Consider the following 65,515-nt stretch of genomic DNA (forward strand, 5'->3'; position numbering starts at 1 on the left):
TGGCCAGGGTGGACACACAGTGCCCAGCATCCCACAGGGACACATCTTCCAGAAGGGTTTAAGTTCGTTGACTAGTAGTCTGACTGAGGCCCCAACAGGCCAGAGACATGCAGCCTCCCCAGCCCCACATCTGACCTGGTTCTCAAACTCAGAACTTCTTATGGGGAGGAAGTGGTCTGGCCCATGAATGTCCCTCAAAGGGAATGTTGCCACTTGTAGGGGGACCAGTGGCACCCTATGGGCCTGTGGGTGGGGTTTGGAACTCAGTGAGCCCAGGTGAACTGAGCAGAATAATAGGACAGCACCTATTGTTGCCCCAGTGAGTCTGAACCCCTTTGCTCCATCAGGTTCTAGCTTCACCTCACCACACTGCTGTTAGCCATTGGCTGGTCGCTGAGAAGAGAGAACAAATCCATCATTTACCAGGCCAAACACGCTGGTCAGGCCTTTGCCCTTGGGTCTCTAACCTGTGCAGCAGTTCTGCGAGACTATGCAAAGGGAGGAAACAAGCCTGCAGTAGGGACCTGCATTCATCTTTTCCACTGTGGGTTTCAAGCTCTTCCATTAGTAGAACGAGGTGACAAATACAGAGAGCGGGACATGGTATGGGTGACACACAGGAGATGAAGAAGTGGGACAGATGGCTCAGGGATGAGGGATAGACTAGATGGATGGAGGGGTGGAGGGAGGGATGGACAGAGGGAGGGATGGACGGAGGGATGGTTGGAGGGAGGGATGGACGGAGGGAGGGATGGATGGAGGGAGGGATGGATGGATTCATGGACACATGTGTGAGTGGGTGAGTAGATGGGTGGGTGGTGGATAGACATGAGAAACGGATGTGGGTGGATGAGCAATAGATGAACATGTGAGTAGTAGACTGATGGATGAATGGGTAGGAAGATAAATGGATTAGGAATTAATGGATGGATGAATTGGTGGATGTGTAGTTGATAGATGAGCAGTTGGATGAATGGCAGAAACACGGATGGATGGATGGATAGATGAATGTGTTGATGAGGGCATGTGTAAATGAGGGGGTGGGTGGATGAATGGATGGATGCATGAGTGGACAGGCAAGTGGGTAGGTGTGGGTATATCTGAATGACGGATTGGCAGGTGGATGGACAGGCAGATGGATAAATGAGTACACAAATGGATGTGTATATGAAGGAGTGGTGGATAAAGGAATGATGGGTAAATGGATGTACAGAGGGAATGTGTAAATGGTGAGTGGATGGATGGGTAGATAAATAGAAGAGTAGACAGCCAAATGAGTAAATGCATATATATATGAATGATGGATTGGTGGGTAGGTGGGCAGGCAGATGAGTGGATGAGTAGACAAGCAGATGTATATATAACTGATGGATGGGTGATGGAGGGGCCTCTACCTCAGCAGACTTGGAGTGAAATGACACTGGACACACATAGAAGGTATTGGACATGATCTCAGACTCCATTGGTCTCCCCAACAAGGAATGCGATGGGCCAAGCAAGGGACTAGTGAGAAAGTGAAACCTCTTGTCAACAGTGGCACCCCGAGTCTATAGTTCTCCAGCCACTGAGTACGCAGTGGGTGCACTCATGCAGAAGTGCTGGCCTTTGGGGCAGACACACTTCCTCCTTCCAAGAACAGACAATGACCTTCCCAGCAGTCTTTTCCAAGTGACTGAGACAGACACATCAGATACCTGTGAGATGCTAAAAAGAAGTGACTAGAGTAAGTCCTGTGGCTTTTCCTTGAAGTGTTACCATGGAGACAAGGGAGGCAGGAAGAGGATGCTGAGCTGGCACTCAGGAGGCAGAGGCAAGAAAACCTCTACAAGTTCAAGGCCAGCTTGGTCTACATAGTTGGACTCCAGGCCAGTCAGGGCTATGTAGTGAGGTTCTGTCCCAACCCTGCCCCTGCTCCCCCCAAAAAGAGAAAATACCTTCCTCAACAGAAGAGTTTGGGGGGGGGGAAGAGTTTTGGGGAATGCCATTTTAGCGTGACAATTTGGGGGCCCACTAGGTCCCTGAAGGTCCACAGATTCAGTGTGTCTATCTGGCAAGAAACACAGGTAAGAGGACTGATCCAGACAGCGTTTCTGGAAAGTTCCTGCTATCATCCATGAAGTAGCCCAGCTGTTAGCAGCTGTCAAGATGTCTCATGCCCTGGGGCCAGCAGCTGTCTCAATTCCTATACCCTGCTGAGTCTCCTCCCACTCGCACGCCCCCCCCCCCAACCCAGCACTGGCTTTGGTGTTTGGGAAACTGGATACTGGGGGTCCAGAGAAAGGGGTTCTACACCAGAATGTTAGGGTGGATAGGTGATTCTAGGCATTTCCCATAGCTCCACACACGACCATGGGCTAGACCCAGGTTGGGACTCCGGATAGAATTAGATCATGTGGTTCTGGAAGCACTGGCAGGGACAGACACTTGTAGTAGGGCTCAAGGGGTGAGTGAACAAACTGAGTCGTAACAATGGAGCCTCTACCTCAGCCGAATGCCCGCCATGCCCTTGCACATATCAAGGGACACAGAGTCCAGCACTTCAGGGTCGTTGTTGTCATCTTCTTCTTTTTTTTGTCTTTCAAGACAGGGTTTCCCTGTGTCACAGTCCTAGCTGTCCTGGAACTAGCTCTTGCAGACCAGGCTGGCCTCGAACTCACAGAGATCTACCTGCCTCTGCCTCCCAAGTGCTGGGATTAAAGGCGTGCGCCACCACCGCCTGGCCCAGAATATTTCTTTATAAACTGGCATCCAAGGCTCCATGGAAAGAGAAGACTATATGGTTGGAATGTTGCTCAGTGGGAGTCTGTGTGCTTAGCACATGCTGGGTCCCTCTCCAGTACCAAAATGAACCCTGGCTGGCACCAATCCCTTCTCTTCCGTATGCCTGGCTTAAGGTCACATAGCAGGTTTAGGGCTGAGTCCAGCCCAGAACTTTGCCTTTTATGAATCCCACAGTCCCTCCAGGGCCTCCTCCAGTTCCCCACACGTCACCCCTACAATGCAGGGGTTCCACATTCCCCTGGAGACTCCTGTTCAACAGAAATCAATCTCTCCACAGGAAGAGATCCAGGAGTCCAGGAGTCAGGTTGTGCTACGGAGCCAGGACCAACTCTCCCTCTCCCTGAAACACAGGATTGCTCCTGGAGCCAGGCCAAAATATGCACGCGGGTAAGAGTGTCTGGGCACATAAGGATGCCCGGTGGTGCCTAGCCTCCCTGAGTGAGAGGAACACGGAGCAAGCTGCTGGCGCATTCTGCCAACATAGAAAGGTTAATTGTCACACCAGATGCCAACAGACAGACTTCCGGAGGATTCGTTTGGTTTGGTTTCGTGGCTTTTTTTTTTTACAACTTTAAATATGGAATATAAATAAACTTTACATTTAAAAAATAAAAAGAAAGCCCCCAAAAATATAATCACCAACTTTACAAACTGAAGGAAGCGGACCTGGGAGGGGGAGGGAAAAGTGCAGGGGGAAGTTGGGGGGGGGAAGTGGGTGCGTCAACCCCAGTCCTCCTGAAGGCGCTATGGCTCTCCCTCTCTCTCCCGCTTCCAGTGTACCAGCTAGCTTCCTGGAAGAAGCCATCAGGTAAAACCACAAAAGATCTGAGGGGCAAAGTGCACGCAGGGAAGAGGGCAGGCAGCCAGGGCGGCCCCTCCCTTAGGGAGCTCCTAGCATCCCGCACCTGCCAGGAAGGGAACAGCTGAAGGAGGCAATGGGCAAAGACTGTGTTGCTCCCCCAGCACCTGAGGCTCATTCGGAGCTTCAGGCTGGGTCAGCGCGCACACAGCCAGTCTGCATAGGGCGTCAGTGTGAATTAAAACTCGGCCTCCTTTCCTCAGAGGCTTGACCTACATCTGCCAGAAGGTCATAATAGACAAATCGGCCATGTTTAGGGTGTGAACAGAATTCTCCACATGCAGTGCCCATGTGCAATACACATCCCACACAACCATACGTGGCTGTCTTGGCTGGAGAGGAATAAGACAGACAGGTCTCCTGCCCTAAGGGAAAATGGTAGGGTCGTTCAGAGCCTCAATCAGGACCCAAGCACCCCTGGTGGAGCCGACTGAAGGGTACATGAGGAAGAAGACACAGAGCGGAGGTAGAGAAATGAAACAAGAGATGCAAGGGAGGTGGAAAGAGGCAGGGGATGTGGCCCAGGTCACAAGCACACTGCATCTCCAATCCATCAGAGAAGGCATGTGGCCACCTGCCCAGAGGAGTTCATTATCTTTCTTGATTTCATATTTATAAAATAAAAAGCCACTATGGGCTGAGGGGACAGGGAGAGATGAGTGGCAGATCCGGGTGCTGAGAGGTTTCCTCTAGTCTGTGCTCCCTATGTGGTCCTGGCCACAGGACTACAAGGGACCCTAGCCTGCCTGAAAGTGCTCCCTGCTGGCTGGCCAGGGGTCCAGGAACCAGGCAGGACATGCAGAGGTTCTCAGACCAAATCCCAGGCTCCTGGGGCCAGTCCACAGTCCCCCGTGAGGCTCCCGCACACTTGTCCCACGTTCTTGGGGTCAAGGGAAGAAGCAGCATGGAATGGAGTCCTTTGTTTGCTTCTGGAGTCGCAGGACGAGCCGAAGGACTGTTGCTGGTGGAGGTGGCCGGGCACGCGGGATGAGGGAAGCACCATTGGCCGTCCGAATCAGGCATCGAGACAGACGGACGAGGGGAACAACATTATCACTCCAAGGACCCCATGGGGGCGATACAGCAAATACCATATTAAATAACCCTGCGGGTAGAACAGACAGACACAGGGTCAGAGATGGCTCAGGGGTTCCCTTGGTTCCTAGGACCCCATACCAAGAACAGGAACTGATGCTCCTACTTTCATGCTTCCAACAGACCCCAGGACTGGGATGGGGGAGTCATGGGAACTGGAGTGGAAGGACAGACATCCTCTTTGGGAGGCTGAGAGGCAGTTAGGCAGAATGACTGGGTTGAAGGGAGCAAATATCCCTGCTGGCCCTCACCCCAAATCTAAGCCACAGCTACGGAGTATCTGAGCCTTGGCTTTCTGGCCAGGTCCTCACCTGCCCACACGCTTGCCGATGCCCCTAAGCCCCGAGGGTCTCCTTCAGTGCCTCCTTGTCGTGTGTGTGCTTAAATTTTCGATGCTTCCCTTTGAGGGGTCGGCGGACTCGCACCGTCCGAACAGTCACCCGAGTTTGAGGCATCTTGGCTGCTCAGGAAGAAAAAGTGTTTGTCAGCATGGGATGGTCATGGGGTATTCTTCTTGTTGTGAGCCTTAGGGCTGGCTCAGGAAGAGGATGGGGAAGGTCAGGTCAGACTTTATGAGGTCAAAGCCAAGCCCCCCTGCTCACCAGCTGTGTCTTCTGGGGATGTGACTGAACCTTTCTATGACTCAGTTTCTCTGAGTGAGGCAAGAGGATGGCCACCTCATGGGAAAGGGAGGTGGACTACATGACAGTATGCTGGCCAAGCAGTGCCTGACCCAAGAGGTTAGGTTTCAATGTGGCCCCCAAGTCCTGTCACTGCCCAGAGATGGAGGGACATATTTTCCCACTTCCTGCAGGTGGCCTGGCCACGGGTCCCTCAAACCCAACAGGAGGTCCTGCTGGTACTGTGTACCCATCAGGCACCTGTCTTCAGAGGATGGGCACAGCCCACTTTTGTACTTTGGTCATCCTGTCTCATCGTATGAAAAATCTGGCTAGAGAGGTCGCTTGGGGACTGGTCCTCTTGCACCACAGGTGTGGCTGTTCCCTCCAGCCACAGCTAGACGACAGGAAGATCAAGCAAGCTACCCAAGGAGCCTAGCTCCTACTCAGCGCTGCGAGGCCGGGTTCCGCCACAGCACAGCATGAGTGGCAGCCCTTCCCCACTGGGAGCCTCTTGCTTCCCATCTCCCTGGCTAGCGTTCCTACTGAGACCTCTGCCACCAACCTCTGGTTCTTCTAGCCACAGGGTGAGGAGGAAGCCTCTGGGTTTCAAGCCAGAAAGAGACTTTCTTTGGAGCTGGGCCTGTCACTCAAATTCCTGGGCACTCTGAGAAGCAGAATGGAGGGCTGGGCCACAACTTAGAAGGCAGTCAGCCCTGGGCCTGACCTGGACTCTTCCAGGGACTATGTGCCATGGGGAAGGTCACTTAACCACTCTGTGCCCAAGTCTTTAAAGGACCCGTGACCTCCTAGGGCTGAGTAAGTGCATCGAAAGATGCCAGAACCCCAGCAACACCTGTTATGCACACCCGATTCCACTATAAGCTCCTTTATTTTCTTTTTTTAAAAAATATTTAGCCGGGCGGTGGTGGCGCACGCCTTTAATCCCAGCACTTGGGAGGCAGAGGCAGGCGGATCTCTGTGAGTTCGAGACCAAGCCTGGTCTACAGAGCTAGTTCCAGGACAGGCTCCAAAACCACAGAGAAACCCTGTCTCGAAAAAACCAAAAAAAAAAAATAAATAAAAAATAAAAAATATTTATTTATTTATTTATTATATATACAATATTCTGTCTGTGTGTATGTCTGCAGGCCAGAAGAGGGCACCAGACCTCATTGCAGATGGTTGTGAGCCACCATGTGGTTGCTGGGAATTGAACTCAGGACCTTTGGAAGAGCAGGTAGTGCTCTTAACCACTGAGCCCTCTCTCCAGCCCCAAGCTCCTTTATTTTCACAGTGGGTATTATTCGTCCTACAGTGTTGGGGAAACTGAGGCAGAGAGCTATGTTTGAAGCCCTGGGATCTAACTGTGCTTCACACTTTCAACACTTGCTTGAACTGACAGTTCCTGGGAGCCCTGGTCTAGTCTGACTCTCAACTACTCTTCCTTCTGGTCTCTGGCAAGCCACGCAGGAGGCCAGCTCTTCCTGGGAGTCACTGGAGAGTCCCTGGCCTCCGGCTAGTGAGACAGCTTTGCCAAGCTTTCCCTGCAGTGTAGAGATCTAGGGGAGCTCCGATTATCTGGAAGGATGACACCTAGGAGGTCAGGAATGAGCCCCCCAGAGAGCTTCTATCCCAAAGGCCAGGCCGTGCACAGGAGGCTCGGCTGGACCACGCCTGAGTCCATTCACGTAACTCACAAATGACAGATGTTTGAGCCTAGGAATTCCAAAGAGCCACTGTGCTGTACCAGAGATGAGGCTGGAGGAGTTCCTCAGTATTCTGAACATTCCAGCACTAACACTTAGGAATTCTTCTAGTGTACAGATGGTAAAGCAGGCAAGTAAAAGCTAAAGAGCTGCCGGGGCAGGGGAGAGCCACGAAGGGAATCTCAGGACACCAACGGCCTAGGATGAGCTGTGTGACCTGGAGCAAGGCCCCAGCATCTTTGGACCTCAGGTACCCCCACTACGAAAACAGGAGGAACCGCTGAGACATTTTCAACTCAGATCTGTCCGACACTTGTGGAAACAAAGACATGAACCCATCTGATGGATGCTTGGCCACCAGACTCAGCTGTCTACCAGACCAGGCTATATAGATGCCCAGCCTTTACTTGTATATCTCCACCATAACAGAAGTGAAGAGGAAGAGGACTGGTTGGATTGGTAGCAAGGGCAGGGGCTGCAACCTCATTCAGGCTGGGAAAAATCTAGATTGTTCTCAGTGAGATCAAAAGTATCAAATAAATTTACTCATAGATGTTATCTATCTGATCTCTATTAATAATTTATGTGCGTGTATGTGTGTGTGGTATATGCATTGTATGGGTTTAGCTGTGTGCGCGCGCGAGCGTGTGTGTGTGTGTGTGTGTGTGTGTGTATCTATACACATAGGCACACATATGAAGTCAGAGGCTGACATCAAGTGTTCTCTTCAATTGCTCTTCACCTTATTTTCTGAGGCAGGGTCTCTCACTGAACTTGGAGGTCACCAGCAGCGAGGCTGGCATCTGATGATGCCCTGGTATCCACCCATCTCCACTTTCCCAGTGTGGGATGACAGACACAGCTACCGTGCCCGACCAGCCCGACCAGGGACTTAAACTCTGGTACTCCTGCTTGCTCAGCAAGCACTCTCCCCACTCTCCCCAGCCTCCTGACCCCTATTTAGAGACCCACCCTTTTCCCAGCTGTGGGCTGAGCCCCACAGAGCAGCCCCTAGGAAGGCGGTTTACCTCGCTGCTCCCGGGATGTCCCAGGGCTCCGAGTCACAGGCCGAGGGGTCACTACTGTCTCACACTTGCAGGCCAGGTGGTCCTCCAGGGTCACTGTGGCCTTCTTGAAGATTGGCTTCTTCCGTACAATCTCAATCTTTCTCACCTGGGGGACAGAACGAGCAAAATTCCCCTGTAGAAGCCACCTGTGCCGGAGCCGTCTCACAGGCCTGGCAGTCTCCTGCGCTAGGTTCTTTCCTCGAAAGCCAAACGCCAGGCTTGTCTGCAGAGCCAGGGCTCTGGAGCAAACAATAGCAAGGCCTTGCCCTCGGTCCCTCTCAGAGCTTTTCCATCAAAACAAGCCCTTCGATCTAGCTGACCTGGCCTCAGCTTTGCTGTAGCAACCCCGCCCCCCCCATACCCTGACCCCCCAGAGTGGGAGAAAGGCATTTCCGGGTAGAGCCTGAGTCCTGTGGGTCCTCATTCCTGGAGCGGAGCATTGGCCAAGGCCAGGGGCTGCAGCAGAGTGGGGGGTGGGGGGGGAGAGGAGATGGTTATCTGGAAGGAAGTGAGACAGGCCTTATCTAGAAGAGAGGCTGGAAGGGAGAAGGCAGCTGTCAGGTGTCTGTCCCTAAAGCTGGGGACAGGAGATATGGTGACAGTGGGTGGGGACGCATAGCGTGTCATTCATTTGTAATCTGGGGCACAGCGAAAGGCCAGGAATGGAAGACAGGCAGGAGACTGGGCACAGGCCACAGGCAGACAGGAGAAAAGAGAGCATGGTCACGTAGTCAGGGCACTGGGGAGGGCTGGTGCTAAGCCTTGTACTGTGTGCCCAGGGGAACCTGAAAAGGGGAGGCTGACCCAGGGTACTGAGACCTGGTCTTGCAGAGTTAGAGATAGCTGAGCCTCCCTGTGCCCTGCCTGGTCCACATGAGAGCAGGAGTCAGATGTTTGAAGACAGGAGTTTGTGGGGTTGTGTCCCTGTAGAGCAGGTGACACTGGTCCACCACTTAGCATTGCATACCCAGCCACATTCTGTCTGCCTCTCAGTGACTACGGTCTGAGAGGCCTAGGAGAGTGCGTGCATCCCGTAACACTCAGCAAAAGCCCTCCAGGGGCTGGAGAGATGGCTCAGAGGTTAAGAGCACTGACTGCTCTTCCAGAGGTCCTGAGTTCAATTCCCAGCAACCACATGGTGGCTCACAGCCATCTATGATGAGATCTGGTGCCCTCTTCTGGCAAGCATACATGGAAGGAATGTTGTATGCATAATAAATAAATCTTTAAAAAAAAAAAAAACCCTCCAACCCGTGGCCACTGGTCTGCTGCTGGGGCGGGGCCCAGCGCGGGGCGGGACGGGGCGGAGTCTGCGCACCTGCACTGGCCTCATCTGCACTTGCGAGGCCCGGCACTGCACGTTGCGGTTGTTGCAGCAGCCAGAGCAGCGCTGTACCTCCACGCAGGGCGGCCACACCAGGAAATTGGCGTTGGTGCGATCGATGAGGTTCCGCGAGATCTGGAACACCTCTGTGCGCGTCTTGCACTCGGCGATTACAGCGGGCTCTGCGGCTGCCAGGGAACCTGAGGGCGGGGCGACAGAAGAGGCTGTCAGGAGAGGAAGGTCTTTTTTGGAACCAACCCCCATCCAGACAGCCCTGAACTTGGGTAGATGGCTGGACCATCCTGAGCCTCAGTTTACATCATCTGACAACGAGGACAATGATATCTACCCCCAAGAAGCATGGTCAGGATCAGGCCAGATCATCCCGTGTGATCTCGTAAATGTTTAGTGCATGCCTGTCCCACCATCCTGGATCCCAATTGTTCAGATTCACAGGGCTGTGTGATTGGCCCACCTGAGTCCTCACCCACTGTTAGCCTGCCGGCTTGCACTGGTCTTTTGTTGTTGTTTGTTGTTTTCATGATCAAACTATCCAGGATAGCGCTGACTGTCCTGGAGCTCACTCTGTCAACCAGGCTGGCCTCGAACTCACGGAGATCCGCCTGCCTCTCTGCTTCTGCCTCTGCCTCCAGAACGCTGGGATTAAAGGCTTGCACCACCAGCGCCTGGCTGTACCGCCCTATTCTTATGTGACTCTTTCAAAGTCTCATCTGCCTCATCTGTGAAATGGGATAGCGGCAGAGCAATGCCTCTCCCCTGAGCTGAGAGGAAGAGGGTGGGTGAAGCCTACAGCAAGTGCTCAGTCATCCCCAGAGAAAGGTTAGCAGATGGCAGTGGGGCTCGGGGACCTGCAGGATCTGCCAGCCACATCTCCAGGGACTTGGAAACTGTAGGTGGCTTCTCCAAGGCCTACAGATCTACTGGCTTGGTCTCTGCCAAGGAACAACCAGCAGTCCTAAGCTGGGCTTAGTGCCTCTGCACTAGGCCACAATGTAGCCCTGAGCCACAGTGGACAGAGGACCCACCCAGAATACCTTGGGCTCAAGTGCGTCAAGTAAGGGCTCAGTCCTTCCATTCCGGTTTCCCCACCCTGGTTTCTAGGCCTTTGGAGTGGAACTGACTACATCTGTTCCAGGGTTGGAGTGAGGAAGCAGTGAGTGCAAAGGCAAAGGCAGAGGTAGGCAGATCTCTGGGAATTCGAGACCAGTCTGGTTTACCTAGTGAGTTCCAGGCTAGCCAGGACTATGCACTAAAACCCTGTTTCAGAAACAAAAAGACCCAAGCCACTATATTTTAAAAGCACAGCATGGGGTACAGGGCATGGTAACTCAACTTCAAAGATGGCTACACTCCTCATTCAGTTCTTACAGTAGGGAAGGGATTTGGAAGGTGACCCCAATCCAGGATGGCTATGTGCCCTGGTCTTCCTTCCCTGGATCCCACTCTTTGAAGGGCCACTATATGGACCTTCAGTTTTACCTAGGCTCCTCCTCCCTCGAGATGAGCTTTCTGGCTCGCCTCCAGAGTGGGCTCGGGTCATGTTCAGGTCCAGCTCAGCCCCATTTTCATCTGCAAAGGAAAGGAAGCATAGTCAGGCATGCTGACCCAGGCTGCTACCACAGGACTGGGTTGAGGATAGCATCTCTACATTCTGGGACCCCGCCCTTCGTGCTCTCAAAACCTGAGGTCCCTGGCCCTGAAGAGGCAACCAGGCAAAGCCTTGGGCAGCTGAATGGCTCATGGGGCTGGTGGGGCCTGACTGCATCTTTGGGAGCCTCCAACGAGTTTTTAGCCCCATTTTTGGCCAGAACCCATGTCAATGGAGTTAAAAATAACCCTTCCCCTTTGCTACTGTCAGCGAACCCTCCTCGGCCTCCAGGGTGGAGCAGGGACCCAGAGCACTGGAGGCCAGTTCCCAGTGCCCTCCAAAGCGTTCCCATAGGAAGTGCTGGTTGGAGAAATTCCCAGAATCCCCTCGGGGCTAGCAGGCCCAGTACAGCCTGCTGGAGCCTTGACAATGGCCCTACTGGTCTGGAGAGAAAGGGTGGAGAGGGAAGGGGGTGGGAGGGCCTGCGCCAGCCACACTAGGTCAGCTCTCTCCCCAGCTTTCATCTTTCTGGGCTTCTCTTCCTGTCACTAGCCGAAGTTCCCTCTCTAAGCTGGAGTCTGCTACCAGCTCTCCTTGGTGACACCTCCACCCACACACCTCGCTGCCCCGAGACATTGGCCAGGGCTGCCCACTCTTCCTAGGATGGCAGGGTGATGAGGAGGCTTTGAACTTGATCCTGATGGTGGATAGCCCCTCTTATCTCTCAGTGGTGAGGATCAGCAAATGAACTGAGGGATGCTGGAGACAAGCCTCTGCCACCTCCTTATGGCACCTGGGGGGACCATATTATCTTCCCCAACCGGCTGGTCCCATCAAAGGCAAAGGCTTCTGCCAGCTGCCGCCCTATCTAGGATTCCAGGGGTCCCGCAGATCGCCACTGACTGATTGGTCTGCTTTGTCCAGCCCAACAGTGTTAACCACGTCAGTCTGTCTGTCTGTCCCTTATTCTCTTTCTCACTGCCATCTCTGGAATGCCCCTGGTGGGGACGAGAAGGGGAGAGATGTACTTTGTGGAAAGGTTAAGTTGATTAGGAAAAAATAGCCACATGGTTGCCTCGAAACAGACCTGCTATTGAAAACCTCACATTCAAGATCCCGACCCCCACCAGGGGTGTGGAGGGGCTGCCCGAGCTGGGCAGCAGAGCGCCTTGGAAAGAAACAGCAAGATGGCTAAATTTGGAAGTTGCCCCATTGTGTGGCCAGGGCTGGTCAGCCGGGCACGGGTGGGAGACATCGGGTGGGGGCCCTAGTGAACAATAGGGGGGCCCAGCTGGGCCCCCTCCTGCCTGTCTTGCCACCCCCCAGCCCTGGCAGTATTGAAAGGGCCCGGGAATGCTTTTGAGAAGGAGCCAGGGGCCCAACGGAGAGAGGAAACAAAGGCAGGAAATGCTGTTCCCCCGTAGATAGCGTCTGGGCAAGAATTACAAAGTGACAAAGAGACAGGACCCCAGAGGGACAAGGGCCCGCGGGTGCGTGGGGGGTGGAGGCTGGGGGGCTGCTGAACAGGGCTCTAGGGACCAGGCCAGAGGTCAGAATAGAATGGAATTTGCTCTGAAGACTGCATTTATAAATACATTCCCAGCCCAACCCGCCGGCCCCCGCCACGTGTGTGCCACCAAGCACGTGCCCATTCGCCCAGTGCACTCTTGGGCATGGGCAGGGCTGCCAGCTGGTCTTAGCCAGGTGTCCCCAGGAGACCTTGTCAACCAGGCCCTGGGCCAGAGGGGCAGGAAGACGTCTTCTATAGCTCCACCCTCTTCACCTGGATAGGTATTTAGTACATGCCCTGAGTGCTTTCTCTCTGCCCGCCCTGCTCCAGGGACCCCACCCTCTGCACCAAGCCAGAGTCACACGTGGGTGCTGCTTCTGCCACACCCCATGTCCCAGGTACCAACCCGTCAGCCTGCTCTGCCCTGCCCTGGGTAGGTGCGGTCAGGCCTTCATTGGGATGTGCCATGGATCTAGTTCCCTGATGTCAAGAAGGGTGTCCCTGCCTGCCCCTCCCCACTCTCCCAGCACCAGTGGAGGCTGAGGTTCTGGAGGAGGATGCGATTTACCTACGGAGTCTCCATGCAGCAGGCGCTGGAGGTCATCAAAGGAGCGGATGGAGCGGTCACTCAGCATTTCATAGAGTTCCTCTGGAATGGGGTCCCCCTGTTGAGCAGACACCAGGAACTGAGTAAACTGGGGTGAAGGGCTCACCAGGCATGGCTCTCTTACCAACCACATGCTTTCTCTTGCACAGAGTTCCTACGAGGCTCCTCTGTCCCCAGCAATAGGCAGTAAGGCTGGGAGTAGGTGGGATGCGAGGCTGAACCAGGAGCAGAAGCCCAAAGGCTTAAAGAGCTAAATCCAGACTGAGATGCCCCACCCCAGCCCTCCACGGTATCCAGACTTGCCCCCAGCTCCAAGGCTTGTCTACATCTGTCTCCCCCATCAGATCACAGGTCCTGGAGAAACTCCAACAATCTCACTTCTCGATATGCTCCCTCCACACCTGGTAGCTAAGACATGCACGCCGTATGTGCAGGGGCCCCCAGTGTGAGCAGAGGCTTCGTGCAGACAATGACAGTGAAGTGTGTTCTCCAGCTCCCCGCCCCCCCCCCCCAGCCCAAGAGATGCTTAATAATGCTTGCTGAGTTGTGAGGTCTCAGAAGGCTGTGTGTCCCAGTGCTACCGAAGTAGTCCCTGCCAAAGAGGAAATAAGGGAATCCTCAGGCCCAACCAGGAACCTGAGCGCTTACCCATGCATGCCCCATGCCCAACCAAACGCTATTTTTAGAGTCCCTCTGGCCTGTCACCAAACACTTGAAACTTAGTTAGAACCTTAACAGGCCTCACTACAAGCCAGCTTCCTCCGGGGAAACCACAGGTCCCACAATCACATCATACAGCTGGAGACAGAGGTCACCGCCACATCGCCACAGCTCCAGGAGTCTCAAGAGCCTGGTGCCAAAGGCTGCAAGAGGTGAGGGCAGAGGGGACTGGGAAGTGTCCTCACAATAAGGAGCAAAGGAAGGACGCAAGATGCCAAGGCATGTCTAAAAGCTGGGGCCACGATGAGTGCACACGCATGTGGTACATACATACATACAGGCTTGTGAAAAGACCGTGCAGTTTGAGAGAAGCTCTGGGAGGACTAAGGCACTCTGTGCCTCAGTTTCCCTGGACTGAAAAGTGAAGAAGCCCTGCCCTGTGTTCACTGAACCATGCTGGTACCGGCGCTTTGAGGACTAAGCACAGGAGTGTGTGTGTGTGTGTGTGTGTGTGTGTGTGTGCGCGTGTGCACGCCCTCGTGTGCACGGGTATGTGTTTGAGAATGGGGTTTGCTGCTCTCTCACTGTCTATGGTGGAAAAGAAGCTCTTGCCCCTGGCCAGCTGGGGGAATCTCCTCAAAAGCTGCATGTCTGAGACACTTGTTGAGAGCCAGGTGCATGATGCCCCGTGCCCACCTATGTCCCAAGCTGCTCTGGAGGCAAAGGCAAGATCTCTTTTTTGTGTCAACCTGAGGCAAGCTAGACTTGATTGTGAAGAAGGAACCTCAATTGAGAAAAAGTTCCTATCAGACTGTGAGCAAGCCTGGGGGGTATTTTCTTGATTGGCTGACTGATTGATTGATGTAAGAGAGCCCAGATCCCTGTGGGTGGGTGGGACCACCCGTGGGCTGGTAGACTTGTGGCCTATAAAAAAGTAGGCTGTCAAACCATGAGGAGCAAGCCAGTAAGTAGCAGCCCTCCATGGCATCTGCTTCAGTTCCTGCTTCCAGGTTCCTGCTCTGCTGGTTGGTGCTGTGGAATTGCAAGCTGACATAGATTCTATCCTCCCCAAGTTACTTTTGGCCATGGTGTTATCATACAAGCAAAAATCTAAAGCAGTTTGGGTTTGATTTTTAAAGACATGGTCCTATGTTGCCCTAGCTGGCTAGCATGAAACTCAAAAATAGACTAAGACAGCCGTGAACTCAACAATTCACCTGCCTCTACTAAGTGCTGAGATTAAAGATGTGAGTATGCCTAGCAGGAAGATCGTTTGAGGCCAGGAGTTCCAGGCTAGCCTGGGCACCATAGAGAGACCCAGTCTCACTTAACACAAAACAAAACAGAAACAGAAACACCTTGTAGTCCTTGACACTTGCGGTAATGTTTAGAAAATATTCCTCAGGAATTCAGTCATACCCACCTCTGGTCCCCCATGTCAACCTAGGAAGTAGAGGATACAATCTGGGGACTGGAGGGGGGGCATAACTCCTTGAAATCTGGCTCCTGGGATCCCATTTGTCATCTGGGTCATTTTGTTCAATCATGGAGTTTATGAACCTGCCTGGTATCCTGGGGATGTCAGGAGTTTGAAGGAGAAGCTGGGGTGAGGACAGGGGCTTGGCGGCCTATAGTGTCCACAACTTCACAGTTGGGCCGAGACCTGCAGGACAGATTTCAACGCTGGTCTAGAGAAGGCCACTGCCCCCAGTTCTGTCAAACTCAGAACTGGTATTCAAAAGACTTGGATTCCTTCCTCACCCTGCTACCATCTGCAGTGTGACTTCCAGCTGGCCACTGCCTCTCTCTGGTTTGGGCTCTCATCTATGAACTGAGGATGCGTTCTAATTCTTCCTGGGGGTGGCAGAAGGAGCAGACGCTAGCTGGAGCCAGGATGTGTAAGGTGGCTTGCTTGCCCAAGAGAATGAGAAGTGAGTGGTGGCTCAATCAGCCCTGGGGGGTACTTCTGCCAGGATCTCCTTGTCCACTCAAGGGCTGGCTGGAGCTGCCAGTGAGGCAAAGCAAGCTGAACCCTGAACAGACCAAGTGAACACCTAAGGCTTCAGTCCACCAGGCAAAGGAATCCATCACGTGGAGACAAACGTGCTCCTGAACCCCAGATGGAAGCCGTGGAGGTGCAAAAGCACTCTGCTCAGTAAACACTGGTATTCATCCCTTTCTCTCCAGGGCTTCTCTCAGCTGTGCTCCTTCAAGCCAGGCACTGACCAAACAAAATGCATCACCAAGTGCAGTCCTGAGGCCAGCGTTATCGTTAGTCCCATATTCCAGATGGGAGAACTGAGGCTGAGAGAAATTAATCCACAGTCACAAGTCTAGATGACTAGTCAGTGGCAGAGGTGGGTCCCTCCAGGGCCATAGCATGCCTACCTGCTCCTGGCCCACCAGAAAAGGTTCAAACATGCTTCCCTTCTCTTCTGATGATGCCACTGGACCCAGCATCGTTTGAGATTCCTGCTGTTTCCCTTGTCCTTATCTCTCTCCTTTTTGGTTTTTCAAGACAGTCCTGGCTGTTCTGGAACTCACTTTGTAGAGCAAGCTGGTCTCAAGCTCACTGAAATCCGTTTGCCTCTACTTCCCGAGTGCTTGGATTAAAGTCGTGCTCTTCTTACAGCAATGGTCACAATTACACATTGATATCATCTGAAGACATTTTTGGTGGTCATGGCTAGAGACAGGTTGCTAGCATCAGTGGGTGGTGGTAGGGATGCTATTCACCATCCCACAGTATGAAGGATGTCACGAAGGATACAGTATCACTGGTCCCAAATACCAACAGTACCAGAGGTGAGAAACCCACAATAGAGGAGTCAGGGCTCCCCATATTAAGGGAACCGTGGTGCTCAGAGTAAATCATCAAAAACCTTACTTTCTGCTGGACGTAACAGCACAGGCCTATAATCCCAGCTGCTTAGAAGGCTGAAGACAGGATTGCAAGTTCAAGGCTACCCTGGGCTAAAGGATAAATTTAACGTCAGCCTGGGCTATGAAACAAATTCAAAGGCACTTAGCAATACCCTGTCACAGAATAAAAGCAAAGAAAGGGCTTTGAGTGTGCCCACTGGCAGAACAATTGCCTAGCGTTAGTGAGTCCTGGGTTCGGTCTGAGGAAGACTGACAAAGAAACAAACTGTATCTTTCTCCCTTAAGTAGAGCTAACCACAACTGGCCCTGAAGTCCCTGGTAAGTGTAACTGTACAGAGCAAAGCAGCCCTGAATTAAGGGCATTTAACGAGATGTTATTGCTTTCGTCACCAATTCTTTCATATGGCTCCCTGAGAGCAGCATGACACTCGTGGGCCAGACAATCACAATACTTTCAAGGATGGTGTCGGGTGGGTGGAGAGCTGCCGTCCTCAGGACAGAGTGTGACTTTGTCCTATCCCCCGCGCTGGGTAACAGGAAATGCAACCTAGCTCCACGTTGACACTACTAGTTGCCCTGTGGGCTGGTGGGTCTCTTCCGGGACTGGAGGTGTGAACAGTTAGCCTGACGTCCACTCCAGGATGCTGTCAGTGTCTGTGTGTGTTCTGCCACAGGTTCTGGAAGCCTCTAGGTGGGCACCCACAGTAAAGGACACCTGACAGCTTGAAGAAGCTGCCCCAGGTCTCAGGCCTGGGGCTCCTGGTAGGACAAGGGTGTGGCGTGGAAGCAGTCAGGGCTAAGCCAGCCTGGCAGTCAAGAGAAACAGCCTCCTCCCTGCCCCGCCCCCAAAGCCAGCTGCAGGAGGCACGAGCAAGCGTGAGGCCAGGTGAGTTACCTGCTCCCAGCCAGGCTGGCAGATCAAAAGGGCTTGTACCCCACCCTCCACCTGGGCCCCAGCACAGCACACACATACACACACACAGGCAGACATGCACTCCAGTCTGCTGCCACTGCAGTGAGGGAGATGGGCTCTCTGCCCAGCACCCAGGGCGTTGTCTGTGGCTGGCAGAGGCAGAAGCTGACGAGGCCTCCTAGGGCCTGCCTGCTTGCCGACTTGCGTCTCATGCCGTATTTAGACGAGATGGCAAAGAGCTCTTTGAAGAAGCCCTTTCTGGGTACAATATAGATGCCTTTTGGAGACAGATTTTCTACCCAGCAGTTCCCTTCCTGGTTCCTGGGATTACCCTCTCTCTCCCTTATCCATTCTCCCACCCCCTGCTGCTCCTGCATCCCAGCCCAGTCCACCAGCCTCCCCTACCTCTGCTAGAGCAAGAGAAAAAAAATGTCAAAGCTGGAAGAAAAGGACCGGTCTTAAGGATGTGCCTGCCACCCTGATGGCCCATTGCAATCACTGCCTCCCACCTCAACTCAATGGGAGCCAGTTCCCATTATTTGTAAACTAAATGAGTCCAACCTGCTCCATATTTTAGGTGAGGGAAACTGAGGCCCAGCCTGCCTCTCCTTCATTGTCTTTCTACCTCAGTCCTCCCTGCCGACAGTCCAAGTCCCAAGACAGAGAAAGTGTATTGGAATACCTCACCACGGCGGAGGGGCGGGGTTACAAACCAGATGCCCATTTTGCAATGCACTGTACCGTGGGCGGCTGCCCTCAGAGGCCAGGCTTCACCCAGGCTGTGTTAATAAAGCACGCCTGGCCTGAGCCCACTCCACCATTCATGGTTCTTTCCACGCTCCTTTGGTGATTGTGCAGGCTACAAGCACTCCACTAACACAGCGGGAATCAAGACAAAAGTCCCTCTGGCGCAGTGTGCAGTTCATGGGAGAAAGCAGGGAACAGGCAGCTAAATAAACCAAAAGTGGAAAAGTTGTCCTAGTCAGGAATGATAGTGCATACCTGTATCTCTAGAGGTGGCGGTAGGAAGATCAAAGGTTCAAGGCCAGCCCCACATACACAGTGAGTTGGGAGGTAGCCTGGACTACATGAGACCTTGTCTCAAATAAAATATCGGAAAGAAAATATATCACAGAAAAAGCATCAAAAAGAGGGAGGACATCATGAACCTAGAGAGAACACCTTGAATTGATTCCTCCAGGCAGGCACGCACTTCCTGCCTCTTGCCTTCAGGCCTCTGGAATCTATCTGACCTTGACTTTCACAATTCCAGGCAGGGGGATTCCAGCAAGTGGGTTTCCCCACCCCCCTATGGCCATTAGGAAGCCAGAAGGAGACTGGGTTGGTGGCTATGGGGCCCCACCACTCCTTCCCGGCAGAAGGGTGCTGAGGCAGACAGATTGTCACATGACAGTCACCTTCTGGGAAGCTAGCTCAGCTGAGAGAGAAGAGGCCTCAGCAGCCTTTTCAGACTCTCCTCCAGCCTGCTTCCAACACCTAGACCTCCCTCTAAATACAGCCAACTTCGGGGTCACCTCCAGAAGCAAGCCCCTCCTTCTGTCTTCCTGCTTGCCTGGGCTGGCCCTATGGGGACAGGGTCCTCAGAATTTCAGTACTCCTCATAGTTATCAGGGAAAGTCAACTGCAAAACGCAGTGCAATTGCGGTCCCAGAAGCGTCTATGGAGGAGCAAGGATGAGCTTCTGAGCTGCAGCCTCATTCCCAAATGCGAATATTCACGGCAGTGGTGGAGTGCTCCTGGAGGAAGCTGGGCTGGTTAAGACGGCCTGGGAAGCCGCATTCAGATGTTACAAATCCAGCAGCCCCTGCCAGGATAGACAAGTAGGGAGGATGTAGGGAACACACTAGGTAGGCTGCGTCCTTTATGTCTTGGAGGGCAAATGGGTGCTTATTTGAAATGAAAAATGCTTAGCTATCCCAGCACTCTAGGGTCACGCCAACATCACTATCGGCCATCACCATCGGTTACACAGGGGTGGTTGAAAAACCGTTACAGAGAGGCAAAGTTTGAGGGATACCAAGCTGCTCTAACCAGGCCAAAAAAAATGGGTGCTGCAGATCCCAGATCAGGATCTGGGATTGTCCCTTCCTCCTTAGATCCCCCCCAGGAAGGAAATGGGATGGCTACAGAGGTGGTGAGGTGCCAGGGCCCACGGCGAGCCCACCTGTTGCGTGGGGGCGGGCACCTGGCACTAAGTGTACAGAGGGGCTGTGCGTGCCTGTGTGCGTGCGTGGGTGTGTGAGCGCACGTGTACTCGGGCCGCGCGCGCGTGTGTCCCGCGTGTGCACGGGCGTGGCGGCGGGCGCGCGACCTGGCTGCCTTAGTGCGTGCCCGTCGCTCTGCGCGCCCGCCCGCGGGAGCGCAGCATCGCCTCCGGCCAGGAGTGTGCATGCGTGGGGTGAGTGAGGGAGTCGGGGGCCGGGCGGGGTGGGCTGCAGAGAGCAGCCGCGGGGCGCCGCCGTTCTCAGGACGCCCTGGCACCGGGCCAGCCCCCAGGTCCCCACGGCGCGGCGAGGCGAGGCGGCAGCTGGGGCCTCCAGGCGTCCCCCTCCCCAACAGCTGGCCGCACCCCTGGGGGCTGCAGGCGGAGCGGGGAGGGGGCGTCGCGAGGGGCCTGCTGCGGCCGGGCCATGCCCAGCTTGCTCTCTTTCGGGCTCCGGCCGCGGGGGGCGGCCGCGGAAGGGCGGAGCCCCCAGGGCGGGCGGCCGGCGGCCCTCGAGGAGTCCCAAGAACAAAAGGAGACGGCGACGGCTCCTCCGTGGTCAAAACAACCTGCGCTGGCGGCGGCCCAAGGTCGGGCCGCGGCCTCGGAGCCCTCCGCCTTAACCCCTTCCCTGCCGCCGCCGCAGCCGCCGCCGCCTCTGCCCTGCGCTTGGCTGCGGACGACGACCGGGCTGGCCTTGCCCGCAGCCTACTAGGTGCGGGCTCTGGACCTCAGCGGGCGGAGGCGGGACGGGCCCCGGCCACGCCGCTTTCCCGGCCCTCGCCCCGCTCCAGCTCGCGCCTCCTCCTGCCCCGCCCCCTTCCCACCTGGATTCCCGGTAGACTTGCCAACTCACTGCTACGTGAAGCTGGGAGGCGTAGGGGCACCGATCCGACCTGATAGCTCCCGCAGACGTTTCCATACCCCACCTCCCTTGCAGCTAGGCTTCTGCAGGCGCGCACTCCGCAGCCTGCATGCGGGGGAGAGAGGTGCTTCCTCTCGCAGGGCGCTGGCGCAGGTACGGCCGGGCCTCACACACACACCGCCCCTGGGGCTGGATTCCTTAAGAACTCTCCCCCCCTCCCCCCACCCCGCGCGCGCCCCAGTCCTGTCTGTACTCCCAAGCGTCTGAACCTACCGTATGTCTGTCTGCCTGTCTCTCTAGTGTCTCTGTCTCTCTCTGGGCCCCAAGATACAAGGTGCTTTTGGACCGTCCAGCACGACCCCGAGGTGCCCACCCTAGCCCAGAGCAGAAGCTTGGGTGGGACCAGAACGCTCTCCAAAGGTCTCCGTGGATATCCTGAGATCGAGGGCGCACACCACTAGGGCAGGCCGGGTCCTGGGCAGAACCAAAGCCCACGCTGGTTCCAAATGGACTCAGGAGATCGCGATGTCTTAGGCACCCTAGATACCACCCCACCCCTTCTCCCCTGGCCTGGAAGGGGCTTAAGAGCTCTGGCTCGTGAGGCAGAAGGCAGGGCAACACACACCTCCCAGGACGCCACGGAGGTTTAGGGCTCTAGGTTGGTCTACTGTAAAGAGAAACCCACCGCTGTCTCGTCATAGATTCCAGAACCCTGGACCTGGCCTCCCAGCCCTTGGGGCCACCCAGTGCCCGGCGCCTGGCTCTCGGGCTGCGGGGCTCCAAAGTTCACTGCAGGGAGAGGAGGGGGCGGACAGGCGTGGGGGCTGGGACGGCTAGGGAAGGATCCTGCCCCGGCGCCGTCGCAACTCACCTCGGCGCTGACCAGACGCAGGTAGCAGCAGAGAGGCAGGAAGAGCGCCCAGCAGCGATTCATGCCGACTCCGGGCCCGGCCCCGCGGGGCCCCGGACGCGTAGACGGAGCGCGCCGCCCCCGCGGCCAGGGTTGGGGGCTGGGGAGGAGGGTGGGCTCCGCTCGGGTCCGCCGCGATCAGGCTCTCAGGCCGCTGCAGCCGCCGCCGTGGCTCACCCGCATGGCCCCCGGGCGCCGCCGCCCCCGGCCCCGGCTCCGTCGCTGGGGGGCTGGGGAGAACCTGGACACGGGACCAGGGTCCGAGGCCGCTACCTGGGCGGATCCCGAGCCCACGCGAGCATCCACGGCCGGGGGGCTGCGTCGCGAACCAGCCAAGGCGTCTAGCCGTGTGGGGGCGCGCAGGGGACTCCAACCTCCGAGAGGAAAAGAAACACGACAGTCGATGGTTCGTCTTCACTCGCCTGCTAAAGGCGTGTTCCTCTGCCCGCTGGCTTAGCTTTTTTGCAACATTTTTTGGAAAGGCTTCCCAGATCAGAAAGCTCAGGGCTGAGCACCTCCAAGCCCAGGTCTCCCCCAAAAAACTTTTTTCCAAAGTTGGCTTTGCAGCGGTGGCCCAAGCGCCCGGGCAGGGAGAGGTGCAAACTCCCGCCCGGGCCGGGTGGCGGGGCGGGAGCGTGTGCGCCCTGGCGCGGGGCCCAAGCGGCGGGCACGGCTGCTCCGAGCGCGCGGCGCGCCCACTGCGCGCTGGGCCGACCCGGGCCGACAGGTGGACGCGGCGCGGGTCAGTCGGTCGATCCGCCCACCAGCTCGCTGCTCAAGGCGTCCTCTGCGGGTTTCTAGCTGCGGCTGCTCCGGCTTACTCGTTACAACGAGGCTGGGGGGGGGGGCTTTTTTCCCCCTCCTTTCCCTTTTGCGCGTGTGTATGTGTGTGTGCGCAAAATATCTCTGGAGAAAAAAAGATGGGCGCTGGCGGCCAGAGGGGAGCCCTCAGGGAGGCAGCGGGGGAGGCAGGCAGGCTGCTCCCGGCTGCAGGAGAAGTTGCCACCCTTCAGCTGTTCCGGCCTTTATAAAGGAGAAGGGAGAGTGCTAGAGGTGGGTGGAGACAGCCTTTCCTCCCCTGGCCCCGAGTCAGCGCCGGGAGGGGGGCAGGAGCCAAGGGAGGGCCTAAGGCGAGGACTGCAGCTTAAGGGGTCTCTGAGAGCCAGGCAGTCCCTCTGGTGGTAAATCTAGCCCCTTGGCAAGTACTGGAGGTGAACCATGGCCCCACCCCTTGGCACAGTGACCTGTGTTTAGGGGCATGTCTACAGGGCCAGGACCAAGACCAGGAGTGTAGCCCCTGAACCCCAGAACCAGACATCTGCAGCCTGGCAAAGGCATGATGATGAAGGACTGGGGCTCTGCAACCTGGCAGCTTAGATTCAGGCCCTGTCTAATTGAGTAGCTGGGTCACCTTGGGCAAGTCACTTTCTTCTGTGCTTCACCATACATTTCTTTAAGTGGGGACAGGGTATTGGGTGGCTTAAATGTCAGAATGATCAGAAAGCATCCCGCAGCACACCAGCCCCAAGGTTAAAACTCTTAAACCCACAGTGGGAACCCTTCAGCTACAAGCTGGGTCTGCCTCTCCTTGCTTGTTGCCTGGCACACAGAAGGCGCTGCCATGCCAGCATGGGCTGGATTTGAATTTGTTGAACTGCAAAGTCACACAAACCCCCACAGCCCTGCAGCAAGCATCCTCACAAGGCTGCCACAAAGATGCCACCATCACCAGGGTGTTTACTACCTCCCAATGTCCCCCAGTTCCAGACCCAGAGGCCACCCACCCACACCAGCAGTCTCACAGTTAACACCTTCCACCCCCAGCTCAGGGAGCTGCTGTGTCCCTGCCTTCAGCAGTCACAGTGACACAGTCATACTCACGCTTGTTGGCCCAGCACCCACCACAAGACCAGCAGGCTCACTGCATTGCCTCCTGCCTTTAGGGCACCTTGTCCTCAGCTACTTCTGCTGCCTGTCACCGCTCCTTGGTCCCCATGTCAGCCTGCAACTCCACACAAGCTGAGTGGTGCTACTGCCTCTCTTGGCCCTGAAGAGGGTGGTGCTGGGTGAAGGAGAACCTCCCAGGCCTCTTTACACATGACTCCAGGCATCCACTTTCCCAAATGACCAGCTAGCAGCGTGGCCCAGTGGCTGGAAGATCGCCTGCCTGGGGCAGGTGACCTTTGGGCAGGTTATTTACCCTCTCCAGTGGCACCTTGCTTTCCTCCTCTATAACTTGGAGATGCAATTGGAGGAAAAGAGGAATTTCAATGGAGCCTGGGAAAACCATAGGGGGTTGGAAGTGCTTGCCATCTTTGTGGTTGATGATAGGTTCCTAGGATGGGGGTGTGGGGGGTAGGTTTGTTGATAAAGTGCTTACATGAAGACCTGAGTCTGTTCCCCAGAACTCATCGAGAAAACCCGGCAGAGCGGCACACACTTGTAATCCCAATGCTGGGGAGGTGGAGATCGGAGCTTGTTGGTCAGCCAGTCTAATCAGTGAACTTCAGGCCAATGAGATTTTGTCTCAAAGGAGGTGGACTGACTACCCGAGTTTCTCCAGTCTCCACACTCACCTGCACACATTTGCACGTATGCACACACAACAACACACACACACATTAACTTTGTTTTTAACCGATACATGCAGTTGGTTGGACCTCAACGCAGTGAAAAGGGTTTGCCCTCCTCACCTGGTTGTAGGAAGCTGACAAAAGATGACTTCTCCATAGGACCACCACTCAGGACAGACAGATGTGCTGGGAGACAAGCTGGCCAGCCTAATTGTGAGGAGATAGTCCAACACACTAGATCCTGTGTCAAGATTTAAAAATGCTTCCACCAGACAGCTGGGTGAGCTCCCCCTTACCATGTTCGTTTCTAGGAATACAGTGATAGAGCCAGCATTGAGTGGAGCGTACACACCCCCTCAGTGCTTCTGGGAGATATATTAGTCCATTGGTAGCAGCATAAAAACTGGAGCACACAGGGACTCAGCAACTTGGACCAGGTCACATGATATCAGTAAGTGTTGGAGCCACCGCTTGGGCTCCAGGGTCCAGCTACAGAGCCCAAATCTGTAACCCACCATGCTGTACTATTTTCTGCAGGTGATGGGATGATGACCACAGTGGCACTATAATTTTTTTTAACCTATGTATAGGAGTTTTGTGTGGGTATGTCACATGCATGCAGTAACCATAGAGGCCAGGAGAGGGCGTCAGAGCCACCGGGCCTGAAATTACATGAGCCACCACGGAGGTGCTGGGAATTGAACCCCATTCCTCTGGAAGAGCAGCAATGTCCTTTGATCTCTCTAGCTCCCCTCCCCCCCCTTACACACACACAAGGGCACTTTTGCACAGAGGCAGGAGAGGCAGCAGGGACTGCAGGTGCTGAGATGAATGCTGGGACAGCCCTGTTCACCTCCTTGCAGGGGACCTCTCCCAGTACCGTCCTCTCTCTCACCAGGATGGACAGACACAGCAGGCACCTCTTCCAGGAAGTCTGTCAGGCTTGACACTTGCTCCTCCGGGCTCTCTGTATGCGCCCCCACAGAGCTGTCTGGACACTGCTCTTGAGTTGAGCATAAATGGAGGTTCTCGGTGAGTATCTGCTGGTGCAGTCAATGAATGAGCAGATATCCTGCCTGCTTCCCCCTCTCCACCCTAGCCAGAGACATCTTCTGCGGAGACACCAAACCCCTCCTAAAAGGTGGCATGCTACAAAACTCAAGCACAGGGGATCCGAGATCTAAAGTGTATCCCGTCCTGTCTGTCCATCCGTGTCACCCGCCCCCCTGTCACCGCTGCCATTGTTACAGAGGTGGATCTGGAGGTCTCAGACCTGGGAAGACAAGACCTTGGAGTGGGGGGGCCTCACCCACCCCACACTCTGACCCATATGAGCTAAGTGGTATAGTGACTGCCAGACCTCTGAGTGCTGGGGTAGGTTTGCCCATTACGGGGGGACTTAGCCAACTTTAGAGTGGTCTCAGCCCTTGTCCATTAAAACCATCTGCCCTCGTTTGGTTTCTGTTGCGGTGATGAAACACCGTGACCAAAAGCAGTCAGTGTGGGAAGGAAAGGGTTTATTTGGCTTTCACAATCTGATCACAGTTCTTCACTGAAGGAAGTCAGGGCAGGAACTCCAGGCAGGGTCCCGGAGGCAGAAACTGATGCAGAGGCCATGGAGAGGTGCTGTGTACTGGCTTGCTTCCTTGTGGCTTGCTCAGCCTGCTTTCTTTTACAACCCAGGCCTACCTGATCTAGGTGGCACTGCCCACGGTAGGCTGCGCCTTCCCGCATTAATCATTAATCAAGAAAATGCCCCACAGACCCGTCTGACGGAGATGTTTTCTCAGCTGAGGTTCCCTCCTCCCAGATGACCCTAGCTTGTGTCGAGTGGACAAAAAAACTGACCAGGACACCATCTATACCTGGGTGTGGTCACTTGGGGCCTGGCTGGAGCTAGGAGATGTCAAGGAAGGAGGTGGCTCCTTCCCAGGGTCTCCACCTTCAACAGTGCCTGGCAGCCATGCTTTTCCCCCCTGCTACAAAATGACCTTGCGTCCAAACCCTGAACCGTGCGACGGCAATGCCCATGCACTACCCCCTGTGTATGGTGGCCATCCCCTGCCTTCCTGTGGAAGAAACCTATGGTAAGACCTATGGGGCCTCGTCCCTGTTCTGCCTCACCTCAGAGCTGCCAGACGGGGAGAGAATGCCATCACCCACACTCACCCACACTCATTTTACAGACAAGAGACCAAAAAGTCAACCCCCAGGGAAAGACTGCCTAGATCTAAAGTCCACTTACTAGCTGTAGGACCTCGGGAAAATTACTTAACCTCTCTGAGCCTCAGTTAACTCTTCTGTAGCTGTGGGTACCGGTAGTAAAGCGATAAGCCCCTCATTGGTTAAAATGACTTCACACACGCGGCCATTGAAGGCACAGCATGGGCACTGTACAAATGCTGACCTTGATAATACTAAGGTGGTGCGTGTGTGCACACACCCACCTCCAAACCCAGCATCCAGTGTTAGGAAAACAGCCCACGGCTGGAAGGAGCATAGGCCTTCAGAACTGGGAGCGGCTTGTCCTCGTGTAGGGCCCTCGCCTTTCTGTCGGATAGATACTCCCTTCTTCCATGAGTCTCTAGCCCCTGTGCTGTGAGTCTTAGGGTGCAGGGAGCCCAGAAAACCAGGCAGATGGACCCACAGGAGCCTATCCTGCAGCCTTGGGCCTGTCAGGTACACAGGGCAAGGGAAGCCAGTGTTTGTTTACGCCACCAGGCAGAGCCGAAACATTTTTAGATCCTCCAGGCTCCAGACAAGGAAAAGGATGTGAGTGTTTGGACCAGCAAATCAGAGCTACCTACCTGGAAATGGCTGGGAGAAGCCGAGTCCTCCAGTGTCGCAGAGCCGGCCCAGATGGCTGGGAGGAAGCCCACCCACAGCTCTCTTACTGGAGTGAACAAAGGTCTCTTCTCCCTGGAGAAGACACCCCCCCACCAGCTGCACCCGTGCCAGGGTTGGGGCACCAGCAAAGTACAGGCTCGGGTCAGCCTGGAGGCCCTTCCTGGGCCTCTGTCATGGCTGCCTCAGCTGTAGAGCACAGCGGGGATAGGGCAGTTGTACCCCTGGAAAGCAAGGACAAGAAGATGGCTGCATCCACCCTGAGCCCTGGTCCGTGGTGCCTGCCATGTTGCCTGGCTCAGGGTGGCCCAGCTTTGGTATGTTGTGGGGTGCAGACACCGTATGTGCTCCCTGGAGGGACCTGTTAGGGTTAGAAGTGAAAAGTCAGGGATTCTGTGTACCCCAGGACTCGCCCAGAGCAGGGAGCCACTGCGGGGAGAAACGCACCGCACCCCGCACAGAGTGGGGGGGGGGGGGAGAAGCCATGTTCTGGGGATGGGTTCGCCAGCTCTCTGTAAATTAGCGTTGTCAGCCATGTTCTGAACATTCTGGAAGGAATGGGGCAGGAGGGAGGGACAGAGGCAGCCCCTCTTGGTGGAGTACCAGCTTGCTTGACAGAACTGTGTGTAACTGTGGCAGGCCTGTGAAAAGAACAGGAAGCCTGTTACAACATAAAAGTCACCGGTTTCCCATCAAAGGCGCACACTCTGAGGCCCGGGGCTCAGCAGGCAGCTTGCCCTGAATTCTCTGTGCAGTCACTCACTTAAGCTACTCAGCCTGCAAAATCAGGGTGTTCTCACGGGTAGGGACACCAAGGCCCTTAGCAGCTCTGCCAAGGTGCAGCCCATGCTGTGGCCCCTGCCTGTTCATCTGCCAGAGGGCAAAGAGGAGAACACATCCCTACCACTGCCTGTCCACCTGGACTCCCCCCCTACTCTTGTGGACTGTCTCTGTACCTTCCCCTTGTATGTGCAGCAAATAAACAAAGCCTTTAAAAGAAAGATGTGTGTTTATTTTAAAGTGTGTGTGTGTGAGAGAGAGAGACAGACAGACAGACAGACAGAGTGTGTTTGTGAATGTCCGTGCCCTTGAACTTCAGAGGCCTCAGATTCCCCCGAGCTGGAGTTAAGGCAGTTATGAGCCACGTGACAGGGGTGCTGGGAACGGAACTCAGGTCCTCTGTAAGAGCAGTAGACACTCTTAACTGCTGAGCCTTCTCTCCAGCCCCTCCTAAAGTCTTTCTATTTTCTTTCCTTTTCCTTTTTTCTTTCCTTTTTCCCCCTTGAGACATGGTGTTACTATGTAGCCCAGGCTGGCCTTGAACTCACAGAGCTCCTCCTTGGCCTTGGCAGTACTGGGATTAAAGATATTCACCACCATGCCTACCTGGAGTCTTTTTAAATTTTTTTAAAAGAATGAAATTGATTTCATTTTTTAGGTAGGTTGGTTGGAGACAGAGTCTCTTGTAGCCCAGGCTAACTTCTAACTCACTGTGGAGTCAAGAGATCTTGGAACTCTCAATTCTCCCGGTTTTACCTCTCAAAAAGAGGCAATGCTGGGAGGAAAGGCACGGACGACTATGCATGTCATTTTTATTTGGGGGACAGTGTTTTGGGGGTGTGTGGTTTTGCAGTCTGAGGTATATAACCAAGACTCACCTGGAACTAGCCATATAGCTCAGGGTGTCTTTAGACTAGGAATCCACCTGCCTCTGCTCCCAAGTGTTGATTACAGGTGTGAACCACCACACCTGGGAAAATACACTTATTTTTTATGGTTTGCATCAACTTTCTCAACTGCCCAGCCACGTGGGGAGAGCACATTATCCCTGTGGACCAGGCAGGAAAGTAGAATCCCGACTTGGAGGAGCAATGCCAAAGGCATCAGTGTCCTTGTCTGTAAGATGGGGATGCAGACACTGAATACCTGCGATGTGGTACCATACCATGGGGCTTCCTCATAAAGATCTGGGCATGACACTGCCAGCTCACCCTCAGGGCTGCCCGCTCTGTACTGGGGTCTGAGGGGTGGTTTACAGACTCAGGGAGCCGGAAAGATCTAGATGACTGTACAGCTTGTGTCAGGTAGCCGGGTGACCAGTGGTCTTGGTGACTTCCACTGTCAGGGTGCAGTGCAGGAAGAAGATAGGCCCCAGCCATCCAGCTCATCCCTGCACCAAGCCATTGAGTGAGCTGTCAGTGGAATCCAGAAGATGGACTTCTCATCCCCTCCCCCTTTCTCCTGCCCCCCCATCCTTCCTTGTGCCTGGGATTCTCTGGTACCTCCTTTATTCTATCATGGTTGTAAGCAGCACCCCTCAGGACCCAGCCTTGTGACTGGGACTTGTCCCATTCTGAAGCCAGCCACATTAGCGATGGTGTTGGGTTAATGGAATGAATGGAGACAAATGTGTGGCACCAGCGTACGCAGAAGGGAACTGTGGTCACTATCCCTCACTAAGGCTTCTGGGAGATCCTCTGATGCTTAGACTTGGACCTAGACTTGAATGCCCAGAACCCCCCCCCCCAGTGCTCAAAGGAGGAAGAAGAAGAATGGTGTGGAGAGATGTCTCAGTGGTTAACAGCACAAACTGCCCTTGCAGAGGACCCAAGTTCAATTCCCAACGTTCCTCCACCTCCAGAGGATCCATGACCCCTTTATGGCCTCTCAGGGCATCTGTACTCAAATACATGTGCATCCACGTACACATAACTAGAAATGAATTAAATCTTTAAAAAATAATAACTCTTGGGCACAGTGGCACACACCTTTAACTCGGCATGGGGGAGGCAGAGGCGGGCAGATCTCTGAATTCAAGGCTACTTTGGTCTACAGAGTGAGTTCTAGGACAGCTAGGGCTACATGGGGGTATATGCTCTTAAACGCAGAACTCAGGAGACAGGCAGGCAGATCTCTGAGTCTAAGGCCAGCCTAGTATATAACAAGTAACAGGTCAGCCAGTGTGACCCTGTTTCCACATAAAGGACTGGTCTACAGAGCAAGTTCCAGGACAGCCAAGGCTACCCAGAGAAACCCTGTCTCAAAAGACAACAAAAGTCAAAGACATGTTCATTTAGTTTGCTTGTGACCGCCTAGCTAGGTAGCCAAGGCTATCCTCAAACTCTTGGTCCTCTTGCCTCAACCACCTAATTGCTGGGACTACAGGCTTGCACCACCACACCCTGTCAGAAAGACAGACAGATCCTTCTTTAGATGACTGAGCTATTTCCCATGTGGAATAACTTGGGTGTGCTGGGAGGGTAAGCATGCCTGTGCGACATGGGCTGAGTGGGACCTGGGTCTGTGTGCATCAGGGTACAAGCTAGGAAGAAGTGAGACCTTGAACACCCAGGGATGGCCAGGCTGGCTGGTGGGTCCCCATGTACAGGCACAGAAGGGCTTCCAATCCGGGAAGACCACCTCAGGGTGGAGAATTACACTTCAGCCTCCACGCTCATCTCCCCTTCATCTCCCGCCATCCCCCACCTCCCCAGCTTCTTCCTGTTTTGATGGAAGGAAAAAATTTTCAGCTTTTTCCTTCTTTATTTTTCCAGACGGGTGACTCGCTCAGGAGAGGAATTCCCCCCTCCCCAGTCCCCATCCCCTGTCATCCTATGCATCGATGCCATAGGTCCGGCCCATCCTGTTGTGCTGGGACAGTCATGTCTATTTTTGGGTGCTTTATGGGGGTGGCGCCTCAGGGGAGGGGATGTGGGGGTGCCTCGGCAGCCTCCTTCCAGTCCCCTTCCCCCTTCCAGGTTCCTCCCCCCCCCCCCCATCCTCTGGCCAGCCTGGCTCTGGGAGGAGGGAAGGAAGCCTGCTTAGGCTGGGTATAAATAACTCAGGTGGTTACTCAGCCCTGCGAACATGACAATGTGAGTCACCGTGTGAAATCAAGAGGAGCAGCGAGCAGCCTCGGATCCTCCCAGGGCAGGGTTGTGGGCTGTATGAGGGCAGTGTGGTACCCGGGGACCTGCACCGCAGGGCCCTGCCCGGCCAAGCCTTCGAGCAGGGTGTGCTGCCAGACCCTCGGGATTCCTCTTTAGGATTTTGAGGGGAGTGGCTTCATTTTCAAGGTCCCATCTGAGCCAGGGAGGCAGGACCAAGCTCTGAGCATCACCCTCCCCCTGCCTGTCATAGGCCAGGATACAGAGCAAGTCTACTGAAAGTTCTGCTCCCCCTCCCCTATTTCCAGGGCAACTGGGCCAAGCAGTGGACTTGTGGAGTGGGAGTGGCGCCTGGGCTGGAAGAGGAGAGTCTCAATACTTGGCCCACTGAGTCTTCACCCCCGATATTAGCTCTGAATGAGAACAGCCCTATTGCCACCTTCCCTTGGAGGCTGACTGTAGTGTGGGTGCAGAAATAGGACACCCTGAAGGATGTCTGACCCAACAGTGGAATTAGTCTGGGCAGCTTGCTGGGCTGTAGCCCATTCCTCAGCTTTGGCAAGCTAAGTCAGAGGCACCCCAGCCCTAGCTTCCCCATCTCCAGAGCCACACAGGGCTGGATCATCGTTGCCATGGCAATAGGTTTGGGTGCCTAGAAAGGCCCAGCTTCTTCTGTCCTTTTGCCAGGCAGGTCTGAAGCAGGCAACAGGACCATGAGGCCAGGGAGGCAACTAACACCTCCCCCAGGAGGAGAGTATCAGGCCGGGGACACTGTCAGGATAGTCGGCCTAGAGCAAGCAGGACACTAGGGTATCTATCCATGAGGCCTTGGGTGCAATGTCCCTGGATCTGAGCCTGAGATCCCCCACCCGGACAATGGCAGAACAAGGTAGAGAATCATGACCTTCCTAGCTGTGACATCACGAAGCTAAGAGCTGGTGATGAAAATCTGAAAACCACCAGGGTTCATTACTCCAGGGCATCTCCTTCCCACCTTTGAGCTTAGTCCAAAGGGTAGTGCTCCCCGAGCCCAGAACCTACTGTGCTCTACCCTGACCTCAACCCAACTTCTTCTCCAGCTCCATCTTGACCCCCAACCCTGCTCTCACACCGGCCACCACCCCCCTGTGCCAGACAACTTGGCATGGAGGAGGACTTGCCCTTTAGCCGGCAGCCTGCCCTCTGGCCCCTCACGAACAATAGGGACTCCAGGAATATTGTCTACCCGGACTGAATCAAACACTCTAAATTTAGTCTGTCTGATGCACCCTCTGCTTCCTGCCCCTGTTGCCCTCCTTTCAAGGCGATGAGGTCACCCCGGAACTGCATGCCTTGGCAACCAGACCCAGGGGGTTTCCAGGTCCAGGGCACTCTCCTACTCTTGGGAAATGGACCATGGGGGCAAGAGGTCCTGAGACTTTCCCCTTGCCCCACCCTGAATCTCAGGAACTTCTCCAAAGTGATTTAGGGATAGCCCATGCTTGCAGAAGCCAGCACCAGGGAGAGACTGGGAGCTGGGAGCGGAAGGCAGAAAATGGCCTGGCTTTGTCCCTGCCCTGGAGGTGACAGCCCAGCCCGAGGGAAGGACAGTCAGCAAATAGGAGTGAGCAGCGCTAAGTCAGCGGTGTCAGGGTGGCAGAAAGGACGCACACCAGAAATCTGATCGACAGACACGGAGTGGGTGGAGGCCTTGGCTTAAGAAAGAGGTCAGAGCAGGCTTCTGTGAGGGTGATATTTGAGCCGAGGCTTGAATGCCCAGGAGGCTGAAGTCCTAGGTTGGGCTGAAGGCCAGAGGAGGTAAGGGCAGAGTTCAGCGGGAGACACAGCAAGCACACCAGTGTGACTGGGTGGGAAGGATGGCAAGGGAAGAAAGAGAGCGACACCCCCATGATGAGGTTGAAGGGCTGCTATGGTGACAGGTTGGGCAAGTCTGAGTCCCCATAGCTGAGACCAAGAGCACCTGGCGTTCTAAACTGGCCGATGGAAGGCACCTTCTCAGGTACCTGTTTCAGTTGGTCCTTGAGTCACTGACCAGAGAGGACATGTGTCTTGCCCAGTCACGCAGTAAGTCAGTCTCTTCCTATAACACTTTGGACAGTAGGAAGAATAGGAGGCACTGGCCACCTGGCCTCTGCCCAGTCCTACTGAATCCATAGGGGAAGAGGCAGCCCCTGAGATCCATCTGGTGGATGAGCGGGCAGACCCCCCCCCACACACTCCTCACATTGCTACCCTGAGCATCCTGAAGCCCCTGCTCTCCCATGTTGCCAAGAATCTAAGGTTGGCAGGAATGTGATGGGGGTGGGGGGTTGTTCTGGAATGTTGTTTCCTGGTGCCAGCACCAATGTGCCAGCCTCACCAGAGGCCTCGGGGGCGGATGGGGGATCACCAGAACTTGTCTGGAATGGGGAGCTGGCAGCAGTACCACCATGGGAAGGCAGGGCCCTGCTTGCCTGCTGAAGCTCGTGGGGAGACGCCCCCTTTTGAAACTCTTCCACCTGACCTCTCCTGCTTACCATGTAGGGTGACTCAGGAGTGCCACCTCAGTGCCTCTTGGGTCACACGTGAAACCCGATGCCAGGGAAGGTGAAGGGCTCCGGGAAACCTTCTAGACACTGTCTAGAGAAGAAAGCTTTGGGGCAGGTCCTACCTGAACTGTGACCATCTGTCTGACCTTCCCCAAGGCTGCCCCAAGGTTCTGGGTGAGCACTGAACACCAGGACACAGACCTTGCCCTGGCCTCAGCGTACTTCAGTGTCCCTGCCATGTTGGCCGTGTTCCCGCTACCCCACTGGGTGTCTCCTCTCCCCAGAGAGGCAGAAGTCTTTGTGGAGCGAGGATGAGGAATGGAAGTCCCAGGAAGGCAGAACCTTACAGTTGCAGGAGGTGGCAGATTGCCTGGTGAAAGCATCAACTCGAAAGCCCAGAAGACTTCATTATAAGCTCTGACTCCTCCACGGTCAGCTGTGTGGCCTTGGCAAATTACTAACCCCTTCTGAGCCTTGGCTTCCTTTTGTGTGCAGGGGTAACAATTACCATGAGCACACCAGGCTTGTGGGCTGTAGTTTTTACTGTGGAACCATTAGCTAATAGGGAAAGGAGGATACTGGGAGGAGGACGTGTCTCCCCCATTGGTCAGGGACTGTTAGGGACTTAGGGAGAGGCAGGTCCTCTATCCCACCCTAAAAGTGCAGTGAGAAGTACTGCCGCCCCATATTGCCAGCCCAGAAGAGGCTGAGGGACCTCCATGCTCCCAGCGATGGTGGTGGTAGAGCTGGATAAGGTCCCTTATTCTGCCAGATGTCATTGAGCCCTGGGCCGGCACTGCCCCTCTGATCTCCAGCAGGGCTCAGGCCAAGAAACCTTTATTTTTAACCTTTGAACAATGGCTGGTGGGGCACAGCCTCTGCAGAAGACAGAGCGGGAGGGAGGGGAGTCTCCCTTCCCAGGCCTGCACTGTAGCCCAGGGGACCCTTCCTCCCTCCAAGAGAGGCATAGAGTCCAAGACTCCATTCCTCCCACTCAGCTTAGCCCTTCGCTTCTTCAATGTCTATATTCTAGAGCCAACCATCACCCCCTTGGCTGGCACACATAGGCAACAGTGAGGTACACCGGGTATCACAGTGGACATTGGGCCCCTCGGGGAATTGACCAGCACCCTCCATCTTTTACAACCTCCTGGAGAGGGGAGAGGAATAGCCATGAGGAGCCCACACACCCAGCACCCTGGATGCCCACTGTTGCTCCTCATGACTCCCCTACACACAGCCCAGCATAAAACTCCCAAGTCTGCATCAGGAGACACTGTCCCCAAAGATGACCAGAAACAACTGTCCCTGAGAGCCTGACAAGAGAGAGTGGTCCTCTTTACTGGTATCTCCTGCTAAGACAGAGAGGACCTCTCTCTGGAGCTTGGCCTCACCACCAGCCCCTGGGGGACCCTGCCTCCAAGTGAGTGGGAGAGGGGACAGGGCATAGATGATGTGCCAATAGGAGGAGCTTCCCGTCCTCCCCATCTCTGTGTGTTCGGGGACTTGCTGCAAATGGCACTTCCTGCAGTTATTCTCTTGTGTGTCCTGTCCCCACCTCCCCTCTCACCATAGGAGCACTGGAATTACAGCTGTTCATGTCACCACATCTGGCTTTACCTATGTTTTGGGGAACTGAAGTTCTCACACTTGTACAACAAGCCCAGTCCCCCCCCCCCAAGCCATTTCCTCAGCCAAGTTTTGCCTTTTGATATCTGTCTGCCCATCCATCTACCCATCTATCTATTTTTCTCTTGGTGGTACGGGCGGTACCTTTTCCCAACAGTACGAACCCCAGCACTCTTACTGTGAGATGGGAAACAGAGACAGGAGAATCTCCCAGAAGTCCTCGGGGCTGCTATTCCAGAATACACAACTCAGAAACAAGATGGACCCTATCTCAACCAGGGAGGAGAGAACAGACTCCCAGAGTTGTCCTCTGAGCTTCACAATTGAACCAAGGCACACAGGAAGCTGTACCACAAACACAGTTAATTAATTTTTTAATTAGTTTTTAATGTCTGAGTTGATACAATGGACAAGGACCTGAATTCAGTTCAGTATGGTTACAGCATCCATATAAAAGTCATGCATGCATGCAGCCCCAGTGTTGGGGAGATGTAGACAGGATAATCCCTGGGGCTCTCTGGCTAGCCCGTCTAGTCAAATCAGTGCACTCCAGGTTCAATGAGAAACTGTCTCAATAAATAAGTAAATAAATAATTACCAAAGTAGAAAACAATTGAGGAAGGCACCCATCGCCAACCTCTGATACCCACACACATGCGCACATGCACACTGCACCCCCCAATCACACAGACACATGCATACTAAAAGTGAATACAAAATGTAATGAATGCTGGGCAGAGATGCAGAGAAAAACCAACAGACAGACGCTGTTGGTGGGACTGTCAGTTGGTGCTAGCCTCGTGGAGCTGGTGTGGAAAGCTCCTCGGAAAGCAGAAAGGCCCTGCTTTGCTGTGCAGCCCATTGCTAGGCACGCACACCCATAGGAGGGGAAGTAGTGTGCTGGAGAAACTGGTGTGCTCCCCCTATCCCTATAGCCAGAGCAAGGAGCCAACCCCAGGGCTGTCAGCCCAGAGCCATCAGCTGATGGCTGGAGAGAGATGTGGTACCTAAGTACCAGGGAGTCCTAGTCAAGGGGAAGAGAAGGAACCTCTGCCCTTCTCGGCAGCGTGCACAAGCCTGGAGGTCGTTCCATTATGTGAAACAAGCTAGGCTGAGACGGAAACCACACGTTCTCACTTCCATGGGGAAGTTGAAAAAGTGGATCTCGTGGGAGTAGAAAATAGAGGCGTGCTTACCAGAGACTGGACTGGGGGCAGGGAGAGGGGGGATCGTGAACAGTTTGGGGTTCAGCTGGACAGGAAGAGTGGCTGGCTTCTAGTTTTGAACTACACGGTAGGTGTGTTGGTTACTTCTGGCTGTGACGAAATACCCATAGTCCTTAAGGAAGGAAGGGTTTATTGTGACTCCTCATCCCGGGTACAGTCAGTCCGTCATGGTGCGGAGGCGTGGGGAAAAGAGCTGGAGGAAGCTGGTCACGCTGCCTCCTCGCTAAGGAAGCAGAAAGAGTTGAATGCTGGCGCTCAGCTCTCTTTCTTTTTTACTTATTTTGGGACTCCAGTCCAAGGGGAGGAGTGGTGCTGCCCACATGGACGGTGGGTCTTCCCACATCACCTAATCCCTCAAAGACATGCCCAGAGACTTGTTTCCATGGTGATTCTAAATGCCATCAAATTGGTAATTAAGATTAACCAAGGCTGGAGAGATGGCTCACCAATTAAGAGCACAAACTGTTCTTCCAGAGGACCTGAGTTTCCAGTACTCACAGCTGGCAAGTGGCTCACAACCACCTGGAACTCCAGCTCCAAGAGATCAGACGCCCTCTTCTGGCCTCCAGAAGCACTGCACTCACATGTGCAAACCCACACACAGACACACACACATACACAAAGTATATTTAATGTGGAGAGATGCCTTAGTCATTAAGAGTGCTGGCTCCTCTTGCATAGGACCTAACACCTATGGGTGTTCACAACTCTCTGTAACTCCAGTTCCAGGAGAGCCAATACCTCTCCTGAGCTCTGTGAATGCCTGCATGCAGGTAGTACACAGACATACTCTCAGCACACACATAGACACATAAAATTAAATAAATAAATAAATACTAAAAACTAAAGCCAGGCAGTAGTGATGCATACCTTCAGTCCTAATACTAAGAAGGCAGAGGCAGGCGGATCTCTGTGAGTTCAAGGCCAACCTGGTCTACAGAGCGAGTTCCAGGGCTACTCAGAGAAACCCCATCTCAAAAAAACAAAAACGAAAACCAAAAAAGACAAAGAAATGCTGACATTTAGGTACAGCTGAGGAAAAGAAGCCTGAAGCCCACAGGACATCCGAAGGGGTCTCTACACATTCTCCAGGCCCATGTTACACATTCTATAAATGCTGTAGCAGAAAAGCCATGGGATGTCCAACCCTTCAGTGTCTGACCCCAGAGCCCCAGGTTAAATCCCAGAGCCACTACATGCAAGCCAAGGGGACAGTGTTTTGCCTCTCTGTGCCTCAGTTTCCTGGTGTCTGACATTGGAATGATAGGGTGTGCCCTGCAGGCAGCCAATCACCTCCCCCGCAGCTCCTTCCCAGGTACCTCTCTTGACCTCTGAATCGAGCTGGCTCCCTTAAAGGCGATCCCACCATTGAAGCCCCTTAGAGGAGACCCCATGAAGATGACGCCAAAGGGGACGAACTGCATTAGCTGCTTTTCTGTCCCTGTGACCAAACGGCCTGATGCACATAACTCAAAGGAGATTTCTTTTGTTCGTGGTTTCAGAGAGTTCAGCTCATCCTTCTAGGTAGGAGGAGGCCACTGCCCTTTGCACGCAGTGGCCGGGATGCAGGAGAGGGAGCTGCTGAGCTCATGGGATTTCTCTCTTTATTCTCAGGCCCCAGTTCACCTGCATCACCCACATTCAAGGCAGGTCTCTCCCCTGTTAACTCTCTCTGAAAACTTCCCATAGTAGACACACCCAGAGGTGTGCCTCCATCTCCTCGGAAGCAGACACAGGACGATCACCAGAAATTCAAAGTCAACCTGGTTTACCTAGTGAGTTTCCAGACCAACCAATATTGCACACATTCAAAAAAAAAAAAAGTTAACTGGGCAATGGTGGTGCATGCCTTTAATCCCAGCACTTGGGGGGCAGAGGCAGGCAGATCTTTGTGAGTTTAAGGCCAAGGCCAGCCTGGTCTACAGAGTTAATTCCAGGCAAATCAGGGCTACACAGAGAAACCCTATCTTGACCACAAAAAAAAAAAGCAACAAAAAAAAAACAAAAAAAACAAGAACAAACAAACAACAAACAAAAAGTTAACTCACAAGAATGGTTACAAGAGAGAGAATGAGTCAGTCCTGGCTGAGGGAGGAGCGAGCAAGTACAGAGGCCCAGGGGTGGGAAGGAGCTTGCTCACCAGAGAAGAAGACAAGGGAGCGGTGCATGAGGAGAGCAGTGGCTGGAGAGACATCAGAGGTGCGGGAATATCGCCTGCTTCCCCTTCCCTCTCCACTTATGACCTTGGCCCACCTACCCCTAACTCTAGCCTCGACTTCCCCTTCCTGTTGTGGCGGGGAAAGCAAGGACAACATCCTTTCCTAGATGGCACCCCCCCACACACACACCATTCCCTGGGAGTGCGTGGCCTCATTTATTCTCCTGGAGGCATGAGGACCCAGCAGCTGACCCTCACTCTGGTCCCAGCAGCCGCCGATCCTGGAGATTTTTCCTTTTTCCCATTCACAGCTAAGACACCCCCCTGCTCCAGACTCAGCATGCTGCAAACTCACCCCGGCCTACACTGCCCTTCCTGCTCTTCTCTGTCTAACCTCATTGTGCCCTGGGCATCCTGGGGTGGCAGAGAGAGTGAGGCTTATCCTTCTCTGTACCCCAAGGACTGGCAGGGCTGCTCTCTGAGAAGCATCTTGAAGAACAGAAGGATGGACAGAAAGACTGGATGGACATGGACAAGAAGCTAGGCTATCTCTGATAGTTGACTCCCCTCAATATTCATGGGCAAAGATCTCTTCCCCAGTCTAGGACTCTAGAGCCACTCTGGACCCCACCTTAGTCTGCTGTGACCTTGGGAAGCCTTGGGTCTATCTACACTGAGCTACGCACTTATGAGAGCAACCGCTACAAGAGTCTCAGTTCTCAAAGCACAAACCCCAAGGTTGGATATGGACCAGACAGCCTGGGGTCAAAGCCTGGCCTTGGTTGTTGTCAACCGTGTGACGCCAGATCTACCGAGGTCAATGGTTGGTTCAGTGGCTGAACCTCAGTACCTGTCTCATAGATTCCTGAATATTCATGGAGACAGCTCAACAGAAGCACTGTCACACAGGAGTCAAAGTTAGCTCGTGTGTGTGTGTGTGTGTGTGTGTGTGTGTGTGTGTGTGCGCAGAAATGGGATATGCCTGTGTGCTCACGTCTAGTAACTGTGTCAGAGAAGCAAACTGGGGGTGACCCAGGCTGCTGCTCTGAGGTTTCTGCAGTGTCCAGAACAGGGGTGGGTGAAACTTTGGCAGGGCCGCAGCTGAGCATGTTTGCAATGCAGGATGTGTGGACTGTCCATACACAGGGTCTTGGTGGACATGCACACTGCTGCCCTCACACAGACCTTGTGCAGGTGTACCGGAGACTGAGGGAATCTGAGGACAAACTTCTCAATGGCCTGAGCCTCTAGTGCCTTGGGAACATCTTTGTACCTACACATACTCTAACCCGGAGATGAAGGCTCAAAACAATAGGTTAAACAGGCAAGGTGTCAGCTACCCCAGCCAGAAAGGAGCACCTTCTCAGACCCCTGTATTCCTGCTCCAAAGGCATACAGAGATAAAGCAGGGTATTTAATGACCCAGGTGGTCCTGAGAGCAGAGCCTATTAAACAGGGGCACTGAGGTACAGGAAGGCTAAGTTATTCCTCTAAGCTCACACAGATGCAAGGGAAAAGCCAGCTCTGAAGCCAGGATTCTGACTCCTGACTGTGTGTCACCCCCTCCACACCCCCCACACACCCCCAGTGATGTGATTCTGGAAACTACCCCAGCTCTAAAGTGCAAAATGAGTCAAGGACATCTGTACCTTCCGGGGTGGAAGACAATCAATTCCAGGGGCTCCCTGGCCAGAGGCTGACATGGGTCTGAGTGTCCAGAGGAGCTCTTCTAGAGAACCTAACAATGACACTTTCTCATCCTGCACTTTGCCCAAACCCATTGGGCAGGAATTACCGTTAAGGCACAAAGCGTTTGTCCAGGAACACAAAGGCAGTCCTGGTCCTGACCCTTGGACAGCCTCCAAGCCCAGAACTGGCCCCGGGCCAGTTCTCCCTCAGACTCCCCAGCACCTGGGCAGATCTTGGGTGCTCACCCCCAAAGTCCAAATTCCCATTTTTAATGTCTTTACTATAAAAGGCATGATGCGTGCCTACTTGGGAAAATCTGAAAAATGCAGAAAAGTCAAAATAAGGAAGAATGATCACCACCCACCGCTCCACCACCCGGGCCCAGTCATTGTTAGGATTTGATGTATTTCCGTCCATAGTGTTTTGTTTGACGACCGTTTTAAAAAGCATAGCTGAGATCACACTGTATATTAAAAGGAAAAAAAAAGCCCAAACGGTAGTATCCTGCTTTTCTGGCCTGCCATTTTATCCCAGGCTCTTTTTTTGGCTATTTGACTTCCGGCCTGGTTTCCTTTCCCCATCTCTGAACCTCATTTTTATTGGCTGCCTAATATTTTATCAAGTGAAAGTTCCATAGTTGACTTAGCCATTCCCTTGTTGTTGGACACCTCCATTGTTTCCAGTTTGGGCAAGTTATGCATAACGGGCTTTGATGGGTATCTTGGTGCGGAAAGTGTCCTGTTTTCCACAGTTAGGGGTAACTCCTTAGTTGGAATGGAATTACTGGGTTGATGAGGCATATGTGCCCTGGAACCCTTAGCCCAATAGCTTCCCTGAGGACAGAGCCAAGCCTGTTCAACACTTGAGTGCAGAAGGCCTAGAGGTGGCAGGCGTGCCCACGGCCGCTTGGACAATCAACAGCGCCGTTCCTCTTCCTCTGTGGCTCCTTTGCCAACACCGTTCTTCCTCTGGCCACACACTCATTCATTCATTTTAATATATAAGGGGAAGCAGCTGTTGCCAGGCGCAGGGCTAGACTCCAGGATGCTGCAGGGAGCTGAGCAGTCAAGAAAGACTCCGCCATCAAGATGAGAAGGGAAGACGCTAAGCAGAAGGAAGGTGAAGCATAAACATCTAAAATTTGGTTATATGCAAATCAGAGTGCTACATGGCTCACCCTCTCCATGCTAGCCCAGTTCCCCAGGCATCCCCAGGAGCTCAGCCACAGCTTCTGCTCAACCCCTCCTGGCCACATCACCTCCCAGTGCACTCAGCTCTTTGGCCATCTTTCCCAAGCACAGCGGCTCAGTCACGGGCTTTAGAGCTACAATGGCAAAGGAAAGATTTGTTTTGTTTTGCTTTTGTTTTTTGAGGGTTTTTTGGGGGGTGGGTTCAAGACAGGGTTTCTCTGTGAGCTTTGGTGCCTGTCCTAGAACTAGCTCTTGTAGACTAGGCTGGCCTCGAACTCACAGAGATCCACCTGCCTCTGCCTCCCGAGTGTTGGGATTAAAGGTGCGCACCACCACCACCCAGCTTGTTTTTGTTTTTCCAAGACAGGGTTTCTCTGTGTAACAGCCCTGGCCATCCTGGAACTCACTTTGTAGAACACACTGGACTTGAACTTATAAAGATAGGTCTGCCTCTGCCTCCTGAGTGCTGCGATTAAAGGCGTATGCCACTACTGCCCATCCAAAGGAAAGATTGGAACCTACAACCAAACTCCCCGAACCCACCACATTGCTAGTCCTAAGGGAAATCTTTGAGAGATGGAAGACCTAGCAGGTGGACAGACTGTCCTGCCAACGCCAGTGGCTGTTCAGTGTCTCCCAAGGGGAAAGGGGGCCTGGTAGCCGGAACTCACAAATCAGGCTGGAGATTTCCTATTCCTTTGACCTGGGATTCCCTCTGCTCAGAATGCTCCTGCCCTTTCTCTCCCAGCTTGATGTTGAACTGAGATGCTTCCTCCTCCAGGAAGCCCTCTCTAGCTCTGGCCAGGATTGGGGAGGACACACTGTACATCTGGCTTCTGAACCCTGATCCAGGAAAGAGGGGAAGCTGGGTCTAGCTAGAAGAGAGTGGATTAACAGAGACACGGATCCCAGTCTCATGCTCTCCCTCCCCAAGTGTGCTCTGTGAAGGGACAAAAGGGAATGACTGATACCTGGCAGACCTGGGAGTCGGGATCCCAGAGGAAAAGGCAGGAATAACTCTGGTTTACAGTGCAAATTCCAAGCTATCCAGAATCTCTTTTTTTTTTTTTTTTGTCTTTTTGAGACCAAGTTTCTCTATAGCTTTAGTGCCTGTCCTGGAACTAGCTCTTGTAGACCAAGCTGTCCTCAAACTCACAGAGATCCGCCTGCCTCTGCCTCCCGGGTGCTGGGATTAAAGGCGTGTGCCCCCACTGCCTGGCGAAAACCTGTCTTAAAGAAAATTTAAAAAATAAGATTGAAAACAAACCAAAACCTTCCTATTTCTGCATGACCTTGGGCTTTTCTTGGTGGTTCTGTGCCTTTGTACTCCCCTCAAGCATCCCTCACGGCTATCATGAGACCCCGTGGAGCTTCCACCGGACCACCAGGGCCTAGAGGCCTCTGACCTTTCCCTCCTGGGCCGTGTGGGAGCAGACCGCCCCTAAAACGAGCCCTCAGTCTCCTCGCCTTTCTGTCATCATCTGCCCTTTGACCTGGGTCCACTCCTTCTCGAAGGGTTCTAGTAGAGGGACAGAGGACTCCTGGGGGAGAGCAGCTGTCCCAGCCGCACGCCCTGACTCACAGTGTATGTCCAGGTCTAGGCACACGTGGCCAGGTCCTGGGCCTTTGTCTCCCTGGGAAGAACTTGTCAGAGGCCACCTCCCCTGGCCACGGAGGGTGGGTGGTTTCCTGGCCTGAACAATGGGGCTGGGATATCCCTCAGCTTCTGGTGTGCAGGGATGTGAGGACATCTGAGGAGGATGTCCTTACCATTCATTCAGGGAGCCTAGCAAATGTGGCCTGGGGCAGGAGAATGGTCAGGAATCCAAGGCGGCTGCAAGTGCCCGCCTGCTGTGGGCCTTTGAGTCCCTGTCGTTCCTCATCATTGTGAAATGCCTGAAGTCCTTGTGACTCTGAGCAAGAGACTCCTCGTGCCAGGCCTCAGTTTCTCCACCTGTAAGGTAAAGAATGGCAAGAATATTGACTCCATGGGGTACTTGGAAAACAACAAAAAAATTTTGGGGAGGGGGGACAGGGTTTCCACCACTCACATTTTACAAAGATTTTGTTATTTTTGTTTTATTTTTATTTTTTTTGAGACAAGGTTTCTTTGTGTAGTCCTGGCTGTCCTGGCACTCACCCTGTAGACCAGGCTGGCCTCAGACTCACAGAGATCCACCTGCCTCTGCCTCTCAGGTGCTGGGATTAGGAGTGTGAGTCACCCCTGTCCCACTCACCAATTTTCTTTAAAGGGCCTGGCGCTCAGCAGGTGGCCTTAGAGTTCACTAAGTAAAAGCGTGCAGTGGGGAGAAGTGGTCACACGCCGAGACCCAGCCACCACCTACATGGGCCAGGTTCTCCCTGCGCCACTTGCAGATATGGGGCCTTGGACAAGTCGTTCTTTGTGCCTGTGTTTCGTCAGCCATAAAAGAAAGCTGACTACGGTCCATCTGAGGCTGGAGAGATGGCACAGCAGATAGAGGTGCCAGTCAGAGGCTGAGAACCTGAGGTAGAAGACAAGCAGACGCCACACGTCCTCTGACCTCCACACGTGTGTCATGGCACACACACACACACACACACACACACACACACACATCTGAATCCCTCTGCAGAGAGGTGTGTGAAAAGCTGAGCAACACAGGTGGTGCTCTCTCGGATGCTCGGAGTTCCTGGAGCAGCCGGCTCCTTCAGTCCGGTCTCATCACCTCTGGATTGCCATGAGCAATCATGGAATCGGTGGTGGTGTGGTTTGAATATGGTCAGTCTTTGCCAAATGTCAACTGAAGCTTAGTCCTCGACGTAACCATAATGAGAGGTAACAGGGCAGGGAAATGGGTAGAGCTGGGCTGGTTCTCATAGCACTGATTAGTTCTCGCTGGCTGGGTTAGTTCTCAAAGGCTGGGTTTGTTCTCTCAGGACTGGTTAGTTAGTTCTCACAGGACTGGTTGGTTAGTTCTCATAGGAGTGATTAGTTCTCACAGGCTGGGTTAGTTATCTCAGGACTGGTTAGTTAGTTCTCACAGGACTAGTTGGTTAGTTCTCACAGGACTGGTTGGTTAGTTCTCATAGAAGTGATTAGTTCTCACAGGCTGGGTTAGTTATCTCAGGACTGGTTAGTTAGTTCTCACAGGACTGGTTAGTTCTTGCTGGCTGGGTTAGTTCTCACAGGCTGGGTTAGTTCTCACAGGACTGGCTTGTTCTCACGGACTGGCTTAGTTATCATATAGAATTGTATTAGTTATCTCAAAAGCAAGTTCTTTTTTTTGTTTGTTTGTTTTTTTGTTTTTCGAGACAGGGTTTCTCTGTGGCTTTGGAGCCTGTCCTGGAACTAGCTCTTGTAGACCAGGCTGGTCTCGAACTCACAGAGATCCGACTGCCTCTGCCTCCCAAGTGCTGGGATTAAAGGCGTGCGCCACCATCGCCCGGCTCAAAAGCAAGTTCTTATGAATTGGGACTGCTCCTTGGGTTTTGTGCCCCCTGTGCTTGCCCTTCCACTTTACCGTAAGCACAGGGACGAGGGGCCTTTCTAGAAGCCAAGCAGATGCCCGCTCCATGCACTTGGACCTCAGCCTCCACTGCTGAGAGCCAGATAATCTTCTTCATAAGTTACCCCACCTCTCTATTCTGTCATATCAATGGGGAATTCTTGATAAATTAAGAGGGCATACTTATTTTTTCTAGACGAGGTGTCAGCGTCTAGCCCAGGCTGGCCTAGGACTCCCTGTGTAGTCCGGGCTAGCCTCAAACTCACAGAGACCATCTTGCCTCTGCTTCCTGGACTGAGACTTCAGGTTTGTGCCGTGGCACACTTGCAGGTGACAGGTGCAGGACAGACAGACAATTGCAGTGACGTGGAGTGTTGAGGTGCCCAGTAGAGGGTGGAGCTATCTGGGCATACCCCTGAGAACCAAACTGTGTATGCCTCGAAGAGAAAGTGCCTCTGTGCTGTGGACTCTGAAATAATGACAAAGCCAGAAAAGGAGCTGCGACATAGTGCCACACTCCTGTGGTCCTAGCACTGGGGAGGCTGAGGCAAGGGAATCAAGAGTTCAAGGCCAACCTGGGCTACAGAGTGAGACCCTGTCTCAAAATATAAGTGATAAAGCAAAGCCAGGAGAGCATACAGCAGGATAAAGCAAAACAGCTATTAAATATAAAGGTGAAGGCACCACCACCACCATGACCTTGCCACCTTTCCCACTGATGTCCCTTTTCCTGCTTCAGGACCTACATGCCATTTAACCAGGCAGCCTTTATGGTCCTCCCCACATTTGATGGTCCCAGCAGGTGTTTGTCATTTTCCCTTTATTTACAGTGTATGTGTGTGCCTGCTTGCCTATATGTGTATCATGTGTGCAGTACCTATAGGAGCCAACGGAGGGTACCAGAGCTCCTGGAACTGCAGTTACAAGCAGTTGTGAGCAGCCATGTGGGTTCTGGGCACAAACCCAGATCCTCTGCAAGAGCAGTGAGGATCCCAACCTCTTAACCACTGAGCTATCTATCCCTCCAGCCCAGCATTTGTCATTTTGACCTTTTTCTTTCTTCTTCTTTTCTTTCTTTTTTCTTTTTAACATTTTTTAAGATTTATTTATTTATTATGTAGATAGTGTTCTGCCTGCATGTATGCCTGCACACCGGAAGAGGGAATCAGATCTCATTATGAATAGTTATGAGCCACCATGTGGTTGCTGGGAATTGAACTCAGGACCTCTGGAAGAACAGGGAGTGTTCTTAACCTCTGAGCCATCTCTCCAGCCCCACCCCCTTGTTTTGGGGGCTTTTTTTTTTTTGAGACGGAGTCTCACTATATAGTCCTGGCTTCTCCCCTCTCCTACTCACAGAGATCCACTTATCTCAGCCTTTCAAGTGCTGGTGCCAAGGCTGTGCTGCCATGGCCAGCATCATTTTCACCGTTTCAAAATCCTGGTTATTTATCTGTGTGTTTGCCAGACTCCTTGGAACTGGAGTTATGGAGGTTTGCTTATAAACCACATGTGGGTGCTGAGAATTGAGCCTATGATTTCTTAAAGAGCAGCCAGTTCTCCTAGCCACGGAGCTATCTCTCCAGCCCTTATTTTAACCTTTTGAAAACATGCAGCTTGGTTGGGCATGGGAGCACATGCCCCAGGACTCCAGAGGCAGAGGCAGACAGATTGCTATGAATTTGAAGCCAGCCTGGTCTACAAAGAGAGTTCCAGGACAGCCAGGGCTGTTATGCAAAGAAACCCTGTCTTGAAAAACCATGCAGTTCATCTTGTTCCTCCTTTCCAAAGCTCTGTGATCACCTCTGGCCCGGCTACTCCACCTGAGACTCGTCCCATCCGCAGCATCCTGGAGCTGCATGCGGTGTGGGATTCGCGGGTTCAGAGAGTTACAGATAGCGGATAGCGACAGCAGAGGGAGAAAGACAGCCCCTTCCCTCCACACCTCGCCATCCCCGGTGCCCACAGGCCTGGAAGACGTGAACTCCATCACTCTTCAGCAATGCTCTCACCTGAGCATGTGACGTGACTACTTTGGAGATGGTTCAATAGCAGCAGTGTCACCAGATTCCCCCTCATTCACATCAGGTGACATATAGGGCAATTCACAGGAGGGCGTGTACTTCTTGTGTCCCAGCTGAAGCACTGTGAGCCACCCACAGATTCATCTTAAAACCAGGAGACTGAGGCCCAGAGAGACACACAAGGTCCCCACATATGCGTGGGCACATATATCCTTATTGTATCGCTGCAGATTGTTTAAACTCTGGGACCAGGGGCTTAGAGTGCGGGTCAGTTGATAGTGTTTTGTCTGGCAAGCATGAAGCACTTTGTTCTCTCCAGGACCACATTAAATGAGTATGGTGGCTCACGTCTGTAATTTTGGCACTGAGGAGGTGGAGGCTGGAGGGCAGAAGGTCAAGGTCATTCTCTCCCCCCCCCCCCCCACACACAGGATTTCTCTGTAGCTTTGGAGCCTGTCCTGGTACTAGCTCTTGTAGACCAGGCTGGCCTCGAACAAGGCCATTTTTGTCTATAAACCTGGACTACCCAGAGACTCCTGTAGGCCCCTTGCCCCATCACCCTGGCAGCAAACCTTTCTGCACATTCCAGTCCCATCCAAGTGCCAGCAACTAACAGGTATTGTGAGCTCTAAAGGAAGCCTGGGTCACCTGATGCTTCTCAGCTTAGTGATGGTGTTGAGGTCCCCTATGGTGTTACATTTGGTATAAGATAGATGGTCAGGGAGCGGGCAGGGAGGGAAGAGGCCTGGAATTCCTCCTGCCCCATTCTACCCTACTTCTTGCCCCTACCTGTGGCCTCCAGGTTGGGGAGCATCTCAGGGCTACGGGTAGCTCCCCTTTCCTTGCTCCATCTCCCTGAGGCCTGGGATGAGAGGAGGCGGCAAGGAGGGAACAACAGAGCTTTGAGACGGTATCTGTGGAGGGAAGTGGGGGAGATTAGGGCTTCTCATTTTTCCCACCGTACCAGGAGAAGATAACTGGGGTGAGGGCTTGTGGCAGTGCTGGGTCCTCATGCCGGCTAGCGCTGCAGTTATCCACCTGCCCCCAGGTCTCCCACCACCCATCCGTTCTCCAAGACTCCAGGCTGAAACCCAAGGAGCAGCTCGGAAGAATGGTAGAGACAGCAGATAAGGCTTCAGGCTGGGCTGGCCTATGCCCAAACTCGTAAACATCACCTGAACTGCCCTCACCCTCATCTGCCTACCCTCCCTGAAGCTGCCCTAAGGCACAGCCCCTGCCTGGAGCCATTCATCACTACCAGCCCTTTGAAAGGGCCTCCGGTCCACATGCTGTAACCTTACCATGATCTCTGGAGGCAAACTCAGGAGGACTGGAGGTTGGCACAACTTCAAGGCTAGCCTGCACTACACAGCGCTACCCTGTGCCAGTGTCAGAAAACAAAACACGCCTGGCAATCCGACTTGGATTACCAGGAGAGACCCAATTCCACAAAGCGGTCCTCTGAACCCCACATGTGTGCTGTGGTATACATACAAGTAAATGAGAAGGGGGTGTACATAGACCATATGTGTAGCTCAGTGACAGAATGTGCAAGGGTCCTCCGCAGTGGCACTTGCAGGAGAGAACACTGGTTTGTCCCTGTTGCCTCCGGAACTAAGCAGGCTTTGTACCTGAGGGGACAGGCCACATCTGGCCCCAGCAAGCTGTCCCCACAGCACCTTCTGTTCTTGTTCTTTCTGTTTTTCCTGATCCCTCTGGAACCCTGTGAAGGCAGGGCTGGCATATCTTGCATGATCCGCACTCTGTGGTGTGGACCCCTTCAGCAGATTTTCTGAGGAGCGGCCACTTGTGGGCAGAGCTGTCATGGGAGCCCCGGGCAATAAAGATGGTAGAAGTGTTCCTTGCACCTGGACTGGCCACCCACAGATGGCAGGTGGGTGGGCGAACAAATGAATGAGTTTCTCAGCGGAGGGGGGGCTTCCTCCTCAGCCCAGCTTCCTCTCCAGCCTGTCCACCCCCACCCTTCCCCTAGGGGAAGCAGCAGGTGGCTGGGGCGCCAAGGACTGAGGGACATCTTCCCCTTGACCAGAAGTCCAGAGCTGCCTCCTGCTCCACCCTCTCCAGGACTGAGCGCTGGCCCTGGCCATTGTCACATCCGCTTTAGCACCAAATCTGGTTCTTACAGCAGAACGGAATGATTGTTAGATGGGGAAACTGAGGCCCACAGGAGGAAAGGCCTTCTTTGAGGTCACAGAATGCAATGAAGTACATAGGGGTAGGTGTCAGAGGTCAGGCCTGCAGTTCTAAGGCTCCACATACCTCCTTGTCCTGCCCCACCCCCCACCTCTTACTCTTACCCCCATCTCCGGTGACTGGAATGCTGAGGACTCTTCTCCCGGTGGGGCTTGGCATCGGCCCAGAGCTGCACCTGTGTCTCTATAGTCCTCCCTAGGGACTCTCAGCCTCAGTTTCCTTGTGAGTGCTGCTGCTGATAGGCCCATGCCCAGCCCCCTGTAAACCAGACTATGATGCTGCAAGCCTGTAACCCCAAGTACTCAAGAGGCAGAAATGGAGGGATCAGAAGTTCAAGGTCATCTTCTGGAACAAGCAAGTTAACCAAGAGAGCAGCCCGGGACTCCGGAGACCTTATCTCAAAACAAAACAAACTAAGAACTGCTCCAAGGAACCTGGGGCAGAGAAGGGATTTCAACCACACCGGTAAGAGGATATCCTAGGTCCCCAAGGACTCCACCCACATCCCTGTCTCCTCTTCAAGACTGGCTTGGCCCACCCCTCAGAGCAGGATGTAGCTTCTGAATGTAGGTGGGGGAAGAGGAAGGTGTGGGGGCAGGGTGCACAGGAATCTACATCCTGGGGACCAGGAGATGGCAACTCCAGGTGTTGGTGGCCCAGCTTCCGGCTTAGACCTAGGGGAGAAGCCATGAGTTGCGTCCTGGGATGCAGCCTTTGGCCCAGAGCCCAGAGCCCCCCCTAGACCTGGTGCCAGCATTTCCTCTTCCCTTTTGGTTGAGGAGACATCCTGGAGCCAGTGCTCAGGCTCTGGGTCCATAGACCTAGTTCATCCTAAATCCCAGACCTTCTAAGTACCTGGCCAATGGGGGAAGCTGGGCGCTGAGGACCAGGCTTTGCAAAGCGCTCCTATAATTACACAGCACTAGCCTCAGAGAGACAAAGTTCCTCCCGTGTGGAAGGCCTGTGAAGTCAGGAAGAGTGAGTGAGCAGCAGGGTTGATGGGCCCGAGGCCGTCTTAGGTGTGCAGTCTTGACTCTAGCCAGCTAGTGCTAGATACTGGGGCTCTTGTTGTTGAATATAGAAATCTGTGTTCGATGTAAAAATCTCCAGATCAAAAAAAAAAAAAAAAAGCCGGGCGGTGGTGGCGCACGCCTTTAATCCCAGCACTCGGGAGGCAGAGGTAGGTGGATCTCTGTGAGTTCGAGACCAGCCTGGTCTACAGAGCTAGTTCCAGGAGAGGCTCCAAAGCCACAGAGAAACCCTGTCTCGGGAAAAAAAAAAAAAAAAAAAAAAAAAAATCTCCAGATCTAGTGAAATGTTTTGTTGATTGGTCATTTTTGAAACAGAGTTTTGGTGCTGGAGAGATGGCTCGGCGGTTAAGAACACTCCAGTTCCAGGGTATCCAACGCCCTCACACAGACATACACGTAGGCAAAACACCAATGCACATAAAAAAAAATATTTTTTAGAAAAATATATATCCCAGCTTGGCCTTAAGCTCATCCATTCTGTAACTGAGGATGACCTTGAACTTCTGATTCTCCTGCTGCCACCCCTTGACTGCTGGAGTCAGGAGAATGTGCCACCACCTCTGGCCTAAGTGATGTTGGGGATCAAACCCAGGGTCTCATGAATGCAAGGCAAGCCAACAGGGCTATATTCCCCGGAGTACTCTAAGGAAAGCTGTGTGAGCCAAACAGGTGTGTTTGCAGGATATGGCCTGCAGGCCACCCATGGACCACGTGATCTCCATGGTGGCAGCCATCATTTTCCAGAGGACTATGGATCTAAAGGAGAAACACGTACACAGTCCCTAGGGTGGAAAGAGAATCCTAGACTCAGACACAGGCCTCCCCAGGCCCTAGCTTATAAAACAGCACAGCTCTTTCCTCCAGAGTCTGGCTAATGAACAATAACACGGCCATCACAGCCACGGAGGGACCAGGAAGTGCTTCGTGAGCTAGCTGATCCTCATCGAGCATTGTCCATGGTGCAGAAGCAAGGCCGACCGGAACACAGGCTTCCAAGGAAGGGGTAAATACATCTTGGCATACATCTACTCTCTCTGGCTCAGGAAGAATGCAACAGAAATGGACTAGGACAGTGAGAGGGAGGGGCACTCTTTCCCAGGAACCTTTTGACGCATTTTGATCGTTGGCCACGGGACTTCAACAGCTTTTCCTCAAGAGAACGGCTGTTTTGTTTGTTTGTATTTAACTGTTTCCTCTTCTTTCTGTTTAAGTCTCTAAGTCTGGGACATGAAAGGGGGTCTGCAGGTGTCCCTGAGGTACCTGCAGAGACTGGGGGGAGGAGATCCCAGAAGAGCCCTCCTCTACCATGCTGCTCGTGGGGTCCTCCACGCAGCTCTGTGAAACTAGGCTGTGATCGCCCCCATTTTTACACAGGAGGAAACTGAGTCAGGAACCGGATGCTGAGGAAGCTGGCTCAGGGACGGGCCAAGTCCTGGGGCCTCCCCTGTCTTAGCCAAGAATTCTCACCCAGGGCTTTGTAACAGTCCAGTTCCTGGCCCAGAATGGTTTCAGGTTCCTTCCCTGAGCCAGGGGGCAGTTCCGGCTCCTCCATACCCCACGCTCCTGCTGTCCAGCTGGGCTGGGAGCAGCTGGTCTCCTTCCGGGAATGCCCTGGCCTAGGTCTAAGAACTAGCCACAGTCCAGCCAGACTTTACCATCTCTGAACCTATGGCCCAGCTTGGGGCTGAACAACCCACAAAGAAGCTCAGAGTTGGGGATCTGCCAGCACATCCTGCCCAAGTGGATCCCTAGGTGGGGCATCCTGGGAATTCGTGGTTTCCCTTGGGCCCAGGAAGAGCTAGATCGCCATCTGACTGACTACTGTAATGAAAAGACCAGAGAGATTAAGCCCTTTGCCTAAAGTCACACAGTAAAGAGACATGAAGATAAACTGCAGACTTCTGATTTGATTGCAGAAGAAGTCAAAGGATACATCTTCACGGGAACGAGGCGTGATTTTCACGGGACGCTCCCAACCCTTTTGCTTCCTGCCCCCTTTCTCCACTTCACTTGTCCCCCACAGTCACATTGTGCTGGTTAGTTTTTTGTCAACTTGACACAAACCTGAACATATAGCCCAGCCCGCGATGGTCAGTGTTGCTCCTGCAGGTATAAGGAAATGAGCCCGAGAAGGCTGCGCAGCCTACCTCGGAGGCTCCCGCCTCTGCTCCTGCTTGAGTGCCTGCCCTGCCTTCCCTCAGTGACAGACTGCCACCCAGACCTCTATGCCTAAGAAACCCTTTCTTTCCCAAGTTACTTTCATTCCCGATGTTTATCACGGTGACAGAAACAAGCTAGGCCACCCACCTCTGGACATATCAGGCCGCTGTCTGAGGGATGGCTGCTCTCTACCTCCCAGGAGGCATGGACATGGTCCACTGTGCTCAGCTTGGGTTTCCAAGATCTTGAACCTTAAATTCTAGCACTTGGGAAGCAGAGGCAGGCAGATCTTTGTGATCTTAAAGCTCTACAGAGCAGCCTTTGCTACGTAGTGAGACCTTGACTCAAAACAAGGCAAACAAACAATCAAAAAACCGGAGAGAGAAGTAAAAACAAAAGGCTATAATCCTGTAATCCCAAGGCCTGGATTGTAGAGGCCGGAGGATCAGTAGTTCCAATCTCTATTTTTTTTTTTTTAAAAGGAGCTCTGGTAAAGTTTTATTAAAGGAAAACTTTTTACTTTTCACCAGTCTGTTCTGGCATGCTTCTAATAATGTCAGAATCACCTGGGTCAATGATGGCCAGTGTGCATACTCTGTAGTATTTTCCACACGCTGTGCCCAACTCAATGTTATTGCCACTGTAGTGATGGACACCAGTTTTAGCCAACATGGCATAGTATTCTATTTCAGATTTCCTCAAGGCGGGGCAGTTGTTGGCGAGGATCACCAATTTCGCTTTGCCCTGTCTGATCATCTTCAGAGTCTGTTTGTATCCCAGCACGTACTTCCCACTTTTCATAACAAGCTGGAGCCGAGAGTTGATCGACTCCAGAGACTTTTTCGTCTTCTTTGCTGCCACCATCTTCCTGCCTTAGGTGCGGGACGGCCCCCAACCAAGACCAGCCGCCAAGATGGCCGGGGAGCGAGAGCTCCAATCTCTATTTTTGTCAACACGGCTAGTTCAAGGCAACCTGGGTTATGAAAATATTCTCTCTAGTTCTTATCTCCCCCCACCCTGCTTTGAATGCGTGTGTATGAGGTGTGTGTGTCTCTCTCTCTCTGCGTGTATGTGTGTGGGTGTGTGGGCATGCTCATGACCACACACGTGCACTCCTGAAGCAGTCAGGAGTCTTCCTCCGTTGCTCTCTCCTTTAGTCACTGAGGTCGTGTCTCTCGATCAGATCCAGAAGTCATGGCTTTGGCTGGGTGTCTGGCTAGCCATCTCCCTAGTGGAATCCCTGTCTACTGTCCCAGCACTGGAACTACAGCAGACAGCCACACCCATGTGACATTTGGGTGGGTTCTGGGGATTTGAACCCTCCTCCTCCTGCTTAACTAGGCAAGTGCTTTACTGACAGCCACCTCCCTGAGCATGAGACTGACTTTAAAAAAGAAAAATGATTGGGAGGTGGTGGTTCACGCCATTAATCCTCTCGGGAGGCAGAGGCAGGAGAATCTCTGTGAATTCGAGGCCAGCCTGATCTACAAAGTGAATTCCAGGACTGCCAGGACTGTTACACAGAGAAACCCTGTTGCAAAACAAAACAAAACAGAACAAAAAAAAATGTTTTGTTTTGTTTTGTTTTTTTCAAGACAGAGTTTCTGTGTGTAGCCCTGACTAACCTAGAACTCGCTTTGTAGACCAGGCTGGCCTCAAACTCACAGAGATCAGCCTGCCTCTGCCTCCCGAGTGCCACTATTGCCCAGCTTTAACCACTTGTTTAGTTTTGCGAAAGGGGCTCACTATAGCTCTAGCTGACCTAGCCCTAGCTGGGCGCCTTTCCAGGTTCAGGGCTCTGGACCTTGGGTTGTCGGCACTTCTAAGGCTGAACACTCCAGCAGGAGAGTGCCGGGCAGCCACAGTGGATGTTGGAGCGTGCGCGGAATCAGAAGCTTGGCGAGTCTCCAGCCAACATCTGTCCTACAAGCCTGTGGTTTTGTCCCTTGTAAAGGAGGACAACAATGACACCTCCTGGCCTTCGGCTGGACCCTGTGAGGTCCAGTGTGGATGAAACTTCAAAAGACATTCCAGGGCTTACAAAGCCCTGAGACTGGATGCTTGTGGGAAGGACTTGCCTTTCCAGAGACGAGGGGAAGGGGGGGGGGGGGGCTCTGAGCTGTTTGGCGGAGCCTGAACCTGAAGGCCATGCTGATTGCCTGGGGAGAGCAGGGATGGGCACTTCCTAAACGAAGCCAGACGCTCCTCTTAAACTTTTCCAAGGCCAAGGGTGTGTCCAGAGCTGACAAGGAGCCAGCGCGGCAGCCTGCAGTGGTCTTCTGTGCTGGAAGTGAAGCTAGGAGCTGGAAAACGAGGTCAGAGCTCAGGTGACCCATCCCTGGCCTTCCTGGGAAGATAGTCCACCTTCAGCCTTCTGTCAGCAGCCTGTGGCCAGGCCTAGGCTGCTGATGCCCCTTGTGCTGACTCATGTCCGCATGCCTCGCCGGAGGCGGGGGTGGACCCCAATCCCTGCTTGACCTTATCAGGGCCTTACTTGTGTCCAGCTGCCTGGACATGGGCAGGGCCTTGGCCCTTCCCTCTTCTGTGACTCTGGTAAGCAAGGCTTGCATGAGGTCATGGGAGCCCAGGGCAGGGAAGGCCAGGGAGTGTGGTAGCCTAAGAAAGGACAAAAGCCTGGCTGAGATGCCCTGTGAGCCCTGCCTGCTGGTCTCTGTCTCCTGGGATAAGGGTTGAGCACTGGCTATTTTTAGTTGCCGCATGAGAAATGGCAGAACCTGGTTGGAGCAGCTGCTCCACTTACCCTGCCACAGCCTGGCTCTGGGCACACGGAGTCATGCCCCAGTGTCAGGGCACGTTGTAGGGATACACCCACGCCCACAGGTGTATGTAGAGACCTGGCAGTTAATGGTAGTGTGACCCATACCTATATCCTTTCCTGTGTGTGTGCACATGCGTGAATGAAGACAACCCAAGCAGGCATGCCCATGGACAAAGAAACCCGCGTACTCTAAGGTAGGCAGCCTGGGCCACCGTCACAGCTTTATTAAAAAATTAAATCCCCAGAGCCCCCCACCCCATCAGCGTGTCCCTGTTCTCAGTCCTGGCTTCCAGGCCTTAGCCCTTGGCTGGCTTCTCGAAGGGTACCCACGAGATGGTGCCAGTGTGGTAGACAAGCAATGGCCATGCAGGACGACTCTTAGTCCAGGGCACTGGTGCCAGTGCATGGAGGTGGCCATGGAAGGCTTCTCGGAAGAAGAGGCTCCTGAAGAAACGGGCAGTGAAGACTTGCCTGGAGAAAGGAGTTAGCTACTGCATATGAAAACGATGGTGGGGCTGGAGAGATGGCTCAGTGGTTAAGAGCACTGGCTGCTCTTCCAGAGGACCCAGGTTCAATTCTCAGCACCCACATGGCAGCCCACAACTGTCTGTAACTCCTGTTCCAGGGGATCTGAAACCTCACACCAATGTCCATTAAATTAAAATCAAATTAATAATATATATATAAAAAGAAAATGATGGTAATGGAGCTAGGATCCCAGTACACCCTGGGTCCAGTCCTCAGCACCACATAAATCTGGGTACAGAGGTGCATGGCTGTAATTCTAACACTTTAGAAAGTCTGAAAGAAAAACAAACAAAAAAGACAATAATAATAATATAAAAAATACATAAATAATTACATTTATTAATATAATATAAAAAGGAAAAAGAGAAAGACAGTAATAATAATAAGCAACGGCCATTGATGGAGCACGTCCACATCCCCGAGTCCCTTGTCTTCAATCTTGCCTTCAACCACTCTCATGAAGTATTATTACAATTGCCACCTGCAGACTCGGAAGCTGCGGCCAGGAGAGGGGCCTGGCGCCCACTGACGAGTGTTCCCACAAAGCTCGTGTTTCTCACCAGCTTACAGGCATCAGTGGTGACATTATTGGCCAAGGAAGAATTGCCATTTTCTTGTTTTTAGACAGAGTCTCTCTATATGTAGCCAAGGCTAGTAGGCCAGGCTGGCCTCAAACTCACAGAGATTCACCTGCCTCTGCCTCCTGAATACTGGGATTAAAGACGTGAGCTACCACATCCAACCTGAAGAATTGCAATTATCTGTTGCTATGGAAATACAGGCCTGAAATATTAGTTGAGCAGGAGCTGGGGAGATGGCTCAGTGCTTAAAATGCTTGTCATACAAGAGCAAGCACCTGAGCTTGGATTCCAAGGACTAACGAAAAGTCTGCTGTGACAGTGGTGGCTGGAATTCCAGTACTCCTGTGGAGAGAGAAGAGGTGGGGGCAGATTTTCCCAGAAGCTCTTAGGTCAGCTAGCCTGATGAAGTCGGATGTGAAAACAGAGACCTTTTCTCTAACAAGGTAGAAAATAAGGAATGGCAACTGAGGCTGTCCTCTGACCTTCGCACAGCCCCTGTGCACACAAGTTTACACACACACACTCACACACACACAGGTTTTTGTTTGTTTGATTTTTGTTTTTAAAGCAAGCATTCATCTGGCTCTCACATCTGCAAGCTGAGCTAGGTGCAGCAGACTCTTCTGTCCTCTGGGGAACTAGGGCCCTGGACAGGCTTGATGACCCGTTAGTGCTGCAGGATTCATGCCTGGAGCTCTGTTATTTCCCACATGGGGCTCGTCTGGGAGCTGTTGGGCTTCCTCAAAACATGACGGCTGGGTTTCCAAGAGCAGGAAAGTGGAAGGTACAGTTTGCTTGTTTTAAGGTTTATTTGTGCCAGGTAGTGGTGGCACACACCTTTAATCCTAGCACTCGGGAAGCAGGGAGGCAGAGGTAGGCGGATATCTGAGTTCAAGGCCAGTTTGGCCTACCAAGTAAGTTCTAGAACAGCCAGGGCTGTACAGAGAAACCCTGTCTCAGGAAAAAAAAGTCTTTGTATTGTGTGTGTGTGTGTGTGTGTGTGTGTGTGTGTGTGCCCACAGAGGCCAGAAGAAGGTGTCAGATCCCCTAGAGCTAGAGTTACAGGTGTTTGTGAGCCAAGCAATGTGGGTCTTGGAATCAGAATTCGGGTTTTCTGAAAAAGCTATAGGCACTTGTAACCTCTGTCTCTCTGGCCCCTAAAGTTGCAGTTTCTTGAACCCAGAAACCTATCCACTGTCATTGTGCCTGCCACATGGATTGTGCAACCACCGACAGAGAGAGCCCAGACTCCAGGGAAGGTCATGTGACCCTCATCTCTCAGTATCAGGATTGATAAATAATCAGGGAGAGAGGCTGTTCTGAAATCATCACAGTGAGGATGCAGGTAGCCCAAAAGCAGTGAACTAGTGTCTAGCCCAGGGCCTCATGCCCAGTCCTGGACCCCAGACCTCTGCCAACGCCAAAACTCATTTCTAGTACAGGCAGCCTTATTTCCTCTGCCCTCACCCCTGCCCTTTCCATTCACAGTTTCTTTTGTGCCAGGCACAGAGGGACCATTGTGTGTGACTACAGAGGCCCCACTGGCCTGGTACCTCAGCTAGAAGGCAACCCCGAGGGAATGGAGAAAGAGGATACTCAGACTGGGCAGGGTACCCTCTCTGCCCTCGTCAGAGCTCCCAAGAAAGACCCCAAGGCCCTGCAGCCCCTATTCTGAATCCTTTCCATTTACATATCCCAGTGGGTAGAGAATTGGGTGGAGCCAGGTAGATATGATGGTATGTGTCTATAATCCTAGCCAGGTAGGTATGGTGGTACATGTCTATAATCCTAGCACTTAGGAGTCTGCGGTAGAGGGGTCACTGCAAGGTCGTGTCTGAAGATTAACAGTGGAGGTTGACATGCACAAGCGTAAACACCCGCCTGCACATGCACACTCACAGCACACTAAAAACAAAACCAAAACTCAAGCCACCATTTACATTCAACAGCTGTGTAGGCAAGCAGAGGAACACAGCGGGCTGGAAAGGGCTGGGTAACAGAGTGTGCGTTGGTTTCCTGCACTGAAGCTTGCACGGCAGACACTTCCATAGTTCTGCACACTGGACATCCAACACCAGCAGTTAACAAGTGGGCGCTGCACCCGAGGACTTCGGCAAAAGTTGGCCTCTTTCTGCTCCTGGTGGCTCTTGACGCCACTCATCTCCGGTCTTTGCCTCTTTCCACGTGGCTTCCTCCCCTTTGGTTGGTTTTCACATATCCCATGCCTTCATCTCGTAAGGGCCCTAGCCTTCATCTCGTAAGGGCCCTACCTGGATTTCGGCCCCTTCCATCTTGGGATGACCTCATCTTGAGATCCTTCCTCTAATTCCATGAACAACCCTAATCCTATTAAGTTCACATTCTGAGGTCCTGGACAGGCGAGAACCTGGGGGACCCTAGTCAGCCCACTACACAGGCCAGAAAGGTACTTGGACCTTCTCATCTGCATGGAGAGAAAGCGTGTTGGGGACTTGTGGGGGAGGGGGTCTGGGATATAGAGGAGCGGGTACTCTGGTCTCAGGCACCAGGTGCTTTCAAGTGACCCCGTGACCCTGTTCAAGGTAATTAGTTGGTCATCAAGCTGTTTAAAGACTTACAAGAGCAGTGGGCAGAAGGCTTAACCAACGTGAGGGGGACGTGGAGCAGGGCATGGAGCTTACTCCGCTACTTGGTTGTACCTGGACACATGGCACAGGAGTGGGGAGTAGAGAGAGACCAGCTCTGCCCCCGCTACCTCTCCTGCCTGTGCCCAAGCCTCTGCTGCTTTCTAAGGAAGTGGGGTGGACTCCAAAGGGAACCAAGAGGTCCAAACCAGTACAGAAAGTCCTGCCCACCTCACTGTACGAGGACCATGTGACTCCTCCCTTTTGAACCTCAGTTTCTACACCTAGACAGTGAAGATGGGGAAGCTTTGTGTCGTATTGGTATAGCATAGTTAGTATAGCAAAAGTTATATTTGATCACGCACAAGGTTCCCACACAAGGTTCACACACTAAATTCCTAAGCTCGGTCCTAAGCCCATCTCTCCACAACTGCTCACCTGTGCCAGGTATCTTAGCTGAAGGTCAGGTCCAGTCTCTAACAGAAGTCTCGGATCGAGAGTCAGAATCCTGGGGATCGGGGGCTGGAGAGATGGCTCAGTGGTTAAGAGCATTGCCTGCTCTTCCAAAGGTCCTGAGTTCAATTCCCGGCAACCACATGGTGGCTCACAACCATCTGGAATGAGGTCTGGTGCCCTCTTCTGGCCTGCAGACATACACACAGACAGAATGTTGTATACATAATAAATAAATAAATAAATAAATAAATAAATATAAAAAAAAAAGAATCCTGGGGATCCTCTCCACCTGCAGGGCAGATCAAGGTGGCGTCTCTCCAGATGTGCCGCAGAGCGTTGCTCTTGGTCTCTGCTTATGTATACTGTCCAGTGGGTGCCAAGGGATCTAGGACTGTGGTTACCTGGAGTGAGGGATGTCACTGGCTTCCAGTTATCAGGTGCAGCCTTGGATGTAGCGGGGATCCTAACTAAACTGCTTTGACATGCCTAGAAGGCATTTTTTACTATGCGTGTTAATTATACTTTGAGAATTTATGTAAAGATTTCTTTCATTTTTATGTGCTTTGCCTGAATGTCTCTTCACCATGTGGGTGCAGCGCCCTTGGAGGTCAGGAGAGGGCGTCAGACCCGCTGGAACTGAACTTAGAGATGGCTGTTAGCCTCCACACAGGTGCTGCGAATCCAACGGGGGCTTCTGGAAAAACGGGCTTTGAGAATTTGAGGATTAGAGACAGTATCTTCTGAGGGGATGTCAGGAACCTGATGCTTAGGTACTCAGTGACAAGCCCCCACCCCCACTCTCTGGCACCTCACACTCTCCTGAGACTAGCCTTTCCCCAGGTGGAAAGACTGCGTCAACCTTCTCACCTAGGCCTGTCCATGCTTGTCAGGGGGTGGGGCCAAGAGGAGACAGACTGGGATCTTCTCTTTTTTTGGCTCTGGTGCAGTCACGGGCCCTGGTTGGAGAATCTAGAAGACAAAGAGGTGGAGTAGGGGAACCACAGATGACCTGAGGGCCAGAAAGGGACAGGAATTCTCTAGGCTACACCAGCTGGGGCATTACCAGCTTCCTTCTGTCTCCCTGTTCATTATTCAGCAGAACCCAGACCTGCCCAGCATACCCCACCCCCACCCCCAGGCTGGTCAAGTCCCGTTCTTCCAAAGGTGCCTTAGGGTCAGTCTGTGAGCCATAGTGACTCAGGTGTGGGAAAGACCCATGAAGTCATCCAGCAGCCTGGGCCACCTTGGGGGCTCATGAGACAATCTCTCGACTCACTGGCTGGGGAATCCCAGAAAGGATCGTGTCTGCTCCCCTGGCTGTGAGAGGGATACCCCACTGATGTAGACAGGGACTGTCCCTGAGGTTCCAGACCCCAGCTGAACTCCCTGACCCCAAAATGTGGCCTTAAGCAAACAGGTTTAAGCTGTCCAACCCCTTTATCCCAGCTGCTCTGCAGAGAGGAGGGAAGGAAATGCCTCAAACAACACATCAAGGCCCAAGAGAGTTTGGGCCTGGTAGGGCTGGTCATTGTGTCACCTGATGAACTGTCTAAGCTTCACTGACTGTGACATTAGGGCCAAGGAACAGGCACAAGAGTACCATGGACAGCTGTTGGACCTGGAGCTCCCATCACGTCCCTGGGCCTCAGTTTCCCCTTCTATAAAATGACAGAAATGAAAATAGTCTAGCCAGGTGACTGGGAAGAGCAAGCAAGTATAGGTGGGAAGCACATGCGAGGCTCTGGTGGAAGCAAGCTTAGAGGCTGAGGGGTCCAGAGAAGGGAAGAAGGTCACCAGAAAACTATAGGGTGACAGGCAAGGGGCCAAAGAGGGGGCAAGCAGAAAGACCTTCCTTGCCCACCCTCCACCCATGGGAATCCCCCTGCCAGGGCCCTGTGAGGCCTGCAGGAAAGAAGCTGGAAGCAGGCCTCATCTCAGAGAGAGGAAAATGCCTTCAGGTGGCACGCTCTTGCTCCTTGGGTGAGCCCCGTGACCAGAGGAGATCATGGCAAGCAAAGTTACTGCTCTACAGGGAGGAAGGAGATCAATTGAGGAGGTGGTTCAGCCACCACAGGACCCCACAGAGTGATCAAAGGTGGGTAAACTGAGTCCCAGAGAGAGGCGAGACCCTGACTGAAGTGCCTCAGCCGGGCGGTGACACACCACATCTGATGTCTGTCCACATTATTCCCCCAGAGACATGGCTTAGGTTAGGGGGCACCTTGGCAGGCCTGCCACACCCTCCCCATCCCCAGGTTCCCTTCTGATGGTCCAGGCTCTGACCCTTGACCCACGGTGTTCTGAGTACCTGGGCTGCCAGATGAGGGAGCGTGCCACAGGGGAGCCGGTCGGGGGAGTAATGTGCTGGCTGGCATTCCCAGACAGGCCTGGCACATTCCTGCCAGGGTGTCACTCTGCCCCCCTAGTGCCCCACCCGTGCCCCGCACACAGTGCCCATTGTCTGCCTCAGACACTTTGACTTGCCGCTGCCTCCGGCCTCCAACACCTCCCCACATCCTCCCATTCCCAGGTGGGGCCCCACAAGTCCAAACATCCATCCCTTAGTTCCCCGACCCCAAAGGGCAGAAGATGCCATTTTTTTTCTGGGAACCGAGCAATGGTCAGAGAAAGAAAGTGCCCTGAAGCAGGCAACTTAGAGTGTGAGAAACCCTGAACCCCCCCAATGCATGCCCTCTTCCACCTCCCTCCCAGCCAGGTATGACTTCTCGCCTGCTTAGGCCTGGCTCCCTGTACTTCTTCCCTCACTGGCCACGGGCGACCCTACAGGCCAGCCCACGTGTGCATACCTCTGTTTTACAGACCATGAGTGTGACTCAGGAGCGGGAGCCCTTGCCAAGGCCACCCAGAAAGGAAGCAGCTGAGATCTAGCCCAGGTCAACAGCGTGAATCCCCAGCCCACGCTCTTTCCACCTCCTGCGGGGAACAGCTCAGCGCAGGGGTGGAAGGCTCCGAGAGCAGTCAAAGAAGAAAGTAGAAAGTGGATCCAACCAAGCCTGGCTGGAAGCGCTTGATACACCGAGGCGGGGCAGGTTTGCCAAGCCCGCCAGGACAGGCATGCTTGGTTATCCACCCATCAAACAAATGCCAAGCCTGGCCAGAGTGCAGACACGGTTCCAGTTAGGATCTGTGACACCTGGGAACAGGCAGCATTGCCCCGCCCTTAGGGACTGGGGAAATGAGGTCAGAGGAATAGGCCACTCAGTCCAAGCCACCAAGCCCCCTGCTCCTCTAGTCTCCCTCTGCCTTCACGGCTGCTTGACACTGATGACCGAGCTAGTATGTCTGCGTAGGTTCCAAGAGCCCACGAGTTTGCAGTTCCCTCCCTGGATACCCTCCCAGCAGATAACCTCCATCTTCCCTCTTCCTTTAAGACTAAGAAAGCAACTCTGCAGCCCCCTGTACCTGGCAGCTCTCCAGAACCTCCCCACAAGCAGGGCCCATTCAGTACCCAATGCATAGGCAGCACCTGGTAGCACATAGCACCCAGCACCTACCCCAGCACTCACTTCCCCCCAGCACCCAGTGCTCCCATCCCCACCGTGGGCATCCTGTGCCCAGCTCTGTCAACTGCCATCTATGACAGGTTGATGTGCGGGTGCCTACTCGCCCTAGAATAGGACATGTGTGCAGCTGGGATGTTTAATCTCCTGCTGAGTGACATAGGGAGGAACAAGAAGAATCGAAACTAATGATCCTCTTTAACTCCACTTACCTGAAGAGCTGGTTGGTCCCCAAAGCTTCTGCCCCAGAGATGGCACCAGGATGAGTACAGCCACCCCTGCCCCATGGGCATCCTCTCCAGTTCTCTCACCAGAAACCCCAACTTCTGCTGATCTTCACAGAAATGGGGCCCAGGTGAGAGGGCCACCAGGAAATGCATGATCCTTTAACCCTGTTGGCTTTCTGCACTAGTTAGATGTCGCCATGTTCTGTGCACTGAGTACCATCGTGGTTTGACTTAAGCAAGCCAGCAGAGAGCAGTGCTGGCCACCAGGAAGGTACAGTCCTGCTGAGTATGGTGGCACACACCTTTAGTTCCAGCACTTAGGAGGCAGAGGCAGGTGGATCTCTGTGAGTTTGAGGCCAGCATGGTCTACAGAGTGAATTCCAGGACAACCAGGGCTGCACAGAGAAACCCTGTCTAGAAAAACAAAACAAAGAAAGAGAGAGAGAGAGAGAGAGAGAGAGAGAGAGAGAGAGAGAAAGAAAGAAAGAGGGGCTGGAGAAATGGCTCAGAGGTTAAGAGCATTGCCTGCTCTTCCAGAGGTCCTGAGTTCAATTCCCAGCAACCACATGGTGGCTCACAGCCATCTGTAATGAGGTCTGACACCCTCTAGCATGCAAGCATATACAGGCAGAATGTTGTATACATGAATAAATAAATAAATAAACCTTAGAAAAAAAGAAAGGGAAAGCTACGACGTTTTGTCTGGGCCAAGAGCAGCGTCAGAGAGGTGGCAGAAGGCAGCTGGGCCCAGGACTGGGTTAGAGGCGACAACTGTGAACCATCTGGGCATGGGTGTCGTTTAAAGTCATGAAAGTTCATTCATCCTGTGCTTATCCATGATGTTGACAGAATCATTTCTTGTTGCTTCAAGCTCCAGAGCTACATTCTCTGGTTCAGGTGTCCTGCCTCCTCTCACAGGAGGAACCCAGAGCCCCTGTTGGGATGGACCAAAAAGCGAGAGTGACTTGTACAACGTAAGGCCCTGGGGACTCCTGCCCTCCCCTGCCCTTTAAAAGTGCTCCAGGTCTACTTGGAAAGGCCAGGACCACAATTCCCACCCCATACAATCTACAGCTAACTGGTCAGAAAGGAGAACAACCCCTGAAGGGCATTCCTGGCACTGAGCCAGAGGAGCCTGGGGCAGGGTAACCCCCCCCCAAGTCACTGTCTCCCCAGTGGTGACATCACCAGCACAGCTGGGTGACTGAGCAAGCAGAGGCAAGGCCAAGTGGGTGTGTACAAACACATTAGTTATAAGAAGGAAAAGAATTAAACCAGGCAGTGGTGGCACACGCCTTTAATCCCAGCACTTGGGAGGCAGAAGCAGGCCGATCTCTGTGAGTTGGAGGCTAGCCTAGTCTACAAAGCAAGTTCCAGGTCAGCTAAGGCTACACAGAGAAACCTTGTCTCGAAAAAACAAATATAAAATAAAATAAATAGAAAAGAAATAAATAAAACCACATCACCAGACTCAGACAGGGGCTAAGAGCACCACATGCCTTAAGAACCAGAGGCTGTCATGGTAGGGAAGGTGTTCTACGTTGCACAGCCAATGAGAGGCAGTCTCGAGGTAAGAACTCTGTCTCCTGGCACTAAGCCAGCTTCCTGGGACATTGGGCCTGAGAGGTCTACTTTCTCCTCACATCCACGGAGCTCTGGTGGAGCCTGGGAGCACCTCTGCAGATTTAAAACTCACTCACAGCGGCTAGAGAGACAGCTCGGCTGTTAAGAGCACTGATTGCTCCTCCAGAGGGCCCAGGTTTGAATTCTAGCGTTTACCCGGCAACAAACCTGCTGTAACTTCAGCTCCTGAAGATCTGATGCCCCCTTCTGGCCTCCTTGGGCACTGCATGCATGTGGTACACAGACATGGGCAAAACACCCATACACATAAAATACCAAAAAGAGAAAAAAAAAAGTCTTTAATAAAATAAAATAGCCAGGCAGTGGTGGCACACACATTTAATCCCAGCATAGAGGGAGTCAGAGGCAGATGTATCTCTAGGAGTTCAAGGCCAGACTGGTTCACAGCATGAGTTGTAGGATAACCAAAGCTACATAGTGAAACACTGTCTTGAAAAAACAAAAATAAAATTAAATAAAATCATTTCATACCCTCACCACTTATCCCACCCTAACTGCCTCTCCACACTTCCTGTCACTGGTGTTGGTGACCACAATACCCCTTTCAAAGGTCAGGTTGACGGTAGTGCTCACTTTTTTTTTTTTTTAATTTTCGAGACAGGGTTTCTCCGTAGCTTTTGGTTCCTGTCCTGGAACTAGCTCTTCTAGACCAGGCTAGCCTCAAACTCACAGAGATCCGCCTGCCTCTGCCTCCTGGCTAGTGCTCACTTTTTATTTATTTATTTATTTAGTGGGGGGTTTTGTTTGTTTGCTCTTGGGTTTTTTTGTTTGTTTGTTTGTTTTGTTTTGTTTTACAAGAAAAGATTTCTCTGTAGCTTTGGAACCTGTCCTGGAACTTACCCAGGCTGGCTCTGCCTGGTATTAATAAAGACGCACGCCTCAAGCAGGCGGTGGTGGCG

General features: G+C 53.2%; 2 protein-coding genes across 2 annotated transcripts; both read right to left on the reverse strand.

Annotated features, from left to right (window-relative positions):
* Positions 1–3,322: 3,322 nt before the first annotated feature.
* Pdgfb (platelet derived growth factor subunit B) lies at positions 3,323–22,632 on the reverse strand. The gene is made up of 7 exons (XM_041672653.1): positions 21,598–22,632; positions 13,143–13,239; positions 10,956–11,045; positions 9,450–9,655; positions 8,093–8,237; positions 5,047–5,195; positions 3,323–4,745 (listed from the first exon to the last, which is right to left on the reverse strand). Exons 1-6 carry the CDS (start codon positions 21,658–21,660, stop codon positions 5,071–5,073), a joined length of 726 nt encoding a protein of 241 aa, XP_041528587.1. The 5' UTR covers positions 21,661–22,632; the 3' UTR covers positions 3,323–4,745; positions 5,047–5,070.
* A 30,109-nt stretch (positions 22,633–52,741) lies between these two features.
* LOC121461373 (60S ribosomal protein L30) lies at positions 52,742–53,201 on the reverse strand. The gene has a single exon (XM_041672429.1). It carries the CDS (start codon positions 53,139–53,141, stop codon positions 52,794–52,796), a length of 348 nt encoding a protein of 115 aa, XP_041528363.1. The 5' UTR covers positions 53,142–53,201; the 3' UTR covers positions 52,742–52,793.
* Between the last annotated feature and the right edge of the window lie 12,314 nt (positions 53,202–65,515).

The sequence above is a fragment of the Microtus oregoni genome, unplaced genomic scaffold (assembly GCF_018167655.1).
Source record: "Microtus oregoni isolate MIOR12 unplaced genomic scaffold, Mior012 000022F_ref0000154, whole genome shotgun sequence".
Taxonomy (NCBI): Eukaryota; Metazoa; Chordata; class Mammalia; order Rodentia; family Cricetidae; genus Microtus; species Microtus oregoni.

Bases quoted from the DNA above. Each gene is read 5' to 3' on its own strand.
- LOC121461373 (XM_041672429.1), bottom strand. From the start codon at position 53,141: ATGGTGGCAGCAAAGAAGACGAAAAAGTCTCTGGAGTCGATCAACTCT.
- Pdgfb (XM_041672653.1), bottom strand. From the start codon at position 21,660: ATGAATCGCTGCTGGGCGCTCTTCCTGCCTCTCTGCTGCTACCTGCGT. The intron at 13,240-21,597 runs GTGAGTTGCGAC...TCTGCTCAACAG, and splicing joins TGCGTCTGGTCAGCGCCGAG to GGGGACCCCATTCCAGAGGA. The intron at 9,656-10,955 runs GTAAAACTGAAG...CCCCGCCCTCAG, and splicing joins TCGAGGGAGGAGGAGCCTAG to GTTCCCTGGCAGCCGCAGAG.